Source organism: Aquarana catesbeiana, linkage group LG11 (assembly GCF_042186555.1).
Source record: "Aquarana catesbeiana isolate 2022-GZ linkage group LG11, ASM4218655v1, whole genome shotgun sequence".
Lineage (NCBI taxonomy): Eukaryota > Metazoa > Chordata > Amphibia > Anura > Ranidae > Aquarana > Aquarana catesbeiana.
In genome coordinates, this window is record NC_133334.1 from 11,314,696 (window position 1) to 11,386,784 (window position 72,089).

General features: G+C 44.5%; 1 protein-coding gene across 1 annotated transcript; it reads left to right on the forward strand.

Moving 5' to 3' along the window:
• The first annotated feature begins 8,450 nt into the window (after positions 1 to 8,450).
• Positions 8,451 to 48,083, forward strand: LOC141112934 (uncharacterized). The gene is made up of 4 exons (XM_073606036.1): positions 8,451 to 8,899; positions 15,402 to 15,866; positions 28,172 to 28,618; positions 47,260 to 48,083. The coding sequence occupies exons 1-4, from the start codon at positions 8,491 to 8,493 to the stop codon at positions 47,364 to 47,366; spliced, it is 1,428 nt and encodes a 475-aa protein (XP_073462137.1). The 5' UTR covers positions 8,451 to 8,490; the 3' UTR covers positions 47,367 to 48,083.
• The last annotated feature ends 24,006 nt before the right edge of the window (positions 48,084 to 72,089 follow it).

Below are 72,089 nucleotides of genomic sequence, written 5' to 3' on the forward strand. Positions count from 1 at the left end.
GGTGGCAATCCCAGGCCACCAGTCTGGAGATGCTGGCACAGCTCGGTCTGTGCAAAGACTCCTCCATCAGACACCCGGCTGTTCTTCCCCACGTCCTCAAACAGAAAGTCCAAATGTGCCGAGACCACCACCATCAAAACTACACCATGGAACCCCTTATAGTTGTAGAAATAAGACCCCGAATGGGGTGGTGGCACAGTGCGGACATGCTTCCCATCAATCGCCCCGACACAGTTGGGAAAGTCCCAACGGTCAGCGAACTGGGAGGCCACAGTCTGCCATTCCTGTGTACTGGAAGGAAACTGTGGAGTGAAACAAAAAAAAATAAGATAAGTACTTTTAAACATAACTTGGATATCAGATGACACAAAAACATTCTTGAACAACAGCAGTCGAACATTATTAATATGCTTTTTTGTTAGTTTAATTGTAAAAAACATAAGGCCCACTTATAAGATTACTCACCCCCTCTCATGGCCCATTGATCAATTTTAATGTGGGGGGAGGGGTTCTAATTTGGGTCAAAAACACACCTGACAGTTTCAAACATTTGAGGGGGTGGGGGAGGGGTTCTAATTTTGGTAAAAAACACACCTGACAGTTTCAAACATTTGAGGGGGTAGGGGAAGGATACTAATTAGGGTCAAAAACACACCTGACAGTTTCAAACATTTGAGGGGGTGGGGTACAAATTAGGGTCAAAAACACACCTGACAGTTGCAAACATTTTAGGGGGTGGGGGAGGGGTACTAATTAGGGTCAAACACACACCTGACAGTTTCAAACATTTGAGGGGGTGGGGGAGGGGTACTAATTAGGGTCAGAAACACACCTGACAGTTTCAAACATTTGAGGGGGTGGGGGAGGGGTTCTAATTAGGGTCAAAAACACACCTGACAGTTTCAAACATTTGAGGGGGTGGGGAGGGGTTCTAATTTTGGTAAAAAACACACCTGAGAGTTTCAAACATTTGAGGGGGTGGGGGAGGGGTACTAATTAGGGTCAAAAACACACCTGACAGTTTGAAACATTTGAGGGGTTGGAGGAGGGGTACTAATTAGGGTCAAATACACACCTGACAGTTTCAAACATTTGAGGGGGTGGGGGAGGGGTACTAATTAGGGTAAAAAACACACCTGACAGTTTCAAACATTTGAGGGGTGGGGGAGGGTCAAACAGTACAATGGAGCTGACAATATACATTGTTCAAGGGACTATAGGCTAGAGATATAAATGGACTCAGGATTGCATGGTGGGGAGGTTATTGAAGGTAAATATGCATGTAGGGAAAAAAAGGATTAATGTAAAAAAATAGGCATGCGTGAAGATAAAGGGGACATTCCCAGCATATTCCAAACATGGTAATTAGGTAACAAGGACATTTAGACAATACATTATCAAACATTTAATACATATCATGTAATGTTAAAGGATACAACTTACCTTCATATAGTCCTTCTGCAGGACCTGAATAATAGCAGAACAGGTCTATGGGATTATGATCCCCAGAGCCTGGGGGGAGATGCCTGTCGAGAACTTCAAGTCCTGAAGATTTCTCCCAGTCGCCAAGTAACGTAAAGTGGCAACTAGCCTCTGCTCCGCAGTGATGGCTTGCCTCATGCAGGTATCCTGCCTGCAGATATAAGGGGTCAGCATAGCCAGCAGACGTTCAAAAACAGGGTCAGTCATCCGGAGATAATTCCTGAAATCCTCAGGATTATTCTCACGGATCTCACGGAGCAAAGGCATGTGCGAGAATTGGTCACGCTGGCGCAACCAATTCTTCATCCAAGAACTCCTCCTCGCCCTGTTCATGGACTGGACTCGGGTCAAAGTATTAACCCCAACACCAAGTCCCCACGCAGCACGAACTCGAGAACAAGTACGTCAACGCGACATGGCTTCAAAACGGTCGGCTGGTCAAACAAACAAACTTATAACAAACGCACTAAAGAACAGCAAGGCCTATGAAGAACGACCTGAAAATCAGGAACGAGCGGACCAGAACGGCCTGCTAGGCAGGTTACGAACTGACCAACACGCACTGAAAAGCAGATACAAACCTCACAAGCACAAACTGAACCGCAGAAAACGGTCTAAATAAGCTGAAGTGTGAAAAGCGTTAATCGTCTCTAACCAAACTTCTACTAACACGAGATAAACACAAGATTAGCAGAAGGAGACCAAAGTGTGCCGTAGTGGGGCTTGAACTTCCTTTTTCTAGTCCCGTCGTACGTGCTGTATGTCACCACGTTCAAAACCTGTGGACTTTTGGAGTGATCGTGTGTGTCCAAGTCCATCCGTTTTTAAGTCCGGTGCACCTAGCGGACAAAGTCCGGCGAAAAGTCCGCCGAGCAAAGTCTGCCGTAAAGTCCGCTCGTGTGTACGTGGCATAAGGGTTTGGGCGCTATTTGGTTTCAGGGAACTATAGTAAATTCGATTTTGGGAGTATTTTCTCACCAGTGCTATAGTGAATACCGTTTAAGTGCTAATTAGCGCTAAATTGCCACAAATTAGCGCTAATTTGCGGCAATTTTCACGAATTAGAGCCGCTATAGTAAATAACCCCCTATTTCTTTTACAAAACAATTTTTTTTCCTCAGTTTAGGTACAGTATTCTTCTACATATTGTTGGTAAAAAAAAATCGCAATAAGTGTATATTGATTGGTTTGCGCAAAAGTTATAGCGTCTACAAAATAGGGGAAAGATTTATGGCATTTATATGGCGTTTTTAATTTTTTTTCAATTTTTTTACTAGTAATGGCGGCGATCTGTGATTTTTTGCGGTATTGCGATATTGCGGCTGACAGGTCGGTCACTTTTGACACATTTTTTGGGACCATTGACATTTACAGAGCGATCAGTGCTATTACAATGCACTGATTACTATGCAAATGTCACTGGCAGGGAAGGGGTTAACACTAGGGGGCGATCAAGGGGTTAAGTGTGTTCCCTAGTGTGTGTTCTAACTGTGGGGGGGATGGGGACTAACTATAGGAGATGACAGATCATGTTCTCTACATTGTAGAAAGACATGATCTGTCTTGTCTCCTCAGACAGCACGGGGATTTGTGTGTTTACACACACACACCAACCCCTGTGCTCCCGCTCGTGCATGCGATCCTGTGTATATATACGGCTTCGCCCAGTAGAGCCACAGAGAGCGCTCGAGCCCTGCCCGAGGTTGCGCACGGGCGCCCCCTGCATGCCAGGGAACCTGATTTGAATGGCAGGGGAGGGGCACGTGTGCGCAACCTCAGGTGGCGCTCGAGCGCCCTCTGGTGGCTCTCCTGGATGAAGCCGTATATATACACAGGATTTCGCCCAGGAGAGCCATTCTGCCGCAGTATATCTGTGTGAGCCAGTCGGAAAGCAGTTAAACTATCAGGGGAAATCAGGGGAAAATTGTGGGTGCGTGTTATATGCAGATCCCCGCTGATCTACGCTGATTGTGAGGGGAGAGGAGCGAGCGCCGCCAATATACACATAGCCAAGTGTACTCGGCTAGGCTCAGCTCCGCTCCGCTCACAGTCACGCCCAGTCCCGCCATTGGACCTGTGCTATGTCCATCATAGGAGCCGGGCTAAGGGGCTGGACTGGGCGGGACTGCGAGAGCTGAGAGGAGTCGAGAGGAGCTGAGATACAGAGGACATCCGGTTCTGTGTATCTCGATGGCACCAATTTTAACCACATGCCGACCAGGCAATAGCCGAAAGACGGCTATAGCATGGTCGGCTTATTCTGGGTTGACGTCCGTGGGACGTCCTCACAGAATCGCGCTCTGCGCTCCCCCTGGGGTGCGCACCCAGGAACATCCATGACCGCCAGGTCCAGGGGACCTGGCGCATCATGGATCACGGTAAAAGGCCGCTTGTAGCGGCCGTTTACCACGTGATCGCTCCATCAAATGAGGGAGCGATCACTTGTAAACAAACCGGCATCATGTCATGATGCCGGTTCCTCCCTCCCCTCTCTGTACCGATCTGTACAGTGTGAGAGGAGAGAGGGAGACATCATTTGCAGCGCTGTGGGCTTAACAGATCTAGCCCACAGTGCTGCTCAGTGCCCATACTCTGCCAGTACTCTGCCAATACTCTGCCAGTACTCTGCCAATACTCGCCAATACTCTGCCAATACTCGCCAATACTCTGCCAATACTCGCCAATACTCTGCCAATACTCTGCCAGTACTCTGCCAATACTCGCCAATACTCTGCCAATACTCTGCCAATACTCGCCAATACTCGCCAATACTCGTCAATACTCTGCCAGTACTCTGCCAGTACTCTGCCAATACTCGCCAATACTCTGCCAATACTCGCCAATACTCTGCCAATACTCTGCCAATACTCGCCAATACTCTGCCAATACTCGCCAATACTCTGCCAATACTCTGCCAATACTCGCCAATACTCTGCCAATACTCGCCAATACTCTGCCAATACTCTGCCAATACTCGCCAATACTCTGCCAATACTCGCCAATACTCTGCAATAAATTTTAACAGAAACAAAGAATTTTTTTTTACCAAATTTTTAGTATTTTTTGATTTATAGAGCAAAAAATAAAAAACCCAGCGGTGATTAAATACCACCAAAAGAAAGCTCTATTTGTGTGAAAAAAAGGACAAATGGGTACAGTGTTGCATGACCGAGTAATTGTCATTCAAAGGAAGGGGGTTTAAGTGCCCAGTGGTCAAGTGGTTAAACAATCAGCCTGCAATGATGGGCAAGGCTGCAGATGGACACTGACAAGGCTGCAGATGGACACTGACAAGGCTGCAGATGGACACTGATAAGGCTGCATTGATGGGCATTTAAATGTAAGTTTTTTTCCTTAAACTTCCCTCCTAAACTTGGGGCGCATGTTATACGCCAATAAATACGGTAATTAAACCCCACATCCCTCCTTATATATTGCATAGCTCCCAACTGTCCCTGATTTCAAGGGACTGTCCCTGATTTGGAACAAAGTCCCTTTTTCCCTCATTCCTCCTCATTTGTCCCTCATTTTGGTCTGATCTATATAGTTGTATATAAAATGCATTTTTTATCTTTCAAAAATTGTTTCCCTAAACCTTTCCTCCGACTTCTAAATTGCTGCCTTTGTAAATTACAAGAGCCAGTATAAAGGAATAGTGGTGGTAAAAAAGGACTTTTGGGTTTAACCAATCATTTTTTTTTCCGTACAATTCTCTTTTTAGGGGTCTGTGATAGAGGTGTGTCCTTTGCTAATAGGTGTCCCTCATCCCCATTTCAAAAAGTTGGGAGGTATGCACTTATAGGATTAAAAACAAGCCTGGTGTCACTCCACCCCTGCTCCCAGTATTGGAAGGATGGCAGCGATGCCCGGGTTGAGCTCTTTCTGGCATTGATACAAGATTGCCTATATCTCCTTAGGTTGTGTAGATGTGTTTTTTACTTACTGTAATATGTTTATTGACAATATATGCAGTGGTGTTATCAATGGCTTTCCATGCCTAAGATGACATAGTGATTGTGTTTTTCTTTTATAGGAAATAAACCAATTAGAGCAAGCATGACAGATATCGCAGTGGGTTTTTATATCGGAATTCTAACGACTGGTTTGTTTTTTTGGATGCTTCTGAAGGTACAATCAAGAGGTAAGTTATTTTTGCGTAATCTAGTAGAAAGTGTAGATTTGGTTGTTGGAACCCCACAAATGCTAACAGTATCTCAGTGGGGCTTTAAAGGTGCAAAGTAACCATATATTTCATTATTTATTCATGATGTTTAACCGCTTGCCGACCAGCCAATCCTGCGAGCCGTCGTAGCTGTATGTCGGCTCCTTTAAGTGGGATAGCAGGCGCGTGCCCGCTGCATTGCGGGGGTGCCGATGCTCCTGACCGACGGTCGCGATGACCGCCAGCTCCACGTGATTGTGGGAATGAGAGGCAAAACAGGGACGTGTACGTGTGTGTACGTGTGTGTGCGTGTGTGTATACATGTGCGTATGTTTATGTGTGTGCGTGTGCGTGTGTGTGTGTACGTGTGTGTATGTGTGCTTGTGTGTACATGTGCGTACGTGTGCGTGTGTGTAAATACACACATCCCTGTTCTGTGAGGAGAGGAGAGGCAGATCGTGAGTTTCTAATAGCTAGGAACAACGATCTGTTATTTCCTATAGTGAGTCCCCTCCCCCTACAGTTAGAAACACACACTGTGGGAACCCCTTGATCGCCTCCTTGATCGCCTCCTATTAACCCCTTGATCGCCTCCTATTGTTAACCCCTTCCCTGCCAGTGACATTTATACAGTAATCAGTGCATTTTTATAGCACTGATCGCTGTATAATTGTCAATTGTCCCAAAAATGTGTCAAAAGTGTCTCGATGTGTAAGCCTTATATAGTGTGGGGCGTGGACTTTGTCCCCCTGAGCCATGATTGGTGAAAGGCACCTTGCCTTTGGCCAATTATGGCTCTCTTAGCTGAGGGCGCTGTGATTGGCCAAAGCATGCAGGTCATGGTGCATGCTCTGGCCAATCATCATACAGCAATGCACTGCACTCCCACAGTGCATTATGGGCCGTTACGCACCACTCGAATTTGGCAAAAACGGCCTATAATGTTCGGTTTTCGACGAACGGTCGAACAGCCAATGTTTGACCTGAACAGAAAGCTCATCCTTACTCCCTAGGACACACTTAACCCCTTCCTAGTGGTTAACCCCTTCCCTGCCAGTCACATTTATACAGTAATCACTGTATAAATGTGAATGGTCCCAAAACAGCATCAAAAGTGTCCGATTTGTCTGCCATAATGTGGCGGTCATGATAAAAAAATCGCAGATCGCTGCCATAACAAGTTAAAAAATAATTAATACTAAAAATGCCATAAAACTATTCCCTATTATGTAGACACTATAACATTTGAGCAAACCAATCAATATACGCTTATTGCGATTTTTTTTTTTTTACCACAAATATGTAGAAGAATACATATCGGCCTAAAATGAGGAAAAAATTTGCTTTTTTTAAAAAAAAAATTGGGGATATTTATTATAGCAAAAAAGTAAAAAATATTGCTTTTTTTTTTTCAAAAGTGTTGCTCTATTTTTGTTTATAGCGCAAAAAATAGGTGATCAAATACCACCAAAAGAAAGTTCTATTTATGGGGAAAAAGGACATCAATTTTGTTTGGAAGACAACATCGCATGACCGCTCAATTGTCACTTAAAGCGAAGCAGTGCCAAATTGCAAAAAGTGGCCTTGTCATTTGGCAGCCAAATGGTCTGGGGCTGAAGTGGTTAAAGAGAAAGTGTAAAAAAAAAAATTAAAATGCTTCCCGTCCCCGCATGCACACACGCAGAAGAGAATGCATACGTATGTTGCACCCACATATTTAAACAACTTTCGAATCACACATGTGAGGTATCACCGGGAACGTCAGAGCGAGAGCAATAATTCTAGCCCTAGACCTCCTCTGTAACTCTTATGCCGCGTACACACAAGCGGACTTTTCGTCCTGACTGGTCCGATGGACAATTTGACCGTGTATGGGCTTCATCGGACCTGCAGTGGACTTTTTCGGTCAAAAATCTGACGGACTTTAAATTTGGAACATGCTTCAAATCTTTCCGACAGACTCAAGTCCGGTCGAAAAATCTGCTCGTCTGTATGCTAGTCCGACGGACAAAAACCGACACTAGGGCAGCTATTGGCTACTTGCTATCAACTTCCTTATTTTAGTCCGGTCGTACGTCATCACATATGAATCCGTCGGACTTTGGTCTGATCATATGTAGGCAAGTCCGGTCATTAGAAAGTCCGTCGTAACTCCGTCTGAAAGTCCGTCGGACCTTCGTTGTCGAAAAGTCCGCTCGTGTGTACGCGGCATAAACAGGTAACCTTTAAAGCACCTCCTACAGAGATTTTCAAGTACCAAAGTTTGGCGCCATTCCATGAACGTGCACAATTTTAAAGCGCGACATGTTAGGTATCTATTTCAGTATTTCTCAACTCCTCATGGCGCCCCAACAGGTCATGTTTTCAGGATTTCCACTATTTTGCACAGGTGATTTGATCAGTTTCACTGCCTTAGTAATTACCACACCCGTTTCATCTGGGGGAAATCCTGAAAACATGACCTGTTGGGGCACCTTGAGGAATGGCGTTGAGAAACACTGCTCTATTTTCTCTTTCGTAACATCATCTTTCACATTATACAAAAATTGGGCTAACTTAACTGTTTTCTAGAAAAAAAAGAATGATGATTTTTACATGTAGGAGCGAAGTGCCAGAATAGGCCCGGGGCTGAAAGTGGTTCAATTTATTCCTGAGCAGTCAGGAGTTATAGACATGGAGGCATAACATTGTTTTTCATTCAACCCTCTTCACACTTTATTCTAATTACACAGCCTTCTTATGGATTATAAAGTAATATGAAATGGAAATGTATTTTTACTCCTTTGTATTGTTTTCTAGATGATTTTACTGTATCCAGGATCTCAGGGGATAATTCTATTCCTCATATGAAGAGAACAACTCTAACCTGTCAGATAAAAAATTTCAGACAAAGCGAAATCCAGATAAATGTATATCTGAAAAGACGTGATGAAATAAAAAAACATCTTATGGCCTTCTGGGAATCCACAGACCAGACATCATCCAACAATTCTTCTAATGGCCTATCAATACCTGGAGGCCAGAGGGACAATAATTCTGTTGTCCTGCCTGTACTAGAAGAAGGTTCTGAACGTCCTACAGTGGAAATGAAAGTTGAGATGACAAAATCCTGTAATGGAAATTACAAGTGTCTCTGCTCCATATCTATAACTGTGAATGAGGATACAGATGACAGGGCGCTACTTGTTGTAAAAGTGAAACACGCTACCCTGCAAAGGCCCATCTCTGTATACAGAACTCTGTTTGTGTACAAAAGTAAGTAGTGGTTATGTTGTAGGTACTGAAATTGCATTACACTTAAAAGAGTTCTGTGGTCGCAGCATACACTTAAATTTTATAACATGACCATTGTAATAAGAATACAAACAATACTTATTACTGAAAATCCAATATAGCATTACTTGCTAAATCTTTCTTGTTGTGAGCGCTGCCTGTCTGCTGACCATTTTACTCAACTTTCTGGATTCCCAGCATGCTTTGAATCTTCTCCTCCATTTCTAAGGACTACATATCCCATGGTAGATTGCTGCCTGCAAGCAGTGATTCCTGTACTGACTCCGCCTCCTGAAATTCATCCTCTCAGCATCTCTGTAGATCAGAAGGTGGGGCTCTGTGAAATGTAACATAGCAGTGCCTACCCACAGGGCATAGTGACTCCGTGTCTAGGGTTGCCACCTTTTCATCAAGCCAAACCCAAACACTTTAGTGGCGCACACAGCAAATTTTATTTGCATAGGATTGTAAAAGAACTGGGACACCTTTGGATGCTACAATAAGAGTAGTATTGCAGCGCATGTAGCGTCCGTGATGAACAGTGGGTGTGACAAAATTGTGTTACTAATGGGAGAAGCTTAAGGAGCGTAGTTAAATCAAACATGGTCAGTCTGTACCCCAGTACAGCCCCCCATGTCAGTCTGTACCCCAGTACAGCCCCTCATGTCAGTCTGTACCCCAGTACAGCCCCCCATGTCAGTCTGTACCCCAAAAAAGAGAAAACAAGCAGCGCCAACCTAAGTGCAGTAGTGTTATCACACGTTTTTAATTTTGGTAGAAATGCACTCACTCTGAGTAGGATAAAAGCAGGCACATCATGATAGAGTCCAATGGACAGCAGGATGGACAGCAGGTGGCTTCCAGTGTCTGAGGCTCGAACAGGCAGGGCGCAGGGGGAGATCATCAGGCACCGAAGGCATTGGCCTGATGAAGAAGCACACATGTTCCGAACGCGTGCACACAAATAGCATCATCCGACCGTGACCAGGAACTCCAGGACTGACGCTTTCCCCTGCGCCCTGCCTGTTCGAGCCTGAGTCACTGGAAGCCACCGGCGTCGTCAGACAAAAACACAACAGCGCTAGAAGATCGTCCCCATGGAGCCCTGCTGTCCATTTCTGCTGTCCATCCTGCTGTTCATCCTGCTGGCCATCTTGCTGTCCATCCTGCTGTCCATCCTGCTGGACAATGTGTGATAATACTTCTGCACTTAGGTTGGCGCTGCTGGTTTTCTCTTTTTTGTATTCCTCCTAATGGTGCCGTCTACCCTTCAGCGTGCTGCCTCCTGTATTGTGCCAGTAACTTTTCCCTGTGGTAATACAACCAGGCTACAGATTTTTCCCTTTTTTCAACTGACTGAATCCTCACCAGGAGTCACTTTCTAAATAACTGTCTATTGACTCTCTGCTGCTAAGTTTTAATTGTGTCCTATCCCTGGACATTTTTAACCCCTCCCTCCCATCCTACAAACAATACAGCATTGCTTATAAGTTGACATATACTAGCGCAACAAATCATAGTTTTTTCCAGTCTGTACCCCAGTACATCCCCCCCAGGTCCATCTGACTCCTAGTATATAACCCCCCCAGGTCAGTCTGTCCCCCAGTATAACCCCCCAGGTCAGTCTGTCCCCCAGTATAGAACAGAGAGAAGCACACCGCTCCAAGCAAACTCAGGTCCAGGATGGATCACAGGTGCAAACCTCGGCTCACCACCGTGGAATACGAACAAGACAAGGAATTGGTCACACACTGGAACTCCAAATTATCTCGATGTCATCTTTATTGCCAAAAAAGGGTCAGACAGATACAGGCAATGGTAGACGTTTCACAAGCAATGGCTTGCTTGTTCACAACCAACAAGAACAAGCAAGCTATCGCTTGTGAAACCTCTACCATTGCCTGTATCTGTCTGACCCTTTTTTGACAATAAAGATGACATCGAGATAATTTGGAGTTCCAGTGTGCGACCGATTTCTTGTCTTGTTTGTCCCCCAGTATAACCCCACAGGTCAGTCTGTCCCCCAGTATAACCCCTCCAGGTCAGTCTGTCCCCCAGTATAACCCCTCCAGGTCAGTCTGTCCCCCAGTATAACCCCTCAGGTCAGTCTGTCCCCCAGTATAACCCCCCAGGTCAGTTTGTCCCCCAGTATAACCCCCCAGGTCAGTCTGTCCCCCAGTATAACCACCCCAGGTCAGTCTGTCCCCCAGTATAACCCCCCCCAGGTCAGTCTGTCCCCCAGTATAACCCCCCAGGTCAGTCTGTCCCCCAGTATAACCCCTCCAGGTCAGTCTGTCCCCCAGTATAATCCCTCAGGTCAGTCTGTCCCCCAGTATAACCCCCCAGGTCAGTTTGTCCCCCAGTATAGCCCCCCAGGTCAGTCTGTCCCCCAGTATAACCACCCCAGGTCAGTCTGTCCCCCAGTATAACCCCCAGGTCAGTCTGTCCCCCAGTAAAACCCCCCAGTTCAGTCTGTTCCCCAGTATAACCCCCCCAGGTCAGTCTGTCCCCCAGTATAACCCCCTGGGTCAGTCTGTCCCCCAGTATAACCCCTCAGGTCAGTCTGTCCCCCAGTATAACCCCCAGGTCAGTCTGTCCCCCAGTATAACACCCCAGGTCAATCTGTCCCCCAGTATAACCCCCCCAGGCAGGCCCGGACTGGCCAAAGGGGCATGCAGGCCGCTCTATTGACATCATCCCGGCAAAGCAGGTCCGCGCTGTAGCCGTCATTCGGCTATAGCGCAGATCTCAAGTGGATAATCTGTGAAAACATATATACAAAAAACAAAAAAATGCAGCCCTGTGTGATACTGAACCTTACAAATGCAAAGATAGTGCCATAAACAATGAAAATCAATATTGCTAAAAAAATGTAACTATGAACATAAACTTTTTTGTGTGTAACAAGCAAGCTCACACTGAAAGAAATGTAGTATTATTCCTTAACCACTTGCCGACCAGCTGCCGCAGTTGTACTGCGGCAGAATGGCACGGCTGGGTGAAACAACGTTATGTAACATTGCTTCGCCCTGTGGCCACAAGGGGGCACACGCCCCCCCCACTTCTCGATCACCACCGGGCTCCCGCGATCACCGTGGAGACACAGAGAACCCGGAAATGTGTGTGTGTGAACACACAGTTTCCAGTTTTCTGAGAGGAGAAGTGATAGATCGTCTGTTCATACGGAGTATGAACAGTGATCTGTTATCTTCCCTGCACAGTCCCCTCCCCCCTTCAGTTAGAACACTTCCTAGGACACACTTAACCCCTTCACTGCCCCCTAGTGTTTACCCCTTCACTGCCAGTAGCATTTTTACAGTAATCAATGCATTTTTAATCGCACTGATCACTGTATTAATGCCAATGGTCCCAAAAATGTGTCAAAATTGTCCAAAGTGTCCTCCATAATGTCGCAGTCACGATAAAAATTGCAGATCGCCGCCATTACTAGTAAAAAAAAAAAATTAATAATAAAAATGCTATAAAACTATCCCCTATTTTGTAGTCGTTTAACTTTTGCGCAAACCAATCAATAAATGCTTATTGTGATTTTTTTACCAAAAATATGTAGAAGAGTACGTATCAGCCTAAACTGAGGAAAAAAATGTTTTTTTATATATTTTTGGGGGGATATTTATTATAGCAAAAATTAAATAATAATGCGTTTCTTTCAAAATTGGCGCTCTTTTTTTGTTTATAGTGCAAAAAATAAAAACCGCAGAGGTGATCAAATACCACCAAAAGAAAGCTCTTTGTGGGAAAAAAAGGACGTCAATTTTGTTTGGGAGCCACGTCGCACGACCGCGCAATTGTCAGTTAAAGTGGCGCAGTGCCGAATCGCAAAAAGTGCTCTGGTCAGGAAGGGGGTAAAATCTTCCGGGGCTGAAGCGGTTAATATCAAGTGTCCAAAAAAAAGAGATTTTACTCAATTTTCATCAATCCACAGAGACAAATGTGCAAATGCACTATCCAGCCTCTTTCTTGTTTTAAAATTGAGGATAACTTCTGTGGATTTTCCTGTGGGATCCTGCTGAGCCAGTTTCACTTATGCTGCGTACACATGAGCAGACTTTCCGGCATACTTGGTCCGGCGTACCGGATTTCGTCGGACAATTCGATCGTGTGTGGGCTCCAGCGGACTTTTTTTTCTCAAAAGTTTGACGGACCTAGATTTGAAACATGTTTCAAATCTTTCCGACAGACTCGAATCCAGTTGAAAAGTCCGTTCATCTGTATGCTAGTCCGACGGACAAAAACCGACGCTAGGGCAGCTATTGGCTGCTGCCTATCAGATACGAATCCGTCAGATACGAATCTGACGGATTCGTATCTGACGTACGAATCCGTCAGACTTTGGTTGATCGTGTGTAGGCAAGTCCGTTCATTCGGAAAGTCCATTGGAAAGTCCGTCGAAAAGTCCGCCGGACAAAGTCTGCCGTAAAGTCCGGTTGTGTGTACGCGGCATTAGAGCCCAGGAGTGGTTCAGCTTCCTATGTGGACCAAACGTGCGGTCACACTGTTGGAGGTGAGCGCATTCACACTGGGGGGGGGGAGGGGTACGCACGTGTGTAAAGTCACCCTCTTCTGATCAGGAATATCATCACTAGTGTCACTTTTTGGACAGTAATACGTATAATACCCCGATTTGCACTTTTGTCTCTGTGGATTGATGAAAATTTGGAGAGAAATCTACTTTTTTGGACACTTGATTGTTACAAAAAAAAATAATAATAATATTTTTTTTATGTTCATAGTTACATTTTTTTTTTTTAGCAATATTGATTTTCATCGTTTATGGCACTATCTTTACATTTGTAAGGTTCAGTATCACACAGCGCTGCATTTTTTTTTTGTTTTTTGTAAGGTTTGTACAGTGATTGGATTTGGGGCCAAAGGGATAGTTCAGAGTCCAGGACCTAACACCCTGATATATATAAAAAAAAATGTATTTATCAGTTTAGGCCAATATGCATTATTTTACATCATTTTGGCAATAAAAATCACAATAGGCGTATATTGATTGGTTTGCGTAAAAGATATAGCATCTATAAACTATGGGATATATTTATGGATTTTTTTTTTTTATTGTTTGTACTGGTAATGGCAGCGATCTGCGATTTTTAGCAGGACTGCGAGATTGTGAAGGTTTTTTTATCCTAAAGCATAGAATGCACCTTCTGCCTTTACAACCACTTTAAACTGACCCCGGTGCTGCTGGGCAGTTTATTGGGATCGCTGTGTTGATGTGGGCATTGGGTGGTTGGGCTAAAATATGCAGATATATAAAAATGAATACACATAATTAACCACTTCAGCCTCGGACCATTTGGCTGGCAAAAGACCAGAGCACTTTTTGCGATTCGGCACTGCGTCACTTTAACTGACAATTGCGCGGTCGTTCAACGTGGCTCCCAAACAAAATTGACGTCCTTTTTTCTGACAAATAGAGATTTCTTTTGGTGGTATTTGATCACCTCTGCGGTTTTTTATATTTTGCGCTATAAACAAAAAAAGAGCGAAAATTTTGAAAAAAATGCATTATTTTTTACTTTTTGCTATAATAAATATCCCCAAAAAATATATAAAAACATTTTTTTTTTTCCTCATTTTAGGCCGATACGTATTCTTCTACATATTTTTGGTAAAAAAAAAAAAAATCGCAATAAGCGTTTATTGATTGGTTTATGCAAAAGTTATAGTGTCTACAAAATGGGGGATAGCTTTATGGCATTTTTATTAATATTTTTTTTTTACTAGTAAAGGCGGCGATCAGCGATTTTTATCGTGACTGTGACATTATGGTGGACAGACAGGACACTTTTGCCATTATTTTGGGACCATTCACATTTATACAGTGAACAGTGCAATTAAAAATGCATTGATTACTGTGTAAATGTGACGGGCGGTGAAGGGGTTAACCAGGAGGGGGAGCCGTGGGGGTTAAGTGTGTCCTAGGGAGTGATTCTAACTGTGGGGGGGATGGGCTATGCGTGACACGACACTGATCACCACTCCCGATCACAGGGAGCTGTGATCAGTGTCAGTGTGATTAGGCAGGACGGGGAAATGCCTGTTTACATCAGCATTTCCCCGTTCTTCCTCTCCGTGAGACGATCGCAGGACATCAAGTCCACGGGACCCGCGATCACACTCACGGAGCTCACGGAGGACGTGCATGCGTGCCCACAAGCCGCATCTTAAAGGACAACATACAGGTACATTAATATGCCTGTACGTGCCCTTCTGCCGACGTATATCGGTGTGAGCCGGTCGGCAAGCGGTTAAGAATATCTTCTAAAAATGATGTCTAATTTCAATGTATTCCTGATCAGTCCAGAGTCATAGACATGGAGACATTGCTTTTCATTTACCCCTTTTCACACTTTATTCTGTTTCTTCTGATATACAAGTACACGTCCTTCTTATGGTGTATAGAGGTATATAAAAATGGAAATGTATTTTACGTCTTCTCATTGTTTTCTAGGTGATCTTATTGTATCTGAGATCCCAGGTGATCAATATATTCCTCATATGAAGAGAACAACTCTAACCTGTCAGATAACAAGTTCCAGACTAAAAGAAATCCAAATAAATGTATATCTGAGAACAACCACTAACATGAAAAAAACTCTTATGGCCTCCTGGAAACCCAAAGACCGGACATCATCCAATTATCCTTCTAATGACTTATCAACAGCCGGAGGCCAGAAGGACAATAATCCAGATGTCCTGTCTGTGCTGGAAGAAGGTGCCGATCGCCGTACAGTGTTACCTGTGGAAATGAAAGCTGAAATAACAAAATCCTGGTTTGGAGTAGACAAGTGTCTCTGCTTCATTACTATAACCCTGAATGCAGATATAGATATCAGGGCACTGCTTGAAGTAGAAGTGGAACACACTTCCTTAATACGGCCCACCTCTGTACACAAAATTCTGAATGTGTACAAAAGTAAGTAGTGGTTATACAGTAGGTACTAAGAAAATGTTTTACATTTAAAGTTCTGTGGTCACAGCATACACTTAAAGGAGATCTGAGGTTGCAGCATACACTTTCATGTTATAACATCAGCATTGTAATAACAATACAAACAATAGTTATAATTGACAATCTAATATAAAACGTATTTGAAACATCTCCATTCATGTTGTGGGTGCTGCCTGTCTGTGATTCCTCTACTGACTCCGCCCCCTGAAGCTCCTCCTCTCAGCACCTATGTAGTTCAGAAGGTGGGGCTCTGTGAAATGTGTGACACAGCAGTGCACAAAGGAAATAAATGTGTGGGAATCTTCACAAAGTAAGGGTTTTTATTTTTTTTTTACATTTAATTTTTATTGGAAAATGTTCAAATATAAACAGTACAAAGTAGCAAAGAGTGACTACAAGAAAATAGAATATGAACAACAATGAGAAAGTTTACATCTGGTACATACAGTATATCTTTCATAATAACAAACATCAGGAATGCAAGTATTGTTGATTAGGAAATTACAATCAGGTGTGTAATGATGCATACTTAACAAACATCCTATAACAAGGATGTTCAAAATAACAAATTACCCATATATACTTAAGAATAAGCCGACCCAAATATACGCCGAGGCACCTAATTTTACCACAAAAAAACTGGGAAAATGTATTGACTTGAGTATAAGCCTAGGGTGAGAAATGCGTAGCTACAGTAAGTGGAAAAGAGGATCAACAATGCCCATTTGCAGCCCCACTGTGCCCATCTGCAGCCTCACTGTGCCCATCTGCAGCCTCACTGTGCCCATTTGCAGCCTCACTGTGCCCATCTGCAGCCTCACTGTGCCCATCTGCAGCCTCACTGTGCCCATCTGCAGCCTCACTGTGCCCATCTGCAGCCTCACTGTGCCCATTTGCAGCCTCACTGTGCCCATCTGCAGCCTCACTGTGCCCATCTGCAGCCTCACTGTGCCCATGTACCTTTGATCCGCTGTGTCAGACTTGATGAGGAGGGAGGGGATTTGCACCTGATTATGCTTTGTACATTGCACCCTCTCAAATGATTCTCAGCAGGGTTGTATGCAGGATTAATCACTTGAGACAGACATTATAGGAAGTCCATGCTGTCCACTGTAACAAAGCCCCGCCTCCTGCTCGTCCATGATAGAGGAAACACTGATTCAGTTTCCCAGCATTGTTATCAGTGTTCTGTTTATCACGGATGAGGAGGAGGCAGGGCTTTGTTACACTGGACAGTGTGGAACAGTTAGGACAGACCCTCACTCTAGTATAAGCCGAGGGGGACTTTTTCAGCATAAAAAAAAACTATGCTGAAAAAGTCGACTTATACTCAAGTATAGACGGTAATTGACTTTTTGAGGTGGCAGAAAAAGACTGGTATAAAGAGAAAGAGGTTTACATGGTGTGATAAAAATGGGCGTATGAAGGCATATTATATCTTGATAAAATACAGTGGGGTCAATTCACTAAATGTAATATATATATATATATATATAGTCACATGACAATTTTTTTTGAAAATATTGCATGAGGTAATAAAAGAATCAATTCATCAAAGTATAAAGAAAATGCATGAGGTTCTAAGGGGAGATGTAGATAACCAGTAAGGGTGGCTCCAACTACTTATCCAACCAGTAATAAGACATGAGCACAAAACAGCAAATAAAGGAGCGCTCCCAGCCCCGTGGAAGTCAATAGAGTCACAAGCCCAGGAATAGATAAAATCAAAAATCAGGAGTGCCAAGACTGCTACATCCCCAAGCCAGTGGAGAGGAGAAACGCATAATCCCAAAAGCTGAAGGATGACACAGGATCCCGGACCCCACAGTAGGTTACACCGCCCTGGAGCCAGGACAGTGGGGTCTGGGATCCTGTGTCATCCTTCAGCTTTTGGGATTATGCCTTTCTCCTCTCCACTGGCTTGGGAATGTAGCAGTCTTGGCACTCCTGCATGCCATGCTTTTTAAAGAGGAAGTAAACTCTTATTGTTTACTTACTTATAATAAGGCTTACCTATAGGTACTGTAGATATCTTCTAAACTTGCACTGTTTAGGAGATATTCAGAGTGCATGCAGCCGATGACGTCATTGGCGTATGCGCTCCGAAGGTCCGGCTTACCGTGCTGGACCTTTAGAGCCAGTGCCGTAAACGGCGGCTCCCACATGCATGCATAGGAGTGACATCATCGCGCCTCCGGCCACTCACAGCGCCGAAGCCCATGAACCAAGAAGAAACAGCGAGGAAGAGGTCAGCCATCTCAGCGGTGTGCGGTCGCTGCTGGAGGGCTTTGAAAGTATTTGATAATGAGCCATTATTCCTTTCTCTTGCAGGTTTTTATTTTTTCCCCCCAGGGTTTACAACCTCTAACTTTTTATTGAAGTGATTTTTTATTTGTATGACTTCTACAGGGCTGGGAACACTTTGTTATTTTGAATTCAAATGAAAATATCAAATGTGAGGTAAATACTGCACATTTGTTAAAAGGGTTGTAAAGGTTTGTGTTTTTTCACCTTAATGCATCCTATGCATTAAAGTGAAAAAACACCTGGCTGTCACGGGCCCCCCAGCGCCCATTTTACTTACCTGAGCCCGTTCACCTGCTGTACATGTCCCCTGGCGTCCTCTTCTCCATGGGGTCTCAGTTTTAATTGGATAGACTGATAGCAGCGCAGCCATTGGCTCCCGCTGATGTCAATCAAATCCAATGATGCTGCAGCGGGGAGGGGGGGCAGGACCAAGTCCGGCATTCTGTGTCTATGGACGCCGAGTGTATGACATGGGAGCGCGCCTGCAAGGTAACCCCCTCGGGAGAGAGCTTCCCAGAGGGGATTAGCTATTGCGGGGAGGAGACGCGAGAGCCACAGTGGGACTCGCTGAAGTCGCACTGTACTCTTATACCAAGTGGTTCAGGTTTTTTTTAATTTTATCAAACAAATTTTATCAAACAAACAATCTTAACAAAAGTCAGATTTTGGCTGCAGCTAGGGGGCATCTAGGAGCCCTTAACTACCGAGTTTGAAGTTTGGGGGATCTATGGTTGCAAATGGGCACAGTGAGGCTGTGAATGGGCATTGTTTACCCTCTTCTCCAATTACAGTAGCTGCACATTTCTCACCCTAGGCTTATACTCAACAAGTTTTCCCAGTTTTTTGTGGCAAAATTATATATATATATATATATATATATATATATATATATATATATATATATATATATAGCACCCTCTACTTAGGTAGGTGCTAGAGGTGAGATTTCTTGTGAGAGCAAGAACATTTAGGCAAGCCTGTTTGTTTTGATCTGTGTGGATTGGGAGTGGCTCAGAGAGTAGGCTGGTGACTCACAGACAGCATCATTCCACTGTCACCTCCCTTTTCCTTCTAGAGGATTCTAGAAGAAAGGCAGAGGAGAGAGGTGGAGCTGTCTGGGGTGTCTCAGGAAGCCCTGACCAATCCCCAATTAGGATTGGCAGGGGGCAGGTCTCCTTGATATACTCAGGGTCAGCCCAGCTGGGGAGGAGTTGTCGTGTGGAAGAACTGAGGATGGAGTACTAGGCTGTTGGGGCCTTTGGGGACACTCCCCATTATGGGTGGGGGGGTGACCTTGGGCCTGGGACTCGGTGTAGGACAGATCCCTTCAATAACGCATGAAGGATCTGAACAGGAGGCACAGAAGAGTCATAGAGGTCAGCAGGACCTAGTACTGCCGGGCAAGTCTTCAGGAGGGGACCATCGGTTTTCAGACAGGAGGGCTGGTGAGTGACATGTGCTATCGGGAGGACTGAGAGGAAACAGTCAAGGCTGGGTGTGGAGCCAATGAGGATTGCTATGTCACGGGCAGTGGAGTCTGGCAGCTGCAGCCTGGAAGGCTGGCAGGCCTGACTGGGAGCAGTAGTCCATCTGTTAGGATGGCTAGCACCAATAGACTTTTCATATTTCTGCTACACTATAGGGGCCCGCAGTCCCTGCCTAAAAAGGGCAATTACTGGGGCCTGGCTGAGCCAGTATCAGGCCTCACCATGTGCTAGCTGCTTCTTCAGTAAAGGATTGGGCAGGAAGAAGAGAGAGAGAGAGAGATAGTCTGCAAGCAAGTGTTGTGCAGGAGGAGTTTGGAGTAGTGTCATGTACAAAGAGTGTCCGTAGTTCTGTCCCAAAGTTTTTGTTCTAAAATTCCACTCAGCATCTCATACATTCCCATCCCTATCCAAGTTCAAATCCCTAAATAAAAACACAAAAAAACAAACAAAAACAAGCACGTGGACTGTTCATTGTCTCCAAGGTGATTGGGAAGTGAATGTGGGCCTGGGTACCACTACACATATAATATATTACACACACACACACACACACATACATACACACATACAGTATATTACACATGCAAAATACATATCCTAAATGCACATGTTGTCCGGTATTTTTTGTGCCGGCAAATGTCTCCCAATAGGGATGAGCCGAACACCCCCGGTTCGGTTCGCACCAGAACCTGCGAACGGACCGAAAGTTCGCACGAACGTTAGAACCCCATTGACGTCTATGGGACTCGAACGTTCGAAATCAAAAGTGCTCATTTTAAAGGCTAATTTGCATGGTATTGTCCTAAAAAGGGTTTGGGGACCCGGGTCCTTCCCCAGGGGACATGTATCAATGCAAAAAAAAGTTTTAAAAACGGCCGTTTTTTCGGGAGCAGTGATTTTAATGATGCTTAAAGTAAAAAAAAAAAAAGTGAAATATTCCTTTAAATATCGTACCTGAGGGGTGTCTATAGTATGCCTGTAAAGTGACGCGTGTTTCCCGTGTTTAGAACAGTCCCTGCACCAAATGTCCTTTTTAAAGGAAAAAATCTCATTTAAAACTGCTTGCGGGTTTAATGTAATGTCGGGTCCTGGCAATATGGATGAAAATCAGTGAGACAAACGGCATGGGTACCCCCCAGTCCATTACCAGGCCCTTTGGGTCTTGTATGGATATTAAGGGGAACTCCGCACCCAAATTAAAATAAGGAAAGGTGTGGGGCCACCAGGCCCTATATATTCTGAACAGCAGTATACAGGCTGTAGGTTTGTTGTTAAGTAGAATCTCTTCGTAATTTTGAACGGGTACATTTTTAACGTGTTTAGCTCCAGCCAAAAAATCTTTTTTAAGCTTTTTGGAAAACATAGGGAAGGGTTATCACCCCTGTGACATTTGTTTTGCTGTCTTTCCTCCTCTTCAGAAGATTTCACCTCACTTTTTGTCCCAATGGATTGGAAAGCATCAGTGGAAAGGAGAAATGTTTTTCCCATATTAACTCTTACAGGAGAGAATTTCCCTTCCTAGGGGTAGATTTATTCTCACTTCCTGTTGTCTCCTTCCGTTTGCAAGTAGGAGTCGTTTGTAAGTTAGTTGTTTGAAAGTAGGGTCCTGCCCTATATACTCAGCAGAAATTTGGGCCTTAGGTGTTGCTGTGGCCACAACACTGTAAGCCCTCTGCTGTGAAATATTAGATCAAGAATTGTAATTACATGCCCCTGTTGAACAGGAGCTGAAAAATTAGGCCTTAGGCACTGGTGCTGGTGCCACAACACTGCAACCCCTCACAGACACTCTAGTTGGAATGCAGGAACGAGCCCTGCTGCAAAGTATTGCATCAAAAATTGTAATTACATGCCCCTGTTAAACAAGGGCTGAAAAATTGGGCCTTAGGCACTGGTGCTGGTGCCACAACACTGCAACCCCTCACAGACACTCTAGTTGGAATGCAGGAACGAGCCCTGCTGCAAAGTATTACATTAAATCGTAATTACACGCCCCTGTTAAACAGGGGCTGAAAAATTGTGCCTTAGGCACTGGTGGTGGCACCCAGAACCAAAAATGTTCTTACAAGCTATCAGCGTGATGATTGAGGAGGAAGAGGATAATTACTCAGGGATAGTCACTCAGCATCAGCATAGGCAGTCTTTGAAGGGATCTGAGATTTCAAAAAAAATTATTTGGTTACATCAGCATCAGGTGTTTGGTAGCTGGTGGTGATCCAAGACTCATTCATTTTTATGAAGGTCAGTCGATCGACCGAGTCAGTGGACAGACGCACCCTGTGATCGGTTACCACGCCTCCAGCAGCACTGAATGTGCGTTCCGAAAGAACGCTGGATGCAGGACAGGCCAGTAGCTCAATTGCATACTGTGCAAGCTCTGGCCAGTGATCCATCCTCAAGACCCAGTAACCCAGAGGATTTTCGGTGGGAAAGGTGTCCAAGTCTGATCTTGCCCCTAGGTATTCCTGCACCATGTAAAACAGACGCTGGCGATGGTTGCTGGAACCGATCATACCTTGGGGCTGCGGACCAAAAAATTGTCTGAACGCATCGGTCAGACGGCCACCTTCTCCACCGCTCCTTCTTTGACTGACCGAAGCCTCAGCAACACGTTGTCCAGAAACAGGAGTTTGTAACCTCCCAGTCTCTGGGAACGCGTTGCACAGACCTTTCTGTAAGGCCTCCCGAAGATGTTTCATCCTCTGCTCCCTCTGCGATGGCAAGATAAGGTCCGCAACCTTACCCTTGTAACGTGGATCAAGGAGGGTTGCCAGCCAGTATTGGTCCTTCTCCTTGATACCACGAATACGAGGATCCTTACGCAGGCTTTGCAGGATCAGGGAGGCCATGCAGCGTAGGTTTGCTGAGGCATTCGGTCCGGAGTCCTCTGGGTCACTAAGGACGACATGGTCCGCAGCCACCTCCTCCCAGCCACGTACAAGTCCATGTGTTTCTTGGGACTGATCCCTTAAAGACTGCTGCTGATGCTGAGTGCCAGGCTCCACCTCCATACTGACACAATCTTCCTCCTCCTCCTCCTCCTCCTCTTCCTCCTCGTCCTCTTCCTGTGTGATCGGCGGGCACGCAGGAACACTGTCTGGATAAAGGGGGCCTTGAGAGCTAAGGAAGTCCTCCTCTTCCTGCCTCTGTTCTGCCTCAAGTGCCCTGTCCATTATTCCACGCAGCGTGTGCTCCAACAGGTGGACAAGGGGGACAGTGTCACTGATGCATGCACTGTCACTGCTCACCATCCTCGTGGCCTCCTCAAATGGTGACAGGACAGTGCATGCATCCCTGATCATGGCCCACTGGCGTGGGGAAAAAAAAACAAGCTCCCCTGACCCTGTCCTGGTGCCATAGTCGCACAGGTACTCATTGATGGCCCTCTGCTGCGTGTGCAGCCGCTGCAGCATGGCCAACGTTGAGTTCCACCTGGTGGGCATGTCACAGATTAGGCGGTTCTTGGGCAGGTTAAACTCCTTTTGGAGGTCCGTCAGCTGAGCACTGGCATTATATGACCGGCGGAAATGCACACAGACTTTCCTGGCCTGCCTCAGGACATCCTGTAAGCCCGGGTACCTGCCCAAGAACCGCTGCACCACCAAGTTAAGGACGTGAGCCAAACAGGGCACATGGGTCATTTGTCCCTGTCGGAGGGCAGAGAGGAGGTTGATGCCATTGTCGCAAACCACCATTCCTGCCTTAAGTTGGCGTGGCGTCAACCACCTCTGAACCTGCCCCTGCAGAGCTGACAGAACCTCTGCCCCAGTGTGGCTCCTGTCCCCCAAGCACACCAGCTCAAGCACCGCATGGCATCTTTTGGCCTGCGTACTTGCGTAGCCCCTTGAATGACTACGGAGCACCGCTGGTTCCGAGGAAGAGGCCATGGAGGAAGAAGAAGAGGAGGGGGTGGAGGAGAGAGGTGTGTCACAATCATTAGCATTTTGGAGGCGTGGTGGCGGAACAACCTCCAACACTACTGCACCTTGTCCTGCATCCTTCCCAGCTGCCAGCAGAGTCACCCAATGCGCCGTGAAACTTAGGTAACGTCCCTGTCCATGCCTGCTGGACCATGAGTCAGCGGTAATATGCACCTTACCGCTGACCGCCCTGTCCAGCGAGGCATGGACATTGCCTTCCACATGCTGGTAGAGAGCCGGAATCGCCTTCCGTGAGAAAAAGTGGCGTTTGGGTACCTGCCACTGAGGAACCGCACATTCCACAAACTCACGGAAGGGGGCAGAGTCTACCAACTGAAAAGGCAGCAGTTGAAGTGCTAGCAATTTTGCCAAGCTAGCATTCAACCGTTGGGCATGTGGATGGCTGGGAGCAAACTTCTTTCGGCGGTGCAGCAGCTGGGGCAGGGAAATTTGCCTGGTACAATCTGACGTCGGTGTACCAAAATCAGATTGCCCACAAGTACGTGGCTGTGACACACCTAATTCTACACCTTCATTCCTCTCAGTGCAGGTCTCAGAGAGGACTGAAGGTCTAGTGGGGTTGGAAATCTCAGCTGATGAGGAGCAAGCAGAGGTCCTCTTTGTTCTTTGGTGTGGGTCTTTTAGATACGCTTGCCAACAAACTGCATGGCAGGTCAACATATGTCTGGTCAAGCATGTGGTACCCAAGCGGGAGATGTTTTGGCCACGCGAGATACGCTTGAGACATATGTTGCAAATAGCAGCGGTGCGATCTGATGCACTCGTCTCAAAAAAGGCCCACACCAAAGAACTTTTTGAATAACGCGCAGAGACTGCAGCGCCCTGCACATGTGGAGCTTTGGGGTGTGATGCAGTCAATGTGCTGCCCTTAGGCTGGCCCCTGGAGGGCATCCTGCCTCGTTGGTGATGTGCCGCCTCCTCCTCCTCCTCCTCCTCCTCTCTCCTATCAGGCACCCACGTTGAGTCAGTGACCTCATCATCCCCTCCCTCCTCATCACTGGAGCAAACCTGGCAGTATGCTGCAGCAGGGGGAGCATGACTGCCAGATTGCTGTCCTTCTTGGGCACCCCCTCTGTCCGTGCTCGTGTTACTGCCTTCATCGAGCTCAGTATCATCATCAGAGCCTTCCAAACGCTGGGCATCCTCCTGGAGCATGTACCCAACACTGTGGTCAAACAGTTCGAGGGACTCCTCAGGAGGACATGGTGGGGCTAGGGAAGGAGTCACTGATGACATTGAGCCGAGGGAAGAGGCCGCTGCTTTGCCAGACAAAGTACCCTGGGCATGGGTGAGAGAGGATGAGGAGGATGAGGACGGCTTGGTCATCCACTCGACCAAGTCTTCCGCATATTGCGGCTCAACATGGCCAGCTGCCGAAAAAAAGGCCAAGCGTGTCCCATGGCCACGTGCTGATGAGGATGCACCATCTCCACGACCAGCACTAGACACAGAGCCTGCTTGCCCTCTCTTATTGGCTTGTGACTGTCTGCCTCTCCTTCTTGGCCTTCCAGACATACTAATGGCCTGTAGCTGCACTAAGCTGGGATATATATATATATATATATATATATATATGTACTGATACTGCAGCTAGCAAAATCAACTGCCTGCCTGTAGTATGAGAACACCACCAACCTTCTACAGGTAGCTTTAGCTGAACACTGTGAGGTGGACGCACCCCACTAACTTGTAGGTTTAGCAGAACACTGTGAGCAGGACGCACTGCACTAACTGTAAATAGTCTAGCTGCCTGACTGTGGTATTAGTAGGATCAAAAGAACACCAGCAATTTTCTTCAGGTAGCTGTATTTACTGTAACAAGACAAGCCTGCCTGTCAGTAAGAAGATAACAGAAACGGATCTAGCTGAACACTGTGAGCAGGACGCACCCCACTAGCTTGTAGGTTTAGCTGAACACTGTGAGGTGGACGCACCCCACTAACTTGTAGGTTTAGCTGAACACTGTGAGCAGGACGCACCCCACTAACTTGTAGGTTTAGCAGAACACTGTGAGCAGGACGCACTGCACTAACTGTAAATAGTCTAGCTGTCTGACTGTGGTACTAATAGGATCAAAAGAACATCAGTAATTTTCTTTAAAATACTGTAACAAGACAAGCCTGCCTGTCAGTAAGAAGATAACAGGAATGGATCTAGCTGAACACTGTGAGCAGGACGCACCCCACTAGCTTGTAGGTTTAGCTGAACACTGTGAGGTGGACGCACCCCACTAACTTGTAGGTTTAGCTGAACACTGTGAGCAGGACGCACCCCACTAACTTGTAGGTTTAGTTGAACACTGTGAGCAGGACGCACCCCACTAACTTGTAGGTTTAGCTGAACACTGTGAGGTGGACGCACCCCACTAACTTGTAGGTTTAGCTGAACACTGTGAGCAGGACGCACCCCACTAACTTGTAGGTTTAGCAGAACACTGTGAGCAGGACGCACTGCACTAACTGTAAATAGTCTAGCTGCCTGACTGTGGTACTAATAGGATCAAAAGAACACCAGCAATTTTCTTCACGTAGCTTTATTTACTGTAAAAAGACAAGCCTGCCTGTCAGTAAGAAGATAACAGGAACGGATCTAGCTGAACACTGTGAGCAGGACGCACCCCACTAGCTTGTAGGTTTAGCTGAACACTGTGAGGTGGACGCACCCCACTAACTTGTAGGTTTAGCTGAACACTGTGAGCAGGACGCACCCCACTAACTTGTAGGTTTAGCAGAACACTGTGAGCAGGACGCACTGCACTAACTGTAAATAGTCTAGCTGCCTGACTGTGGTACTAATAGGATCAAAAGAACACCAGCAATTTTCTTCAGGTAGCTGTATTTACTGTAACAAGACAAGCCTGCCTGTCAGTAAGAAGATAACAGAAACGGATCTAGCTGAACACTGTGAGCAGGACGCACCCCACTAGCTTGTAGGTTTAGCTGAACACTGTGAGGTGGACGCACCCCACTAACTTGTAGGTTTAGCTGAACACTGTGAGCAGGACACACCCCACTAACTTGTAGGTTTAGCAGAACACTGTGAGCAGGACGCACTGCACTAACTGTAAATAGTCTAGCTGCCTGACTGTGGTACTAATAGGATGAAAAGAACACCAGTAATTTTCTTTAAAATACTGTAACAAGACAAGCCTGCCTGTCAGTAAGAAGATAACAGGAACGGATCTAGCTGAACACTGTGAGCAGGACGCACTGCACTAAATGTAAATAGTCTAGCTGCCTGACTGTGGTACTAATAGGATCAAAAGAACACCAGTAATTTTCTTCAAAATAATGTAACAAGACAAGCCTGCCTGTCAGTAGGAATATAACAGGAACGGATCTAGCTGAACACTGTGAGCAGGACGCACTGCACTAAATGTAAATAGTCTAGAAGATAACAGGAACGGATCTAGCTAAACTGAATACAGTGTATATATATATGCAACACCTGGGATTCATATATATACACAATACACTTTAAGTGCAGCTAACTGACTGACTGTCCTGCCTAATCTAGCTAACTCAAATGAAATGACACTGTCTCTCTCTCTCTCTAAGCACACCGGAACACACTGCACAGGGCCGCCGTGCAGGCGGCCTTATATAGTGTGGGGCGTGTACTAAATCCCCTGAGCCATAATTGGCCAAAGCCTCCTTGGCTTTGGCCAATTATGGCTCTCTGTTAAGGCGGCGCTGTGATTGGCCAAGCATGCGGGTCATAGTGCATGCTTGGCCAATCATCAGCAAGCAATGCACTGCGATGCCGCAGTGAATTATGGGCCGTGACGCGCCACACGAATTTGGCGCGAACGGCCCATATCGTTCGCAATTCGGCGAACGATCAAACAGCCGATGTTCGAGTCGAACATGGGTTCGACTCGAACACGAAGCTCATCCCTATCTCCCAACATTCTGCCCATGTGTATAAGGCTTAACGGTCACACAGACAGCAATAAAACCTGTTTGAGCCCAATATCTTTCCATTCCTTCAATTTTTTTCTACTTTAATACAGTAAGCTTTACAAAAGCAGCCAGAAAAACAATGAAGATGATTGCAATGCCAGCCTTAGCCAGATATCGTGTACACACGGGCGGACTTTTCGACTGGACTGGTCCGACCGAACAAATCCGTCGGACAATTCGACCATGTGTGGGCTTCATCGGACCTTCAGTGGACCTTTTCTGTCAAAAATCTGACAGACTTTAGATTTGGAACATGTTTCAAATCTTTCCGACGGACTCGAGTCCGGTCGAAAAATCCGCTCGTTTGTATGCTAGTCCGATGGACGAAAAATGACGCTAGTGCAGCTATTGGCTACTGGCTATCAACTTCTTTATTTTAGTCCGGTCGTACGTCAACACGTACAAATCCGTCGGACTTTGGTGTGATCGTGTGTAGGCAAGTCCGTCCGTCGAAAGTCCATCGGAAAGACCGTCGGACCTTTGATGCTGAAAAGTCCACCCGTGTGTACACGGCATTACATTTGCAGGGATATGATATAAAAATAATATGACTCCATCTCATTGTTTTACAGATATACCTCTTGTATCAGACATCATGGGGGATATGTGGATTCCTCAAATGAAGAAGACAACACTATCCTTTCAAATAACAGAATTCAAACTGAAAGAAATTCACATAAAGTTATACCTAAAAAGACGTAATGATAAAGAAATCCATTTCATCCACTCATGGGCATCTGTGGGCCCTCCATCAGGTGAGGACAAGGCTGCTGGACATCGGAGTGGAGATATTATTGAAGAAGATCCTTTGCTGGAAGACACTGTGAATGATACAATGTTACCGGTGGAAATGGAAGTGGAGATGACAGAAACAGAAGATGGAAGCTACAAATGTGATTGCAGAATTTCTCTAACTCCAAACGCAGATACAGATGGCGGTGCCATACTTGTTGTGAAAGTTACTCATGCCACCCTGCCACTGCCACTGTATAGATGTCACATTCTGAATGTAATCAAAGGTGAGGTCTATTTGAAGAAATATAAGAATTGCTAAATAGTGTTGGGCAAATTGTTTGGCCCGAGCATGAGTTTGGGATGAACATCTGAATTATCGGGGCGTTTAACCATTTGTTCAGCCCGACGATCGATCACAATGGACTGCGTCGCAGCACAGTGCATTGAAAGCCCTGATTGGCTGAAGCAATGAAAGCTTTGCCTAATCAGGGCACAGAGCACTGTCAGAGCCATGACTGGACATGGTGACTCTATCCAATCACGGCTCATTGCTCTTAGTCCCACCCCACACTAAAAAAGTATTCTTCCCATAGCGGCCACTTGTAGTGTGATATTGGCGTGGAGAGCGAGTGAGTGTGCTATTCTGATTCTATTGTCAGTATAAAATATCAGTTTAGTGTGAATCTAGCGAAAGTGCAGTGTGAGTGTAGGGTGGCCATTCATTTTTACTTTAGTGTAATTTTATTTGGTCAGGGCAGATTTCCTGCAGTATATTTCAGTGCATTATTGCACATTTACCGCAGTATATTGCAGTGCATTAGTGCATGTTTATCACAGTATATTACATTGCATTAGTACCCCTTTTACTGCAGTATATTATAGTGTATACGTGGAGTGTGTCTGTCATGAATACTCAAAATAAAGTGCCCCAAACAGCTGATTCCATTTATTAAAGTGCATCCACGTACACATTTACACATCTTTATTACATTTTGTTAACCACTTGCCCACCGCTGTCAGCACATAAACGTCGGCAGAATGGCGCAAGTCGGCAAAGTAATGTACCTGTACGTTACTTTGAATTTCCCGCCATGCACGCGCGCCTGCCTCGAGCTCTGTGTCCGTGCCCGTGGGACCCGATCGCCACTGGGATACCCGCGATCGTGTCACGGAGCTGAAGAACAGGGAGATGCTGATGCAAACAGCATCTCCCTGTTCTGCCTAGTGACAGGACACTGATAGTCTGCTCCCTGTCATTGGGAGCAGTAACCAGTGTCATGTCACTGCTAGACAATCCCCCAGACATTTATAATCAATGCCCAGGACACACTAAAACTTAGGAAATAAAATGTTTTTTATATAGTTTTTGGGGATATTTATTATAGCAAAAAGTAAAAAATATTGCGTTTTTTTCAAAATTGTCGCTCTTTTTGTGTTTATCGCGCAGAGGTGATCAAATACCACCAAAAGAAAGCTCTATTTGTGGGGAAAAAAAGGACGTCAATTTTGTTTGGGAGCCACGTTGCATGGCCGCGCAATTGTCAGTTAAAGTGACGCAGTGCCAAATCGCAAAAAGTGCTTACGTCAGGAAGGGGGTCAATTCTTCCAGGGCTGAAGTGGTTAAGAACCCCCCATCATGTCTGGGAGGACAGCAAGAAGGGGCAGACATTCCCATGGCACTGTGAGGGAGTCAGCAGCGTATGTGTCCACAGGCAAAGGTGGACAAGGTGGTCAGTCATCAGGCAGGGCATCATTTCCTCTGTTTAGTGATGTTGCCCATGCAATCCAGCCACAGCATGCAGAGGAGGTGGTGGACTGGCTTACTAAACCTTCCTCATCCTCCTCATCCTCCGTCACCCAAGCAGAGACTCATGCACAGTCCCCTGCAGCTGCCAGAGTGGCAAAACCTGCCCCCTTGTTCACAGTTATTCCTGCCATAGCCCCAGTATCAGGCATGGAGGAGTCAGCTGAGTTATTTGAACACAGCATCAGTCACTTGCCTCTTGATGATGCACAACCATTACTGGATTCAGATGTCGGTTCTGAGGTTTAGGAAGGCAGGAACATGAGCCTAAAGAGAGGGAGAACACTTGTACACAAATTGGCAGTCATGTACCCCCAGCCGCAGCGTATTGCCAAGTTGTCTCCAGTGGTAATAAGGATGGAGGAGATGATGGTGAGGTCACTGACTCGACTTGGGTGCCAGATAGAGCAGAGGAGGAAAGCGAGGATGAGGCACAACCCCAACGAGGCAGCCATCATGGAAGAGTAGAGCAGCCACCCTATTCCACCTGATTGTGGAGCTGTTATCTCCCGGCGTGGCAATCACAGCACAATGTGACGTGTACATTTGGGTACTGTTATCCTTCAATGGCACCCCAAATGCAATGCAATTATTCTGCAACTGTTGCGGACAGGATCACATGGCAAATTGAACCACAGAGAATAGCGCACACATACACAACAAAAGGCAACTTTCAAATCTTGCAAGGCTACTTAAAAACACCTGATATTAATACGTTAATATGGGGATTTAGTCACACCATATGACCATACCATGTTTAAGCCCATCACTACGTCAAAGTACCCCATTTTCAGTGGGTCCTACACTATTCATAGAATGAAAGATGAATCCCACTTCTCAAAACCATGGGGCATACTCACTCCTTACATGGGAGAAGTGTTCTAGCTGCAGATTCCTCTGTCTAAGCTGCACTATAAAGGGACACAGGAATTAACATGGCAATGACAGCAAATGGCAACTTTCAATTTCACACAAACTTGCAGCCCGAAAAAAGAGCAGGAGCTCCATTTTGGGTGGCAAGACGCCTATAGGGCAGCGCATTAAAATGAATGGGTTGCCCTATGCAACATGCAGAATTGTCTGAAAATCATGTGGTGATATTGTGAATGCGACCTAAAGTAATTGCTTCTGTAAACTTGAGCAGAACGAGAAATATATGTTCCACAATGATACATTTGATGGCACTCTGTTCACAAAAATCCTTACATTTCAATAGGCTCCAATTCATAAGCTATTAAAGAAGTTGTAAAGGCAGAAGGTACATTCTATGCATTAAGATAAAATACCTTCTGTATGTAGCAGCCCCCTCAGCACCCCCAAATTACTTATCTGAATCCCATCTCTCTCCAGCAATGTCCATGAGTGTCTCCTCCTGATTGGCTGAGACACAGCAGCGATGCCATTGTCTCCTGTGTCTGTCAATTAAAGTCGGCTAGCCAATCAGGGAAAAGGGGGAGTTGGCCGGGTTGGGGCTCCATGTCTGAATGGATACACAGAGCTGTCACTCAGCTCAGGTGCCCTCATAGCAAGCTCCTAGTTGTAGGGCCACTGAACAGGAGGGAGGGGCCAGGAGAGCCGAAGAGGGACCCGAGAAGAGGAGGATCCGGGCTGCTCTGTGCAAATCCAACTGCACAGATGAGGTAAGTATAACATGTTTGTTATTAAAAAAAAAAACCCCGACTTTACAATCACTTTAGGCAGTGTTTGGTAAATAATTAAGGCAGGTTCAAAACAGTACCTGAAAAGATTGTAACTTTGAGCTACAAAAATGAAGAGGGATGGCTAGGTGCTTGTAAAAACCCCTCGTCCTAAATAAATCATATATAACTTCATTTTGCAAGCATATGGACCCTTCTGTGGTGCATAAAGTAACCAAAACGTTTTTAAAAGATTACAATAACTTTACTGATAGAAAACATAAATAAAATCATATTTTTGAAATGAGGAGAGTAGCTGATTAGTTGCCAACATCCCTGAACTATATATATCATATTTATCGGCGTATAACACGCGCTGGCGTATAACACGCGCCGGTGTATAACATGCACCCCAAGTTTAGGAGGGAATTTTTAAGGAAAAAAACTTTTTAGGAGGGAAGTTTAAGGAAAAAAAACTTACATTAAAATGCCCATCAATGCAGCCTTATCGGTGTCCATCTGCAGCCTTGTCAGTGTCATTGCAGCCTTTTCAGTGTCAGTGCAGCCTTGCCCCAGTGTCCATTGCAGCCTTTTCAGTGCAGCCGTGCCCCCACATGTCATTGCAGCCTTGTCAGTGCAGCTTTGACCCAGTGCAGCCTTGTCAGTGCAGCTTTGACCCAGTGCAGCATTGTCCCAGTGGTCATTGCAGCCTTGTCAGTGCAGCTTTGCCCCAGTGCAGCCTTGTCAGTGCAGCTTTGCCCCAGTGCAGCCTTGTCAGTGCAGCTTTGCCCCAGTGCAGCCTTGTCAGTGCAGCATTGCCCCAGTGCAGCCTTGCCCCACTGGTCAGTGCAGCCTTGTCATTTCAGCCTTGCCCCAGTGTCCATTGCAGTCTTGCCTCAGCAGAGCCTTACCCCCAGTGTCCATTACAGGCTTGGACAGATTTAAATATGCCGCTGAGATTGCAGGGACTGTAGGGACCAAGTGTACTCGGCTCTTCTCGGCTCTTCTCAGTGCCACTCACAGTCATGCCCAGTCCCGCCCTATGATGGACATAATACAGGTCCAATGGTGGGACTGGGCATGTCTGTGAGCGGTGCAGAGAAGAGCCGAGAACACTCAGCTATGTGTATCTCGGCTCCGCCGAGTCCCTGCAGTCTCGACGCCATGTTTGAATCTACATACGGCTGTGTGTATCTTGGCTCCGCCGAGTCTCTGCAATCTCGGCGGCATGTTTAAATCTACACTCGGCTATGTCGGCTGACTGGGGTCGGACAAATCACAGCAGAGTTATGTGTGAAATGCTATTAGTAAAAATAAGAAAATTCTATTTATTTAGCTCAAATATGGGGCGCTGTAATACGTAGCTAGAGTTTTGTGAGGTAGAGATGCAAGTGCCTACATTTGGGGTGCCTATGCAGTGCCAACAACTTGTAGGTTTCTTCTATTGCATGGTCACTAGGGATGAGCCGAACACCCCCCGGTTCGGTTCGCACCAGAACTTGCGAACAGACCAAAACTTTGCACGAACATTAGAACCCCATTGAAGTCTATGGGACTCAAACGTTTGAAATCAAAAGTGCTCATTTTAAAGGCTAATTTGCATGGTATTGTCCTAAAAAAGGATTTGGGGACCCGGGTCCTGCCCAAGGGGACATGGATCAATGCAAAAAAAGTATTAAAAACGGCCGTTTTTTCGGGAGCAGTGATTTTAATAATGCTTAAAGTCAAACAATAAAAGTGTAATATTCCTTTAAATTTCATACCTGGGGGGGTGTCTATAGTATGCCTTTAAAGGGGTGCATGTTTCCCATGTTTAGAACAGTCTGACAGCAAAATGACATTTCAAAGGAAAAAAGTCATTTAAAACTACTCGTGGCTATTAATGAATTGCCGGTCTGACAATACACAAAAAAGTTCATTGATAAAAATGGCATGGGATTTCCCCACAGGGGAACCCCAAACCAAAATTTAAAAAAAAACTGGCGTGGGGGTCCCCCTCAAAATTCATACCAGACCCTTTAGGTCTGGTATGGATTTTAAGGGGAAACCCACGCCAAAATTTAAAAAAAAATTGGCGTGGGGTCCCCCCAAAAATCCATACCAGACCCTTATCCGAGCATGCAACCTGGCAGGCCGCAGGAAAAGAGGGGGGACGAGAGATCGCCCCCCCTCCTGAACCGTACCAGGCCACATGCCCTCAACATTGGGAGGGTGCTTTGGGGTAGCGGCCCACCAAAGCACCTTGTCCCCATGTTGATGAAGACAAGGGCCTCATCCCCACAACCCTTGGCCGGTGGTTGTGGGGGTCTGCGGGTGGGGGGCTTATCGGAATCTGGAAGCCCCCTTTAACAAGCGGACCCCCAGATCCCGCCCCCCATGTGAAAAGTACAAAAGTACCGCTACCATTTCACAAAAAAACTGTCAAAAATGTTAAAAATGACAAAAGACAGTTTTTGACAATTCTTTTATTTAAAGTCTTCTTTTTTCCATCTTCTATCTTTCTTCTTTCTTCTATCTTCCTTTGGTTTCTTCCTCCATCTTCTTCTTCCTCCGATCCTCTGCTTCTTTCTCCGGTGTTCTCGTCCGGCATCTTTCTCCACGGCATCTTCTTCTCTTCATCTTCTTCTCTTCATCTTCTTCTCTTCATCTTCTTCTCTTCATCTTTTTCTCTTCATCTTCTTTTCGGGCCGCTCCACATCCATGGGAGGCTCCCGATGTGTGACGCTTCTCGTCTTCTGACGGTTCTTAAATAACGGAGGGCGGGGCCACCCGGTGACCCCTCCCCCCTCTGACGCACGGGGACTTGACGGGGACTTCCCTGCGGCATTCCCCGTGACGTCAGAGGGGGTCACCTGTTACGTAACGGGTGACCCCGCCCCCCCTGACGTCACGGGGAATGGAGGAAGAAACCAAAAGGAAGATAGAAGAAAGAAGATAGAAGATGGAAAAAAGAAGACTTTAAATAAAGGAATTGTAAAAAACTGTCTCTTGTCATTTTTAACATTTTTGACAGTTTTTTTGTGAAATGGTAGGGGTACTTTTGTACCCCGTTACCATTTCACACAGGGGGAGGCCAGGATCTGGGTGTCCCCTTGTCAAAGGGAGCTTCCAGTTTCCGATAAGTCCTCCGCAACCCCCACAACCACCGGCCAAGGGTTGTGGGGATGAGGCCCTTGTCCTCATCAACATGGGGTCAAGGTGTTTTGGGGGGCCTCTACCCCAAAGCACCCTCCCAATGTTGAGGGCATGTGGCCTGGTACGGTTCAGGAGGGGGGCGCTCTCTCGTCTCCCCTCTTTTCCTGCGGCCTGCCAGGTTGCGTGCTCAGATAAGGGTCTCGTATGGATTTTTGGGGGATCCCACGCCATTTTTTAAAAAAAATTTTGGCGTGAGGTTCCCCTTAAAATCAGGTCTGGTATGAATTTTGAGGGGGGCCCCTACGTCATTTTTTTTTAAATTTTGGTGCGGGGTTCCCCTTAATATCCATACCAGACCTGAAAGGGCCTGGTATGAAATTTAGGGGGACCCCCACGCCAGTTTTTTTTTTAATTTTGGTTCGGGATTTCCCCTGTGGGGAAATCCCATGCAGTTTTTATCAATGAACTTTTATGTGTATTGTCGGACCGGCAATTCATTAATAGCCGCGAGTAATTTTAAATTACTTTTTTTTTCATTTGAAATGTCATTTTGCTGTCAGACTGTTCTAAACACGGGAAACATGCGCCCCTTTACAGGCATACTATAGACACCCCCCAGGTACGAAATTTAAAGGAATATTACACTTTTATTGTTTCACTTTAAGCATTATTAAAATCACTGCTCCCGAAAAAACACCCGTTTTTAAAACTTTTTTTTGCTTTGATACATGTCCCCTGGGGCAGGACCCAGGTCCTCAAACACTTTTTAAGACAATACCATGAATATAAGCCTTTAAAATTAGCACTTTTGATTTCTCCCATAGACCTTTAAAGGGTGTTCCGCAGCTTTCAAATTTGCCGCTAACACCCCAAATTGTTCGCTGTTCGGTGAACTGACGAACAGCCGATGTTCGAGTCGAACTCGAAGCTCATCCCTAACGGACACCAAGGGTCAGGAAGTATCAGTTTAAGTGGCCTTAGTATTATACTACACTGTCTGCGAACAAAGAAGATACTGTATATACCTGTACGTTTGGACAATTTATTAAGACAAATCTGCTGTGTCCTAAGTGATCAGAGTAGATAGGCAGGAGGATCAATGGAAGAGGATTTGCCCCAGAGCCAAGCCTCAAATGTCTGCAACAAGACAAAGTAATGTGGAGTAAAGAAGTTAGTGTCTGGTGACTTACGGTTAAGGTTGGCTGTTAGTAGCATAGGCACAGCAAACAAGGCACTTACCTAGGGTCTGAAGATCGATCCATGTGAATGGACAGCACAGCAGTATGTGCTGTCCACATAAGCCTGAAAATCAGGGAGAGGCTGAATTATAACAGGAGGATGGGGCGGGGGGGACCAGTAACAGGCCAGATTGGCCGTCGCGGCAACAAGCACCAAACTCTGGCGCCGTGCGTAAACCGACCCGCCTGGCAGAGTGGTGCGCCACGAGACCCCACTCCACAGCGGGATGACACCACGCTCCACATGGCCACCAGTGTTCTGTCAAAACAACCAATTCATCGAGACCTCCAATCACGTCACTCACCGTTTCTGTAAACCATCAGTAATTGGAGCTTTCGGTGAATTGCTGTATTGACACAACATTGGCAACAGTATACAGTCCGGTACACAAAGAGTTTGCTGTTTTGTCAGCACAGCGGCAAACGAGGACAAACTGGTCTTGCTGAGGATGGGCAGGAAACGGCCTGAGTGCACCAGGTTGAAAACCAAATGCCCCCCAGTGGACGGATGGAGGAATTGCAGCTGTGATGTTATCTTTTTTTTTTTTCCATAAAAGTTTTTATTGTGAACAAAGTGATGTTACACAGTTTTTACATACAATAGGTATATAGACAACATAAACCTTATTAACATGACTTATCTCACTGAAGCATAGCGAGTCAGATATATGTTTAACAGCAAATTAAACAGAAATATAAAGGAGTAAAACAGCCTCGAACTTGAGGTTTACCTCATCATCTGAGATCAGGAACCGTTTAATACAGGAATGTCACTTTGATTATGGTTTCAAAATTAAGGGGCTAGTTAGAGAAGTGGTAGTATATATTTAGATATAAGTCCGTTTGTTTATTCCTGAGCACGTGTGGAAGTATTGGGCTTGTAAGGTGGGGTATGTCTGTATGGGGAGTTAGTCTCGTCAGTTTTTAAGATGTGAGGAGTAAATGGCAAATTATACACATAAGTTAGGGTAGTCATGGGGATAGATAAATGGTTAACGTCGTCTGATCAGTTGGGGTAGGGATGTAGAAAGGGGAAAAGACATAGAAATGAGTGGGATTAAGGATAAAGTGAAAGACAAACATGGGGAAGGGAAAGAGGGAACTGGGGCATCCCCTCCCCAGTCTCCACCGAGCTTCAAGGGTATGAAGGTTTTCGTGGGAAGATCCCTGTCTGAAGGGGATTCCCCCCGGGATCCGCATTAGGGCGGGAATGGGCGAATCAGCGAGTTTTGTTGAGAAAGTATGTTACTCAAAGGAGTTATTTGGCTTATTTCAGTCAGTCATTGTAGGAGGATTCGGGACGGTTTGGCCTCATGATGGAAGTATATCTCTCTGTGGTGCAGAAGTGGGTCCAACAGGCCCACGTTCGGGAGTATTTTGATGGCGAATCTTTTGCAATGTGGATTAGTTCCTCCATTTCAGCCACTTTGCCCACACGAGAGAACCATTCAGACAAAGTTGGGGTACAGGGGGATCTCCAGTGGGCTGAGATGCATAATTTGGCTGCGTTGATCATATGTACCCCCAGAGATTTTCTGTATGTGTGGGCTGAAGTGGAGGAATGGTGGAGAATGAGCCTAGCTGAAGTATAGTCTAGAGGGTATGTGGTTACTTGGGAGGTAATGTCATGAACCTGTTTCCAGAAAGTCTGGAGAAGAGGGCAGGACCACCAGATGTGTAAAAATGTACCTATTTCATTGGAGCATCTCCAACATTTGTTTGACGTCTCAGGATTAAATTTGTTTAGTAATTCAGGTGTACGGTACCATCGGGATAGGGTTTTGTAGTTATTCTCTTGTATCGTGACATTGAGGGAGCCTTTGTGTGCTATTGTGAAAATTCCTTCCCAGTTCACTTCCGTTAGGTCTATTTGAAGTTCCCTTTCCCAAACCTGGCAAGCTTTGGTGTCTTTAGGGGAAGTCAAGGCATAAAGCATAGAGTGGGTGTTTGCAATCAGGTGTTGTTGCGGTGTGGTTTGGGAGCATAAGTTTTCAAATGGGGTTAACTCTCTGGATAGGGATGTGTTTCGGTTCGTTGTTTTGAGAAAATGACGAAGTAATTCCATAGCAGGAGGGGTTTGCCCCCTGCATTTGTTGGAAATGAAGTACGGTTTAGAAATTTGCCATCCTTAAAGAAGTGTTGGGCTGACATGTCTTTGTGTGGCCAAGTATCTTTGAGGAAAATGTTGGACATCCCCTAAACAAAGGCTGGGTTAAGTCAGATAGGTGTAAGGGGCCCTGGGTTAGAGGAAATTTTGAATTTCTTACATACCTCCCTAAAGCTCCTGAGGGTGGGTTCTATTAGGGGATGTTCTTTTAGGGTTCTGAGAATATGGCACTGGAGAATCCAGGGGGTGTTTCTAATGGACAAGTGGGAATAACAGCCTTCTAGTCTCACCCAATCTTTAACCCCCTCGTGTACTGACCAATCTACAATTCGTCCCAGATGGCAAGCTCTGGAGTAGTTTTGCAAGTCTGGTAGACCAATACCCCCTTTAGTTTTGGGTTTCGAGAGTTGGGCGAAGCTTATCCTTGGGCGCTTGTGTTTCCAAAGAAACTTCAGGGATTGTTGTTTAATTGTTTGAAAGAAAGCTGCAGGGAGTTTGATGGGGATTGTTTGTAGCAGATATAGGATATGAGGGAGCACATTCATCTTCAGGATGGCCGCACGGCCGAACCATGAGAAATGGGGTTTATCCCATCTGCGTAGGTCATCTGAGATTGTGCGAATCAACAGGGTGAAGTTTTTAGTGTATAGGTCCGATAGGTGTGTGGTCAATTGGATTCCCAAATATGTGATGGCGTTCTGTTTCCATACAAAGGGAAAATTATTTTGGCATTGGGAGACTAGATCTTTCGGGAGAGATATGTTGAGGGCATGGGATTTTGAGAAGTTAATCTTTAGGTTGGATATTTGACGAAATAGGTCAAAATCTCTGAGCAGGTTTGGGATCGAGGTAAGTGGATCACTTAAAAATAGCAGGATGTCATTGGCGAAGGCCGCTATTTTATACGTATGTCCTGCAATGGGTATGCCTTTAATATTCTCGTTCGATCGTAGGCAACGTAGTAGGGGTTCTAGGGTTAAAATAAAAAGGATAGGGGACAGTGGGCACCCTTGCCTCGTTCCATTCCGGATGGAGAAGGCGTCTGACAGGTGGCCATTGACTTTGACTTTTGCTGTTGTTGTGGTGTATAGGGACATAATTAGGTTGAACATTCGGTTCTGTAGACCTAAGTGGCGTAAAACCGCCCCCAGGTAGTCCCAAGCCAGCCTGTCAAACGCCTTCTCTGCATCCAGGGATAGAAAGAAGCCTCTTTGTTTTTGGGAGGTTAGCCAATGGTTTAAGTTAATTGCCTTAATGGTGTTGTCCCTGGCCTCTCTGCCAGGAACAAATCCAACCTGGTCTTTCCCTATTATTGCGGGAAGGAGGGGAAGGAGCCGGTTTGCTAAAATTTTGGCAAATAATTTAAGATCTACATTGAGTAGGGAGATTGGTCTGTAACTGGTGACTGATGTGGTGTCCTTCCCCTCCTTCGGGATGACCGTGATATGCGCTTCTAGTAATCTGTGAAAGGGTAATGTTGTTGAGGTTAGGGAGTTGAATGTCTTCAGAAACGGGGCTGAGAGTATATCTACAAAAGTCTTATAATAAGGTGCTGAAAAGCCGTCTGGGCCAGGGCTTTTGCCCGTTTTTAGTTGTTTAATCGCTCTCTTGAGTTCCTCCTCGGATATGGGGTTGTCCAAGTCACGGGCATCTTCCCGGGGTATGGGTTTGGGGCTGAACTCTTTGAGGAAATCTGTAATAAGGGCTTTTCTAGAGGTTTGGCCTACAGTTGCTTCGGTTTGCTGTGGTATATTATAAAGTTCTGTGTAGTAGCGTTCAAATTGAGATGCTACGTCTGCTGAATTTGAGCTTGAGTTGCCTAAAGGATCTTTTATGGTGTGGATATTAGTGCTAGCTTTCTTAGTTTGGATAGCTCTGGCTAGTAGTCTCCCGCACTTGTTTCCCTGCTCATAAAATAGCTTTTGATTTAGCATAAATTTGCATCTGGTTTTGCGGTTGAGGACTTCCAGAAGAAGTTTCCTAGTTTGTGTGAGTTCTAGGTATGTGTCTTGTGTCTGCGACTTCTTGTAAAGTAGTTCTAGTCTCTTTATTTTGTTAGTTAGTTCCCGTATAGTTGTTTGTTGTGCTTTTTCCCGATTGGCCTTAAGTGTGAGAAATTCCCCTTGGATGACACACTTGTGTGCCTCCCAAAGGGTGAGAGGTGCTGTTTCGGAGTTGTCATTTTCCCTGAAGTAGTTGCCTAGGCTAGTGCGGATGTGATTGGTGTCAATTTCTGAAGTGAGGAGAGATGGGTCTAGACGCCATATCTTCGTGACCAAGTTTCTTTCTGGGAAGGTAAGGGAGAGGGTAATCGGATGATGATCTGAGAGGAGTAGGGGTTCAATGGTGGCAGATTTTAAGAAGGGAAGATCTTTTTGGGAGAGAAAGAGGTAGTTTAGCCTGGAGTACCTGTTGTGAGGTGCGGAGAAGAAAGAGTAATCTTTCCCATTTGGGTGTAAGGTACGCCATGTGTCGTGTAGAAGGAGTTCCTGTATTTGTATCTTAATTTGTCTCAGTGCTCTGTAAGGTAGGGTGGAGGACCCCGATGAGGAATCTAGGATGGGCTGAAGTGTCACATTAAAATCGCCCCCAAGGATTGTAATCCCCGATTGAAAGCCTGCGAGGGTGGTTGCGATAGAGCGGAAGAAACTGACCTGGGGAGCATTGGGGCTGTAAATATTTGCTAAAGTGACCGTCCGATTATGGATGATTTCCTTTAGAAATAAATAGCGGCGCTCTGGATCTACTAGGGAATCTGTCAGATGCCAAGGAAGGTTTTTAGAGAGCAAGATCGAGACCCCCTTCATTTTGGCTAGAGAGTTAGTGGCATGGAAGGAAGTAGGGTACATACGGCTTGCTAGTTTAGGGGTATTGTTCGTGCAGAAGTGAGTTTCTTGCAGAAACACCACATCTGCTTTCAATTTACTCATCATGCTGAGGATTTGACTACGCTTCTCAGGGATATTTAGCCCTTTAACATTTTGAGAGACCACTTTGAGAGTGTTGTGTTGTGGATTAGAATGTAGGGGAGCCATGGTATTTGGGTAGTACCTGGTTGGTGTATTAGTCACAAGGTGGGGTTGCAGTTTACAAATGTGACCAATGTGGGTGGGTGGAATCTGTGGAGAATTATACGCCCTTAAAAGGTTTTTAATCGTTACAGTGGGGAATGCTACGGTGGAGACTAGGGGGGGTGAAACCCAGATATAGAAAGGGGGGAGGGGAGAGGGGGGGAGAGAGGGTATGGGAAGGGGGGGGTTGAGAGAAAGAAGGGAGGAGGTTAGTCAAGTGGGGTTTTTTAGCGAGGAGTAAGATGTACTGACCGGAGGTAAAAGTACTCCTGCTACCTTATCCTGTTAAGGGTTGAAACGTCCGGTGTGGGTCAACTAGGATAGTCACTGTCCTGTTGTGTGGAGGAGTGTAAAGTGTCCGGAGGAAGGTTCGTGAGATGTCCTGTCCGTGGGAGGTCGTCATAGGTCTATTCAACTTGTATGGAGGGAGCCTGCTTTCATAGCAAAGGGAAAAGACGTGGTGAAAGATCTCAGATTGATGTTGTGGTATCATTAACAGTCAACATTATAGACAATTGAAACATTAAACTTTAGACTATGTAGCGAGAGAGTATCTCGCTATGCTAGTAAACTCGGGGAGGTCGCCACCCTGACAGCAAGTATAAAGGCACAGGAAGAGTTGTTATACTAAACCATCTATAAACATATCTTAATAATAATAATGATACTAATAACAGTAATAATATTAATAATGAGTCGGACTTAGTGCAAATTATGATCTCGTGCTTGGTAATAGGGATTTACGGGAGCGTGAGGTAGCACAGCTTCAAGAAAGCTAGCTCGCTATAATTTAGAGGGGTAATTGGGCTATGGGGGGGGAAATGAGTATGGATTCATTGATGTTTAGGTGTATGAATTGGCCTAAATATGGTCCAATCAGTGGGTTAAGACAGAACTTCACCTCAAGCGGTTGCGCTTCCCAAGAATGGTCCATAGCTGTTCATGGTAATAATCATCAATGAGTTATGTATATAGTGGCTTTTTATGGGTATTCAGTTGTCAGTACAAAACTCAGCGGTTTTAGCCCTAGAGTTGCTAGTTCAATACAACCTGTCCACCATTAGGAAGCTTGTCCCACATGGAAGTCTCTGGTATGTGTACAGCGAGTAGGGGTGTGCTGTTTAAGGAGAGAGGCATTTTCCATGCGGGAAGAGCCCCCCTTCTTCCCGATACACATAGCAAGTAATTTAGCATAAGTATATTCAAAAAACATGAAGTATAAGTAAGGAAAAAAGAAAAAGAAAAAAGCCGAAAAGAAAGAACTCTATATGTAAATCAGAGCACGGTGGAGTACCGTAAGTTAAGCATCTAGCTTGTACTTGTCTCGGGTGCTCAGTCCATCTCGTTGGTGTATCATCTTTGGTCTGGAGAAGGTGCCTGGTTGTGTGGGGGGGGGTAGGGAGGGTAGGGAAGGGGAGGGAAGGGGGGGAGAGGAAAGGAAATGGAGAAAGGAGACCCAAGTGGTGCTATTAACTGCAGCGGAGGACTTCATGTGGATGATGGGGATCTATCCCAGGCTGTCAATCATAGCCTTAATAAAGGCTGACGGTTGAGTAAGGGTATTGGTGGGTCGCATGGTAGCCAGTTATTCGATCAGTTAATGTTCCACTGGTGATGTATTCGGCTTAAGTTCTGCTTCTTAGAGGTGTACTTTGGGTTCTGTTGGGGTCTGTGGAAGAGGGTTATCTCTCTGGGGAGGATGTCTTGTTGTTGAGTTGGTATGGAAAGAGAAAGCATGGGATCTTCAGGGGTTTCTGTACTTGTAGAAATGCAGTATTGTCTATCTGTATATGGTGGGGCCAGTCCGAGTCGAGTTTTAAATATTCCATTGCCGGATGGATTTCAGGCGCCGGTCATTTTGTTGTCCTGTCCTGGTTCTATGGCGCTGGGGCTTGGGTTGGGGTGGCGATCTAAGAAAGACGGCAACTCTGAACATGAGTTGTGTTGTTCTCAAGTATTTGGATGGGAGTCATTAAGACTGATCTGGCCTGGCCCGCCTGTGGGCCGGGGATGCTGTTGGGCTTTGTCGATCTCTATCCAGCTGATCCCTTTGAGGAAGTGGTCTTGGAGAGGATGATCTGTGCCTTCTAATGTGGAATTCATCTCTTACTGGGATAGCTTGCATGGAGTTGGTTCTTTGGAGCTGGGGGGTACGAAAAGCTCTATACCAGTCCGGGAGTTCGATGAATGGTATCTGTAGTGTATTGCAGAACCCCCTGAGATCTTCCGGGACTTTCAGATTGGCAGTGCGTCCAGCATTTGATGCAGATAGGCAAAAGGAAAATTTCCAGCGATATTGGATCCCCTTATGGCGTAATAGGTCAAGCAGCGGGCGCAGGTCTCTTCTGTTTTGCAGGGTTATGGGGGACAGATCTTGAAAAATCTTGATTTCTGCTCCCTGGTACAGCAAGCTGCGGCGTTCCCTAGCTCTTCTCAGGATGTCTTCCTTCAATCTGAAATTTATTAGGCAGCATATCACATCCCTGGGAGGGTCTGAGTCTCTGCCTCTAGGTTTAAGAGCTCTGTGTAGATGCTCATATTCAATGGGGGTCTCAGGGGGTCTACCCAGCAAATCATTGAAGATCTGGATCGTGGCCTGTGTAATGTGGTTCTGCTCAAGGGATTCAGGCATACCTCTTACCCGTATATTATGGCGGCGTCCGCAGTTGTCCAGATCTTCCATGCGTCTGTGTAAGTCTCTAAGCTGGCTATTGTACATCTGAGATGAGTGCTGTAGCTGTTGTAAGGTGGCATCATGGCGGGTTGTGGTTGTTTCTAGGTCATCAATCCACATATGCATCGATTGGATATCTCTCCTGAGATCTGTAAAAGCAGCAGCAAAAGAATCTTTTATGTCTGCTGCTACCGATCTGAGATCACTCATGTTAAGTGGTCGGGCAGCAGATGGGCTCTCCGTGCGCTGAGAGCTTCTCCTGGCAGGGCTGAGGCTGGAGGAGCGTGTTCCGGAGTAGGCCGGAGTTGAAGCCGGGGCCTCGCGTGATCGTGGCCGGAATATTTCCGGAATATTGTGCCCAGAGAGCGAGTCCGTGCCTCTGGGGGATTGGGACCGGGACCGGGACTGTGATGTTTTGTCCTTCGGTTTCCCCATGTTAGCTGCGATTAAGGGCTCCTGTAGTCAGCTTGCAGGACCTCCGTGGGACAGAGTGAGAAGTTCAGGCAGCCATTCCCATTCGGCACCAAGCCACGCCCCTCCGTGATGTTATCTTAATGCAATCAGAATTTATAAAGCATCATAAGGTCAGTCAATACAACGCATTTTCTGTAGATGAACACTTTAAACGCAGAGACCCAATTGAAAAGAGAAAAAAGAAAAAGGAAATGGTAAATGAATAAAAAGAGACAGATGCTGTGAAATGTAGAAATGATAATGCAATGAACGTAAAATAAAAATAAAAAATATAATATAAAACAAAGAGGAGAAAAAGATTAACCACTTCCTAACCGCTAGCCAAAAGACAGCTAAAGCATGGCTCTGTTGTTCCCGGAAGGGCATCAATGGACATCCTCCTGGAACCACACCCCTGGGGGGTGCATCCAGTGCCCTCTGAGATTGCCGTGTCCTTCAGACACAGCTGATCACAGATCAAGGTAAAGGGCCAATCGTAGCGCCCTTTACCATGTGATCATCTGCGCCCAATCACAGCTGATCACAGTGTAAACAGAATTGCCAGTAATCGGCCTTCATTTTCCCACGCACTGTCACAACGTGGTAACCGCCAATCCCGACAGGGGACATACACACAGATAATCAGGACACTGGTCATCATCAGTGCCCTGATTATCAGTGCAGCCTCAGTGCCAATCTGTGCCATCAATTCTGCCCATCAGTGCTGTCTATTAGTGCTGCATGTAAGTACAGCCTCATCGGTACCCATGAATGAATGAGAAAAAATACTTATTTGCAAAATTGTATAACAGAAACTAAGAAATTGTTTTTTTTTTCAAAAATGTTACATCATTTTTCATTTGTTTAGCAAAACATAAAAAAAACTGTGATGATCAAATGCCATCAAAAGAAAGCTCCATCTCTCTAAAAAAATTGATAAAAATTTCATATCCATACAGTGTTGCATGACCGCGCAATTGTCATTCAAAGTGTGACAGCGCTGAAAGCTGAAAGTTGGCCTGGGCAGGAAGGGGGTACAAGTGCCTGGTAAGCAAATGGTTAAAAAGCCTTCCTGTACAACTTAACCAGGACATGGTTGTGCAATTGCCTCAAATAACAGTCATCTTGGAATCCAGAGTACAAAATATAAATCAAAAAATTACATTTTTATTGGCTCTGTAACCAGTTTTTACATCAACCGTAGGATATCAAAGGGAATTATTGATACTCTCGGTGCATTTAGTGGACAATTAACTTTTGCTTGCTGTGATGAAATAATTACCACGATTGGAGATGCAGCGTGTCAGATTGACACCCCACACTCGCGATCTGCATGTTATCCTGATGGACGTCATATGATGCCCAGTCAGGATAACAGAACCACTTCCCGGCCATCAATCTGCTATAGGCCGGGCGGGAAGTGATTAAATAAAGGACTTGTCAAAAAGTTGCCTTGCATTTTATTTATTTTTGAAATGGGTAGGGGTACAATGTTCCCCATACCTACATGGGGGGGAGCTGGGATCTGAGGACCACCTTGTTAAAAGGGGGCTTCCAGATTCCGATAAGACCTCAGACCACAGACCCCTACAACCACAACCAAGGGTTGTGGGGAAGAGGCCCTTGTCCCAACATGGGAACAAGGTGCTTTGAGCTGGGGTAGGGGGCTGAGCCTTCCCTGCCCCAAAGCACCCACCCCCCATGTTGAGGGCATGTGGCCTGGTATTGTCCAGGGGGAGCGTTCGCTCGTCCCCACCCTTTCCTGGCCTGTCAGGCTGCATGCTTGTGTAAGGGTCAGGTATGTATTTTAGGGGCCTTGCACGCCATTTAAAAAATATATATTTTTTTTATTTTTTATATATTGCTGCCTGGCAATTGCAACCGCGAGTCAATGTGAATGTGATTTGACTTTTTTTTTTTAGAAATGTCAGGTTTGCTGCAGCATGTTCCATATATGCTACAGATGCACCACTTTACAGGCAGACTAAGGGGACCCCCAGGCACTATATTTAAAGGAATTTATCATTTTTATTGTTGCACTTTAAGGATCATTAAAATCACTGCTCTTTTATCATTTAAAAAATTAAGATATTTTTTTTTTATGGCCAATAACCTGCATATAAGCCTTCAAAATGGGGACTTTTGATTTATCATGTTCGACTCCCATAGACTTCAATGGAGTTTGCGGCTCGAGCCGAACTTTTCCCCTGTTCGGGAGTTCTGGTGCGAAGTGAACAGGGGGGTGTTTGGCCCTAAGGGTGTGGCAGGTTCTGCCACCTGCTGCATCCTTAGCAACCAATGACAGCAAGCAAGCTGTCATGTATAGTAGAGGTAGAAATACATCTACTATGCACACAACATTCGGCTCCTACTGAATTAGTAAAAATTCTGGCATTTGAATAAATGCCCAAACTGGCATAGTTTGTTTTTAAAGTTGTATTTGGACTGAACATTAAGCTCATCCTTACCTATGGGTAATTGTTTGCTGGTTAAAGGACCTTGTATGAATTATGGGGAAAACTATGTGCATTTTTTTTTTAAACTATTCCTAGCCATTCTCTTTACATGACCGAGAATTACTGGGCAGTAAATGAAAGGGTCAGATGATATCACTGGTTACTAAGGACGTGGCAGGTGCTGGTTCCTTGACAACAAGGAAGCTGTCATCTATCACAGTAGTAATACCGCAACTATACATGGTGTTCAGCTCCTGCCAAAAAAGTAAAAGGTATTTGCAATCTATTTGTAACCTGTTTTAGAGTATATACAAGGTACTTTCAGAACTAATATATTTTTACATTTTCAGGTGATACACCCAGTTTATGGAGAAGATGGAGAATATGGAGAAGATGGAGACAGAGCATGCATTTTAAGGATAGAATCAAAATGGCAAATTCCATGGCGGAATCCTGAACATGTCGTTGACTGTAGATAGTGAAATGAAAATTGCCTATTGTTTGCTTTTTATGGCTTGGCTTAATAACCACTTGTACAAAAGACATGTGTAGTATGTCCTATGCCCTCTTACAAGTGACAACATTTCCCAGCTGTCAAAATGACATCCAGGAGTTGCTGTATAGATAGAGCAGCTGTAAATGCTGCCTCTGTCAAAAAATAGAATACAGCATTTACAAATCCTGTTCAGACAGAACAGAGAGAGATAGAGAGATACAAAGCACTATTGCTACTTAATTTGATATGTTTTATTCATCTATATTATACAGTATGTCAAAGGGATGAGCTTCATTCAGCATATATTGTCAATAAAAGCAACCGGACATGTAAAAGAAAAGTTGTTTTTTTTTCTTAAATAGTATGTTTTCTATTCAACCCCTAGTTAACCATTAGTTTATTATAATCAGCCCTAATTAACTCTTTCTTCCCCTTCTACCTTTAACTGTTATTTTCTTGCTGATTTGGTTTTTGTTTGTCTATTTCCATGTTTCTAACCAATGATGTGTTTTGGTTATTTGTGTTGCTCATAATTTTTTAGTATTGCATGCAAAATATGTGTAATAAGTGTAAAATTGGTAAAAAAAAAACAAAAAAAAAATCGGAATCATAATTCTAGTGTTATTTTAATGGGATGAATTATAGATAAAAATTGTATACTTTTTATCAACAGTAATTCCGCGTACACACGGCCAGACTTCCTGACAGAAAAAGTCCGATGGGAGCTTTCGGTCGGACATTCCGACCGTGTGTATGCCCCATCGGACTCTGTTGGTATTTCCGACGGACTCAGATATAGAACATGTTCTAAATCTTTCCGTCGGAAATGCCGACGGAGTTTAGCCGGTTGGCAAGTCCGGCCGTGTGTATGCGGCATTACACTTTTTTGATTTCAAAATTGGCACTGATCAAACATGAGACGTTTTTGAAGTTTTACCACTTTTTTGTCTATAGATTGTGTCAAAAATAAAAACATATTTGCAAGACAATATCACATTATTTGTCCTTTATAATGTGAAGTTAAGTAATGACCAAGTGCTTGGTGAATAAACAAGCCCATAGCAGAAATGTACGAATTGTTGTGGTCCTTGGGGGGGTGTACAAGGTATGAGAAATTAATTGGATGAGGACAGGATCGAGTCAAATGCAAACATAATTCATATAAATAGGAACTTGGAAATGAAAAAAAAAAGTATTCCTAAAGGAAAGAATTAGGTTTTTACAAATGTTTAGAATGTGGCGATCAAGAAAGACCTAGAAGTTTTGTAGCACATCTACAAGGGAGCATTTCAAACAATAAAGAGGTTGGAAATCTAACAGTAAAAAATAAAAATGGATATGTTCACTGTTCAAAAAAAAAAATTAGACCTGACCTAAAGTGTTCAAATACATCCAAGGCTAGTTTAAAGATTTGGCAGAATGACTCTTTCTCCCAATAATTTTACAGAGGACAAGGCAGCGTCAGGAGTTTGTCATATTATGTTTTTCTAGTAGTTTTCATTGATCATGTTCTAGCTTTAACAGTCCCCAGCCCCAACATACTCATTATTCAGACATCAAATGGCTCCATCAGTTTGTTTCTTCATTAATGGACTTCATCAGGAATGATCACCAGTGAGCACATGCAGATCTGCGTATGACTCGTATTTTTAATAGAGCACAAGTGCAGTAAGGTCACCATACACCTAGTCCATTGATGATTCCTCCAGCCTCATAGCTGAAGGTCTGTAGTGAGATACTCCACTTATCGGGGTCATATTGCTTTGCAGGCTCCAATGCAAAAAAAAAGTGTATGAAACCAATATTTGTGCATTCAAGGTGGACTTAGGCTCCATTCACACTTGTGCGACTTGTCATGCAACTTTAGACAGAAAAAAAAAACACTCACAAGGAGTGTGGATCCTCTAATGGGACTTTGTATTGGGTCACTAACAACTTAGTATAATAGAGAAGGGGAGGAGATTGGACAAGGGCTACTTCAAAAATGCCCTCAATCACCAAAAAGGATTAGGACTATCACGGTACCCAAATATATAGTAAAACATTTGATAAAAATAAAGTTTATTATACAAAATACAAAAATATCAATTACAACAAAAACAATAAAGTGATTGTTGCAGAGATACATAGAAAAATGACATTAAAATTTACAATTGAAAACCCCCACAGATATGTAGAGGCACAGTGATGTGGGTATAGACGTGGACCTCAACAGTTTCACGGCCAATGCCACTTCCTCAGGAGGCGTCAAACCATAACATCTAAAAAAACATATAATTACAAGATTACAGTAACACAGAGATTTGAAGTAATGTTATATTGCCTAAGGCAAGTTTATATTGGAGTATTCACAAGATGCAGCATAACTCACCAATGTAGGCCCATGCGAGCAACAGATAGCCAAAATATATGGTCAGCAGAGGATGGACCACGGACGTCGCGTGTGCGGGAGGTGAGGCCGCGGGCCGCTGCACTCGGGGGGCACCACCCCAATCCTTGCACGTCTGTTCTACCGGCACCACCCACTTTAAATAACCGACCAATTACAGGTCCATGGCATTAGAGGATAGGAGCACTTAAAAGGTTGCACTCCCATTACCTTCACCTGCCTGCAGCACATCCCAGACCATTTGGAGACCAGAGAGCGAGTTTGGTAAGCGCCCCCTCCTCTGCTGACCATATATTTTGGCTATCCCGATATAACTTGGTTTACCATCCGATTGGGAAATTAACAAATCTCCTTTGCTTTTGTTATGTTTCACCCCTGCAGATTATCTTATTTTTGATGTATTGGAGGGAGGTCGGACCATCATCCGTAATACACCCTCCATTTGATCTTATTGATCTGCTCTTTCTCTGCTAATTCGAGGTCTTGAAGTCTGTGATATACACACTGCAAGACAGGATTTGGGGTATGTCTTCTGATCTTACTCTTAATTGGGGTTTATGGGAGATGTGCGGTTTCTTGCGTATACCTATGAAACCCCCATTTATTGACAATTAATTCAATTAGGCTTCTTCCCCATTTTGATAATTGCTTTACTTGTGTTTTTAGTGCTGGGGAGAGGTGACTAGCCAGTTCCTTTGAACTGACCTGGGTCTACCCCCCTCGTCGAGAAAGGACCTGTCCTCTTTGGGGTTGCCCTTTGTGGAGCTGCTGTGCCTACCGGCATTCACTGTCCTTATTGGGGAGCTTATATGCATCTCAGGGGTCTTCCTTGCCCCCTGATCCCCCCTCTTTTCATTCCTTCTCCCCTGCCCCCCTCTCCTTGGCCTCTGTGGAGCTGTGGCTGATCGTTCTTCTGCCCCCTGGATGCTGGCGATGTCCTGGAGAGTCCACTTAGAACATACATGGTCAGTATTTGTACACATTTGTCATTGTAACAACTGTATCATTGTGCATTCTATAATTTCGACTTTGCTTGTAGAAAACAGCATTTTACATTTTTACATTTTTGGACATCAAAGTCGCATGACAAATTGTTCCCCATATTTTTCAATGATAGCCATTCATATATGTACGACTTAAAGTCGCAGCGACTTCAAAGTAGCTCATGCGCTTCTTTGGTTCAATTTTCATGCAACTTGAGGGCCATTATGCTGTTTTTAGTTGATAAACTGCGCTAACCCTATGCTGAACAAATATAAGTGAATATACTGTGACAGTGAAAAATCAACAATTATTCAAACTCATAATTGAAACCATGGATGCTATGAATTCCAAAAAAAACAAAACCATATATCAAATAACAAGGAAAAAAGGAAAAAGGAAAAAAGGTAAAGTCCCCGTGCTTTAATCACAAATAATTGGTCCAAAAGTCCTCCTGGGTTAATTGCGATACTGTGTAAAGCTTTCACCAATATGTGTTACACCACCACCTTCCAAAATGGACACTCGCCAGAAAACACTATCAACAACCTTAAAATGAGCCTGGATCAGCTGTTTCTCATCAGAGTGTACTATAATCTGCCTGGGATCTCCCAAATGGTGAATCAAAGAACGCTCCTTGCTTTTTTCACTTTAGGAGGATCTTTACAAACTCCTAAAAAACATATGACCATCATTGCACATCGTTCTTATGCTTTTATTAAAAAAAAATCTTAAAAAGTATTTGAACTCACATAGTATAATGCCTTAGACCGACACTGAGTCCTTCCAGCGATCTGTTAGGGCTTGTGTTTTGCCTTTCTGTTTATGGGAATCAGCGTGCACTGCAAGCCTCGTTTTCGTGCGGGTTCGGGACAGGACGTGACGTCGGCGTTACCCAGAAGCCTCTACGTGTTTCGCATCCAATCATGCGTCTTCAGGAAGCTTCAGGCGCCATCTTACTTTAGGTATTTATGCCCATACTATGGATTTAATTAACCAATCGGCTGGCCGCAAACCGGAAGTTTGCTTACTGCCATTTTGGTTATTGGTACTGGTTGCCCATAGTTTAGTCTAATGGTTCTCTGCTCACCCCTTACTTGCAATTCATTCAAAACGGAATAAAGGTCAACCCCCCCGTCCCCATCAATAATGTAATTAGTGTAACTACTATTTGGCCATTATTCTCTACAAAGATATTGAAATAAGTAAACTTAAATTGCCCTAATAAGATGGCTGGAAGAACTTTACAGTCTTATGCCTTGTACACACGGTTGGATTTTCCGACGGAAAATGTGTGATAGGACCTTGTTGTGGGAATTTCCGATCGTGTGTACACAAATCCGATGCACAAAGCGCCACGCATGCTCAGAATAAATAAAGAGATGAAAGCTATTGGCTACTGCCCCGTTTATAGTCCTGACGTATGTGTTTTACGTCACCGTGTTCAGAATGATTGGATTTTCCGACAACTTTGTGTGACCGTGTGTATGCAAGACAAGTTTGAGCCAACATCCGTCGGAAAAAAATCCCAGGATTTTGTTGTCGGAATGTCTGATCAATGTCTGACCGTGTTGTTGTAATATGTTGTAATGTTCACCGATTTATGTGGGACATTGTTGTGTGTATGTACACATGCAGTCAATGTTGACCAGGCCAGAATGGCAATGACAGAATGGTTGATTTGTCCAACTGAATTTTAACAGCTGAAGACTCTTTGATGTGTTAATCTTATGCAAGTCTATTTGAACATCTCAAAGGGTATTCAGGTGGTATACACATATCTAAAGGGGACTTGTTGATGTTGATATGTGGGAGTGCAAATTGGGGTGGTTCACGGCTGTTCACGGCTGGGGGTTGTTGTCTGTTTGAAAGACTAAAGCTAATCAAAGTCCTAAATTGAAACGGCCAATCAAATTGCTCAGCCATTCAATATTTAGTGAATATAAAACGGCATTCAGTCTATAGGTTTTTGGGGAGTGAGGCTCGTCTGTGTATGAGTGAGGCTTGTCTGTGTATGCACACTCGGACCTAAGACATGGGGTTCTGAATTATATCTCCTCTGTCGGATTTCTTTGTCATCTGTGGACTTTGGACTTTGTTCTGTGTTGGAAGTCAATAAAGTGCATCTCTCTGGAAGAATTGGGTTGCTGCGGAAGAGTACTTACATCATCATTATAATACCTAAATATTAATTATCTATACACCCAATACATATTAATATACTCGATCACTACACGTGTGTACGGGGCATAAGTCTCCTTTCACACTAATATGACTTGTCCCACGATTTTGTACTGCAAAATCGCATGGCAAGTCATTCTCCATGATTTTCAAAGACCACCATTTATATTGGCACGACTTTAAGTCCTGCCGACTTCAAAGTAGTCCCTACATTACTTTGGTCCAACTTCCATGTGAGTTTATGTTCATGGACCTCAATGTTAAACCCTCAAGTAGCATGCAAATCATACCTAAATAATATAGACACGATTTCAGTACAGATTTGTAAGCACAAGCAGCTTTTTGACCCTTGTCCCACCCAATCCTTTCAGCATAGTAAAGTTGTGGCAAATCATACAAAGTAGTACTGATCCCAAATCGCGGCAAAATCGTGCAAAATTGCGGTAAAATCGGGGCCGCAAAATCGACTTTGAAGTCGCACAAGTGTGAAAGGGACCTTAATCTACATTTCCTATTACATAATGCAAATTATATATGTATATATATATATATACACACAGTTGCAATAAAAAGTATCTGAACCCTTTTGGAATGATATGGATTTTCGCACAAATTGGTCATAAAATGTGATCTGATCTTCATCTAAGTCACAACAATAGACAATCACAGTCTGCTTAAACTAATAACACAAAGAATTAAATGTTACCATGTTTTTATTGAACACACCATGTAAACATTCACAGTGCAGGTGAAAAAAGTATGCGAACCCTAGACTAATGAGATCTCCAAAAGCTAATTGGAGTGAGGTGTCATCCAACTTAAGTCTAATCAATGAGATGAGATTGGAGGTGTTGGTTACAGCTGCCCTGCCCTATAAAAAACACATACAAGTTCTGGGTTTGCTTTTCACAAGAAGCATTGCCTGATGTGAATGATGCCTCGCACAAGGAGCTCTCAGAAGACCTATGATTAAGAATTGTTGACTTGCATAAAGCTGGAAAGGGTTATAAAAGTATCTCCAAAAGCCTTGCTGTTCATAAGTCCACGGTAAGACAAATTGTCTATAAATAGAGAAAGTTCAGCACTGCTGCTACTCTCCCTAGGAGTGGGCGTCCTGTAAAGATGACTGCAAGAGCACAGTGCAGACTGCTCAATGAGGTGAAGAAGAATCCTAAAGTGTCAGCTAAAGACTTACAAAAGTCTCTGGCATATGCTAACATCCCTGTTAGTGAATCTATGATACGTAAAACACTAAACAAGAATGGATTCCATGGGAGGATACCACAGAGGAAGCCACTGCTGTCCAAAAAAAACATTGCTGCACGTTTAGAGCCCTTTCACACTGAGGCGTTTTACAGGCGTTTTAGCGTTAAAAATAGCACCTAAAAAACATCTGCAAAACACTGCCCATGCATGTCAATGGAACCTTGCACACTGAGGCGTTGCGCTGGCTGTGCGCTGGCAAAACTCCTGCAAGCAGCATCTTTGGAGCATATTTTGGGCGGTTTAAATAGCGCTGTAATATGCCCATCCCCATTGAAATGAATGTAAAATGCCTTAAATGCGCCCTATTAGTGCTGCAAAACCACCCACAGCCTGTGTGAAGGTCACATGACTGCAGTGCAGTGAAGGATGCTGGGAAACCAGGAAATCCTGTGGAGAGGTGTACAGGAGACAGAGAGAGACAGAAGCATGGATGCTGAAGCAAACCAGGACATGCAGCCAAGAGCTGAATATGTAAATAGACCTGAAAGAGCCTCTGCTTCAGTTGAACCTGAAGAGTTCATTCAAACAATGAGGGATCACCCAGAGCTGTGGGCCAAACAAAATCCCTGGTATGCCAACAGAAATAAGAAGGGTGCAGGATGGGAAACAGTAGCCACCCTGCACATTCCAAACTGGACGTCTCTAAACAAGAAGCAGCAAACCAACAAAAGTAAGTTCAAATCCAAATCTAGTGCCAGTATTCCCTTGTACCCAGTACCAATCGCGGACCCTATAGTCCCAAATCCCTAACCCTAATCCCACTTCCTATAGTCCCAAACCCCTAATCCTAACCCTAATCCCACTTCATATAGTCCCAGAAACCCTAACCCTAATCCCACTTCCTACAGTCCCAAACCCCTAATCCTAACCCTAATCCCACTTCCTATAGTCCCAAACCCCTAACCCTAATCCCACTTCCTACAGTCCCAAACCCCTAACCCTAACCCTAATCCCACTTCCTATAGTCCCAAACCCCTAACCCTAACCCCACTTCATATAGTCCCAGAAACCCTAACCCTAACCTTAATCCCACTTCCTACAGTTCCAAACCCCTAACCCTAACCCTAACCCCACTTCATATAGTCCCAGAAACCCTAACCCTAACCCAATTCCTACAGTCCCAAACCCCTAACCCTAATACCACTTCCTATGGTCCCAAACCCCTAACCCTAATCCCACTTCCTACAGTCCCAAACCCCTAACCCTAATCCCACTTCCTATAGTCCCAAACCCCTAACCCTAATCCCACTTCCTATAGTCCCAAACCCCTAACCCTAATCCCACTTCCTATAGTCCCAAACCCCTAACCCTAACCCTAATCCCACTTCATATAGTCCCAGAAACCCTAACCCTAATCCCACTTCCTACAGTCCTAAACCCCTAACCCTAACCCTAATCCCACTTCCTATGGTCCCAAACCCCTAAATGTAACCCTAATCCCTCTTCCTATAGTCCCAAACTCCTAACCCTAACCCTAATCTCACTTCCTATAGTCCCAAACCCTAACCCTAATCCCACCTTATATAGTCCCAGAAACCCTAACCCTAATCCCACTTCCTACAGTCCCAAACCCCTAACCCTAATCCCACTTCCTATAGTCCCAAACCCCTAACCTTAACCCTAATCCCACTTCCTACAGTCCCAAACACCTAACCCTAATCCCACTTCATATAGTCCCAAACCCCTAACCCTAACCCTAATCCCACTTCCTACAGTCCCAAACCCCTAACCCTAATCTCACTTCATATAGTCCTAGAAACTCTAACCCTAATCCCACTTCCTACAGTCCCAAACCCCTAAACATAATCCCACTTCCTACAGTCCCAAACCCCTAACCCTAATCCCACTTCCTACAGTCCCAGAAACCCTAACCCTAATCCCACTTCCTACAGTCCTAAACCCCTAACCCTAAGTCCACTTCATATAGTCCCAGAAACCCGAACCCTAACCCCAATCCCACTTCCTACAGTCTCAAACCCCTAACCCTAATCCCACTTCATATAGTCCCAGAAACCCTAACCCTAATCCCACTTCCTACAGTCTCTAACCCTAACCCTAATCCCACTTCATATAGTCCCAGAAATCCTAACCCTAATCCCACTTCCTACAGTCCCAAACCCCTGACCCTAATCCCACTTCCTATGGTCCCTAACCCTAACCCTAATCCCACTTCCTATAGTCCCAAACTCCTAACCCTAATCTCACTTCCCATCGTCCCAAACCCCTAACCCTAATCCCACTTCATATAATCCCAGAAACCCTAACCCTAATCCCACTTCCTACAGTCCCAAACCCCTAACCCTAATCCCACTTCCTATATTCCCAAACCCCTAACCCTAATCCCACTTCCTACAGTCCCAAACCCCTAACCCTAATCCCACTTCCTATAGTCCCAAACCCCTAACCCTAATCCCACTTCATATAGTCCCAGAAACCCTAACCCTAATGCCACTTCCTACAGTCTCTAACCCTAACCCTAATCCCACTTCATATAGTCCCAGAAATCCTAACCCTAATCCCACTTCCTACAGTCCCAAACCCCTAACCCTAACCCCACTTCCTATGGTCCCAAACCCCTAACCCTAACCCCACTTCCTATAGTCCCAAACTCCTAACCCTAACCCTAATCTCACTTCCTATCATCCCAAACCCCTAACCCTAATCCCACTTCATATAGTCCCAGAAACCCTAACCCTAATCCCACTTCCTACAGTCCCAAACCCCTAACCCTAACCCTAATCCCACTTCTTATAGTCCCAGAAACCCTAACCCTAATCCCACTTCCTACAGTCCCAAACCCCTAACCCTAATCCCACTTCATATAGTCCCAGAAACCCTAACCCTAATCCCACTTCCTACAGTCCCAAGCCCCTAACCCTTATCCCACGTCATATAGTCCCAGAAACCCTAACTCTAACCCTAATCCCACTTCCTACAGTCCCAAACCCCCAATCATATAGTACCTAACTGATTGTAAAAATACTTGATTGTTAATAACAATATGATTTGTATTGATGTTATTAGATTGTATGTATGATGAATGGACTATTAATGAAGCACAAAAAGATAATACATTTTATTATAACATGCCTGCATTACATTTAAAAATCAATTATTATCATAACTACTCTGTTCAGACTATATATAACCTGGCATATTACAATTAAAGTTTAAAAACATCAATATTTGATTAAATCATATCCTCTTGCCAATTTAGTGCACCTGCAGGGCTCAAGAAATAATCAGCAAATTCATTGCGTATAGTAAAACCCACTCTGGGACCACGAACATGTGGGAAAGCAGCGGGTTCCATATTATGTGCCAAAGTATCCTCGAAATTTATACCATCTCTCTCCCTTACCAGATTATGCAGCACACATGCTGCTTTTATGACTTTACAGGCATTCTCTACTTTTAGGTTTATTGGTTTATGGAAAATTTGCCATTTGTTGGCAAGTATGCCAAGAACATTCAACCAGTCTATGTGCCCGTCAAAGACGGTAATTGAAAATCCTCCTCCGGGTGTCCAGATTTCTCTGCGAATAAGGGTTCATAAGATGTTCATTGATAGGAAATGCTTCATCGGCCACAAAGACATAAGGCATGTTTGGACCATCCATCCCAGGCAATGGTCTGTTAACAGGCAAATCTAGTTGATTTGCAAATAGACGTTTTCCAAATTTTTAATTTTGGAATACGGTGGAGTCTGCACAGCTCCCAAATGCTCCCAGATCAACAAAAAGGAATCTATAGTCTGCGTCTACTACAGCCATCAATACTACAGAAAAATATTTTTTGTAATTATAGTAATGACTACCACTATGACAGGGTTTTATCAACCTTATATGTTTTCCATCTATGGCCCCAAGACAGTGGGAAATTTGTCTTGATCAAGAACCGCTGAGCAACATCTTGCCATTTCTCTTTGTTTGGAATTGGCATAAAAATATTTCTCAGGTTCCAAATCGCATCACATGTTTGCTTAATAATATCTGCAATGGTTGATATTCCTAAACGAAATTCGTATTGTAGTGATGTGTATTTCCAGTTGCAAGATATCTGTAATTAAAGAAATTATACATTTTATCTTTCAGTACAAATGCTCAAAATAAGGTGGAAAACAATGAGAGATAATTTTCGAAGAGAATATATTAAGCAACAAAATATAAGAGGTGGTTCAGGTGGTAAGTTGAGCCGCGTATATTGCCATTATACACAGCTCCAATTCTTGAAGCCCGTGATGCAGCTAGTCTTGTATACAAGTCTTGGTGTTTGTTTGCTGTTTGCTGTCTGTTGCTGTTTGCTGTCTGTTGCTGTTTGCTGTCTGTTTGCTGGGTTGCATTTTGGGGGCTTTACCTTTTAGTTTTTAATTTGCCTTTTGCTGTCACTTTTTAAATAGCTTTTTTTTTTTTTCCTGGTTTCATCAGTCTATCAATTAAGGGGTGTGGTTAATTGCTCACAGGTGCCTATTTAACTGGTTGTAGGACTCAGTCTGAGCGTGCTCAGTCTGAAGCTGTGGAGCTTGGTGTAAGTGGAGCTGGATTAAGTGGGAGTTAAAAACAAGAGTTTAAAACAGGAGGTTATAACAGGGGTCATAGTACCTGTGAAGTGTGAGTATCTGAGTGTTGTCTGAGTAGTGTGTGTGGATCGTTAGTACTTGTGTATTGTGTACCTGTGTATTGTCGTGTACCTGTGTATTGTCTTGAGTATTAGTGCCAGGAAGCTAGCTGTTAGGTAATTTGGACAGGGTAAAATCCCCAAATCCTCACTAAATTTAATAGGTACGATGCCCGGCGGGTGTGAAGAGGCGACTCTTTGTACATCTTGCCACATGTATGCGTTCCTTGATCATCCGATCGAGGGCGAATACTGCTGTGCAAAATGTAAGCACATTGTTTCCCTGGAAGCCCAGGTTCTGAATCTGGGGAAGCAACTGTCAGCACTGAGACGTCCCTCCATACTAAAGGTGAGCCAGGAACGTACATGGCAGGTGCCGGCAGGGGCCAGCACAGAGGTGGGTGGAGACAAAGAGGTGCAGGCACTAGCAAAGAGTAGATGGGTGACAGTCAGGAGGGGTAGAGGGGGAAGTGCCAGAGAGGCCGATCCAGGACTGGAGCATCCCAATAAGTACACTCCATTGAGTGACATTGGTGAAACCAGTCAGGGACCAGCACTGCTGGAGATGAGGGACTCTCCTAGCTGCCAGGGGAAGAACTCCTCCAGTGAGAGTGGGGGGGCAGCAAAGGGAAAGGAAAGACAGATTCTGGTGGTAGGGGACTCAATTCTTAGAAGGACAGAGAGGGCAATCTGTAACCAAGACCTGAAGAGCCGAACAGTATGTTGTCTACCGGGCGCTTGGGTTCGGCACATCACGGATCTTGTGGACAGATTACTGGGAGGGGCTGGGGAAGACCCGGCTGTCATGGTGCACGTTGGCACCAATGACAAAGTCAGAGGCAGATGGAGTGTCCTAAAGAACGATTTTAGGGACTTAGGAGCTAAATTGAGGAAAAGGACCTCCAAGGTAGTGTTCTCAGGAATACTACCGGTACATCGAGCCACACCAGAAAGGCAGAGGGAGATTAGGGAAGTAAACAAGTGGCTGAAGAGCTGGTGTAGTAAGGAGGGGTTTGGGTTCCTGGAGGACTGGGCCGACTTCTCAGTCGGTAACCGGTACTATAGAAGGGACGGACTGCACCTAAATGAGGAGGGTGCAGATCTGCTGGGAATGAAGATGGCCAAAAAGTTAGAGGGGTTTTTAAACTAGGCGATGGGGGGGAGGGTCCAGAGACAGTGATAGCCAGCGCGGAAGATATTCCAGAGGGTAGTATTGGGGGCATTAGTGGTAGGTTAACCAAAGCACAAAAACACAAGGTGAGTATAGTAGCAAGTCCTAGTTGCAATCTTGAAACACCCAATACGAGGACAATATGCGACCGGTCTAAACTATGTGGCATGTTCACCAATGCCAGGAGCATGGCGGACAAGATGGGTGAACTAGAGATACTGTTGTACAAGGAGGATTTGCATTTTGTGGGAATTTCAGAGACCTGGTTCAACAGCTCTCATGATTGGCTGGCAAACATTCAAGGGTATACCCTATACCGCAAGGATAGAGAGGGTAAAAAAGGGGGAGGGGTATGCCTATATATCAAGAATAATGTACAAGTGAATGTGAGAGATGACATCACTGAGGGGGCTAGGGAGGAGGTGGAATCTTTATGGGTAGAGCTCCAAAGGGATGAAGCTAAGGGGAAAATAATACTAGGAGTATGCTATAGGCCCCCTAACCTGAAGGAGGAAGTGGAGACGGATTTCCTATCACAAATTGGATTAGCAGCAAGGATGGGAAGTGTTATCATAATGGGGGATTTTAATTATCCAGACATAGACTGGGCGGAGGGAACCGCGCATTCATTTAAGGCTCGCCAGTTCCTTAGTGTCTTGCAGGACAATTTTATGTGTCAGATGGTAGACACACCAACTAGAAATAAAACATTACTAGATCTACTGATTACCAACAATACAGACCTGATAACAGATGTGGAAATACGGGGCAATTTAGGTAACAGCGATCACAGGTCAATTATTTTCAGTATAAATCACACAAATAGGAAACACGAAGGGAACACAAAGACACTGAATTTCAAAAGAGCCAACTTCCCTAAACTACAAACCTTGCTAAAAGGCATAAATTGGGATAAAATATTAGGAACAAAGAATACGGAGGAGAGATGGGTTTGCTTTAAGAGCATATTAAATAAGGGCATTAGCCAATGTATCCCATTGGGTAATAAATTTAAAAGAGCGAACAAACATCCTGGATGGCTTAACTCCAATGTAAAAATGCATATAAAAGCAAAGGAGAAGGCCTTCAAAAAATACAAGGTTGAGGGATCATCCTCAGCATTCAGAATTTATAAAGAATGCAATAAGAAATGTAAGGGTGCAATTAGGATGGCTAAGATAGAACATGAAAGACACATAGCGGAGGAGAGCAAAAAAAAATCCCAAGAAATTCTTTAAGTATGTAAACAGTAAAAAAGGGAAGACAGACCATATTGGCCCCATAAAGAATGAGGAAGGACATCTGGTTACAAAGGATGGGGAGATGGCAAAGGTATTGAATTTATTCTTCTCCTCAGTCTTCATGAGTGAATCGGGGGGCTTCAGTAACCAAAACTGCAGTGTTTATCCTCATGACACAACACAGGAAGCACCTACATGGTTAACAGAGGACGGAATTAAAATTAGACTTGAGAAACTTAACATTAATAAATCACCGGGACCAGATGGCTTGCATCCGAGGGTACTTAGGGAACTCAGTCAGGTGATTGCCAGACCGTTGTTCCTAATTTTTACAGACAGTCTATTGACTGGAATGGTACCAGCTGATTGGAGAAAAGCCAATGTAGCACCAATATTTAAAAAAGGCCCAAAAAACATCCCTGGGAATTACAGACCAGTTAGCCTAACATCAATAGTATGTAAACTCTTGGAGGGGATGATAAGGGACTATATACAAGATTTTAGTAATAAGAATGATATCATTAGCAGTAATCAGCATGGATTCATGAAGAATCGTTCTTGCCAAACCAATCTATTAACCTTCTATGAGGAGGTGAGTTGCCATCTAGATAAAGGAAGGCCCGTAGACGTGGTGTATCTGGATTTTGCAAAAGCATTTGACACAGTTCCCCATAAACGTTTACTGTACAAAATAAGGTGCGTTGGCATGGACCATAGGGTGAGTACATGGATTGAAAGCTGGCTACAAGGGTGTGTTCAGAGGGTGGTGATAAATGGGGAGTACTCAGAATGGTCAGGGGTGGGTAGTGGGGTCCCCCAGGGTTCTGTGCTGGGACCAATCCTATTTAATTTGTTCATAAACGACCTGGAGGATGGGATAAACAGTTCAATCTCTGTATTTGCAGACGATACTAAGCTAAGCAGGGCAATAACTTCTCCGCAGGATGTGGAAACCTTGCAAAAAGACCTGAACAAATTAATGGGGTGGGCGACTACATGGCAAATGAGGTTCAATGTAGAAAAATGTAAAATAATGCATTTGGGTGGCAAAAATATGAATGCAATCTATACACTGGGGGAGAACCTCTGGGGGAATCTAGGATGGAAAAGGACCTGGGGGTCCTAGTGGATGATAGGCTCAGCAATGGCATGCAATGCCAAGCTGCTGCTAATAAAACAAACAGAATATTGGCATGCATTAAAAGGGGGATCAACTGCAGAGATAAAACGATAATTCTCCCGCTCTACAAGACTCTGGTCCGGCCGCACCTGGAGTATGCTGTCCAGTTCTGGGCACCAGTCCTCAGGAGGGACGTACTGGAAATGGAGCGAGTACAAAGAAGGGCAACAAAGCTAATAAAGGGTCTGGAGGATCTTAGTTATGAGGAAAGGTTGCGAGCACTGAACTTATTCTCTCTGGAGAAGAGACGCTTGAGAGGGGATATGATTTCAATTTACAAATACTGTACTGGTGACCCCACAATAGGGATAAAACTTTTTCGCAGAAGAGAGTTTAATAAGACTCGTGGCCACTCATCACAATTAGAAGAAAAGAGGTTTAACCTTAAACTACGTAGAGGGTTCTTTACTGTAAGAGCGGCAAGGATGTGGAATTCCCTTCCACAGGCGGTGGTCTGAGCGGGGAGCATTGATAGCTTCAAGAAACTATTAGATAATCACCTGAATGACCGCAATATACAGGGATATTTAATGTTGTGCTGACACATAATCACACACATAGGTTGGACTTGATGGACTTGTGCCTTTTTTCAACCTCACCTACTATGTAACTATGTAACTATGTAGCTGAGACAGTAAGTATTCTTACATGTTAATACTGGTAATGATAGAAATCTTTAATAATTTCATCGATAATTATATAACTTTATTTGCTTATTTCTTTTTTGAAGAACTGAAAGCAATGTGAGCTCAGATACAGAGGAGGACACAGATCAAACACAATTAGATGATGAACAGATGGATGAGACTCAATTACTGTTCGAAGATGATGATGCTGCAAATACACCAGAGCCAGCGGAAACCCTTACACAAAAACAAGTATCAAGATCAAGACCAAAAAAAATAAAACAACAAACACAAGACTTTATTGATGTTGTAAAAAACCTCATAACTTTGCAGAGAAATGAAAAGGGAGAAATTGCATCATTTGCCAGAAGTCTGATCCCTCAAATGGAGAAGGTTGACCAAGCATTGCAGTGCGATATGAGGATAGATATGATAAGACTTATACAGTCATATCAGCAAAGGTCTGGATCAGCATCTCTTTGCTCCCAATCTTTTGAGTTACCCAATCCTAACCATCATGGGGGTTATGCTAATCAGGTCACAGCAGGTACATCATACAAAAACTGTAACATGTCCTACCCACCGATAGGACCAGGTCAGGTCCCCATGCCTCAATACAATAATGGCCGTTTTCATGGTGGCCCGTTTGATCCGCCTCTTTATCGACCACCATCCCAACATCCCCTTCCACCACCTCGAGAGGATCCACACCCTCTACCACCCTCTTATCAAGATCTGTAATTGTAATAATATATATATAATATATATATATAATATATATATATGCACATATATGTGTATACTTATAGGTTATCGGTTTATTTTTTGCACGTTGTGCCTCTATGTTAGAATCACTACATATCAATAAATTTTTTTATAAAAATTATAATGTGTTTTATTTGCACATGTTGTGCTGTTATGTTTGAAACAATACATTTAATATGTAATATATATGTATACTTTTCGGATCCATTGTGTTTGTGTTTGTATGATGCGTTTATTATAGGTGCACATATTGAATCATCATATATATTACCTCAACGTTATAAGTAAACGTTCGCATGGTATAATTGCATCTCTGCAGTTTGTATCCTGTCTCACCAAGGCAGGTTTTAACAGCTCAAGCAGAAAGTCAAATCTAGCAAGGAAAATAGGTCATATGTTAGCAATTGGTAAATGATTAAACCATTCAATTCAATAGTTAATTGGGACTATGTGGGAAGGTATCAGGGTAAGGGTTATTGTTTCCGGAAACTATAGAGAGGGTTTCTGGGACTGTCAGAAGTGGGATTAGGGTTAGGGTTAGGGGTTTGGGACTGTAGGAATTGGGATTAGGGTTAGGGTTAGAGTTTCTGGGACTGTATGAAGTGGGATTAGGGTTAGGGTTAGGGGTTTGGGACTATAGGAAGTGAGATTAGGGTTAGGGTTTCTGGGACTGTATGAAGTGGGATTAGGGTTAGGGTTTTCTGGTACTATAGGAAGTGGGATTAGGGTTAGGGTTAGAGGTTTGGGACTGTATGAATTGGGATTAGGGTTAGGGGTCTGGGACTATATGAAGTGGGATTAGGGTTAGGGTTTCTGGGACTGTATGAAGTGGGATTAGGGTTAGAGTTAGGGGGTTGGGACTATAGGAAGTGGGATTAGGGTTAGGGTTTCTGGGACTGTATGAAGTAGGATTAGGGTTAGGGTTAGGGGTTTGGGACTATAGGAAGTGGGGTTAGGGTTAGGGTTTCTAGGACTGTATGAAGTGGGATTAGGGTTAGGGTTAGGCATTTGGGACTATAGGAAGTGGGATTAGGGCTAGGGTTTCTGGGACTATAGGAAGTGGGATTAGGGTTTCTGGGACTGTATGAAGTGGGATTAGGGTTAGGGGTTTGGGACTGTATGAAGTGGGATTAGGGTTAGGGGTTTGGGACTGTAGGAAGTGGGATTAGGGTTAGGGTTAGGTTTTCTGGGACTGTATGAAGTGGGATTAGGGTTAGGGGTTTGGGACTGTAGGAAGTGGGATTAGGATTAGGGTTTCTGGGACTGTATGAAGTGGGATTAGGGTTAGGGTTAGGGTTTTCTGGTACTGTAGGAAGTGGGATTAGGGTTAGGGTTAGGGGTTTGGGACTGTAGGAATTGGGATTAGTGTTAGGGTTAGTCGTCTGGGACTATATGAAGTGGGATTAGGGTTAGGGTTTCTGGGACTGTATGAAGTGGGATTAGGGTTAGAGTTAGGGGTTTGGGACTATAGGAAGTGGGATTAGGGTTAGGGTTTCTGGGACTGTATGAAGTAGGATTAGGGTTAGGGTTAGGGGTTTGGGACTATAGGAAGTGGGATTAGGGTTAGGGTTTCTAGGACTGTATGAAGTGGGATTAGGGTTAGGCGTTTGGGACTATAGGAAGTGGGATTAGGGTTAGGGTTTCTGGGACTATAGGAAGTGGGATTAGGGTTAGGGTTTCTGGGACTGTATGAAGTGGGATTAGGGTTAGGGTTAGGGGTTTGGGACTATAGGAAGTGGGATTAGTGTTAGGGTTTCTGGGACTGTATGAAGTGGGATTAGGGTTAGGGGTTTGGGACTATAGGAAGTGAGATTAGGGTTAGGGTTTCTATGACTATAGGAAGTGGGATTAGGGTTAGGGTTTCTGGGACTGTATGAAGTGGGATTAGGGTTAGGGGTTTTGGACTGTAGGAAGTGGAATTAGGGTTAGGGTTTCTGGGTCTGTATGAAGTGGGATTAGGGTTAGGGGTTTGGGACTATAGGAAGTGGGATTAGGGTTAGGGTTTCTGGGACTGTATGAAGTGGGATTAGGGTTAGGGATTTGGGACTATAGGAAGTGGGATTAGGGTTAGGGTTTCTGGGACTATAGGAAGTGGGATTAGGGTTAGGGTTAGGGGTTTGGGACTGTAGAAATTGGGACTAGGGTTAGGGTTAGGGGTTTGGGACTGTAGGAAGTGGGATTAGGGTTAGAGTTAGGGTTTCTGGGACTGTATGAAGTGGGATTAGGGTTAGGGTTAGGGGTTTGGGACTATAGGAAGTGGGATTAGGGTTAGGGTTTCTGGGACTATAGGAAGTGGGATTAGGGTTAGGGTTAGGTTTTCTGGGACTGTATGACGTGGGATTAGGGTTAGGGTTAGGCTTTTGGGACTGTAGGAAGTGGGATTAGGGTTAGGGTTTCTGGGACTGTATGAAGTGGGATTAGGTTAGGGTTAGGGGTTTGGGACTATAGGAAGTGGGATTAGGGTTAGGGTTTATGGGACTGTATGAAGTGGGATTATTGTTAGGGTTAGGGGTTTGGGACTATAGGAAGTGGGATTAGGGTTAGGGTTTCTGGGACTGTATGAAGTGGGAATAGGGTTAGGGGTTTGGGACTGTAAGAAGTGGGATTAGGGTTAGGGTTAGGGGTTTGGGACTATAGGAAGTGGGATTAGTGTTAGGGTTAGGGTTTCTGGGACTGTATGAAGTGAGATTAGGGTTAGGGTTAGGGGTTTGGGACTATAGGAAGTGAGATTAGGGTTAGGGTTTCTATGACTATAGGAAGTGGGATTAGGGTTTCTGAGACTGTATGAAGTGGGATTAGGGTTAGGGGTTTGGGACTGTAGGAAGTGGAATTGGGGTTAGGGTTTCTGGGTCTGTATGAAGTGGGATTAGGGTTAGGGGTTTGGGACTATAGGAAGTGGGATTAGGGTTAGGGTTTCTGGGACTGTATGAAGTGGGATTAGGGTTAGGGTTAGGGGTTTGGGACTATAGGAAGTGGGATTAGGGTTAGGGTTTCTGGGACTATAGGAAGTGGGATTAGGGTTAGGGGTTTGGGACTGTAGAAATTGGGACTAGGGTTAGGGGTTTGGGACTGTAGGAAGTTGGATTGGGGTTAGGGTTAGGGTTTCTGGGACTGTATGAAGTGGGATTAGGGTTAGGGTAAGGGGTTTGGGACTATAGGAAGTGGGATTAGGGTTAGGGTTTCTGGGACTATAGGAAGTGGGATTAGGGTTAGGGTTAGGTTTTCTGGGACTGTATGAAGTGGGATTAAGGTTAGGGTTAGGGGTTTGGGACTGTAGGAAGTGGGATTAGGGTTAGGGTTTCTGGGACTGTATGAAGTGGGATTAGGGTTAGGGATTTGGGACTATAGGAAGTGGGATTAGGGTTAGGGTTTCTGGGACTATAGGAAGTGGGATTAGGGTTAGGGTTAGGGGTTTGGGACTGTAGAAATTGGGACTAGGGTTAGGGTTAGGGGTTTGGGACTGTAGGAAGTGGGATTAGGGTTAGAGTTAGGGTTTCTGGGACTGTATGAAGTGGGATTAGGGTTAGGGTTAGGGGTTTGGGACTATAGGAAGTGGGATTAGGGTTAGGGTTTCTGGGACTATAGGAAGTGGGATTAGGGTTAGGGTTAGGTTTTCTGGGACTGTATGACGTGGGATTAGGGTTAGGGTTAGGCTTTTGGGACTGTAGGAAGTGGGATTAGGGTTAGGGTTTCTGGGACTGTATGAAGTGGGATTAGGTTAGGGTTAGGGGTTTGGGACTATAGGAAGTGGGATTAGGGTTAGGGTTTATGGGACTGTATGAAGTGGGATTATTGTTAGGGTTAGGGGTTTGGGACTATAGGAAGTGGGATTAGGGTTAGGGTTTCTGGGACTGTATGAAGTGGGAATAGGGTTAGGGGTTTGGGACTGTAAGAAGTGGGATTAGGGTTAGGGTTAGGGGTTTGGGACTATAGGAAGTGGGATTAGTGTTAGGGTTAGGGTTTCTGGGACTGTATGAAGTGAGATTAGGGTTAGGGTTAGGGGTTTGGGACTATAGGAAGTGAGATTAGGGTTAGGGTTTCTATGACTATAGGAAGTGGGATTAGGGTTTCTGAGACTGTATGAAGTGGGATTAGGGTTAGGGGTTTGGGACTGTAGGAAGTGGAATTGGGGTTAGGGTTTCTGGGTCTGTATGAAGTGGGATTAGGGTTAGGGGTTTGGGACTATAGGAAGTGGGATTAGGGTTAGGGTTTCTGGGACTGTATGAAGTGGGATTAGGGTTAGGGTTAGGGGTTTGGGACTATAGGAAGTGGGATTAGGGTTAGGGTTTCTGGGACTATAGGAAGTGGGATTAGGGTTAGGGGTTTGGGACTGTAGAAATTGGGACTAGGGTTAGGGGTTTGGGACTGTAGGAAGTTGGATTGGGGTTAGGGTTAGGGTTTCTGGGACTGTATGAAGTGGGATTAGGGTTAGGGTAAGGGGTTTGGGACTATAGGAAGTGGGATTAGGGTTAGGGTTTCTGGGACTATAGGAAGTGGGATTAGGGTTAGGGTTAGGTTTTCTGGGACTGTATGAAGTGGGATTAAGGTTAGGGTTAGGGGTTTGGGACTGTAGGAAGTGGGATTAGGGTTAGGGTTTCTGGGACTGTATGAAGTGGGATTAGGGTTAGGGTTAGGGGTTTGGGACTATAGGAAGTGGGATTAGGGTTAGGGTTTCTGGGACTGTATGAAGTGGGATTAGGGTTAGGGTTAGGGGTTTGGGACTATAGGAAGTGGGATTAGGGTTAGAGTTTCTGGGACTGTATGAAGTGGGATTAGGGTTAGGGGTTTGGGACTGTAGGAAGTGGGATTAGGGTTAGGGTTAGGGGTTTGGGACTGTAGGAATTGGGATTAGGGTTAGTGGTTTGGGACTATAGGAAGTGGAATAGGGTTAGCGTTAGGGTTTCTGGGACTGTATAAAGTGGGATTAGGGTTAGGGGTTTGGGACTATAGGAAGTGGGATTAGGGTTAGGGGTTTGGGACTATAGGAAGTGGGATTAGGGTTAGGGTTAGGGTTTCTGGGACTGTATGAAGTGGCATTATGGTTAGGGGTTTGGGACTATAGGAAGTGGGATTAGGGTTAGGGTTTCTGGGACTGTATGAAGTGCAATTAGGGTTAGCAGTTTGGGACTATAGGAAGTGGGATTAGGGTTAGGGTTTCTGGGACTATAGGAAGTAGGATTAGGGTTAGGGTTTCTAGGACTGTATGAAGTGGGATTAGGGTTAGGGTTAAGGTTAGGTCGGACAGATGAAAAGAAAGTTGAGTTGTTTGGAAGAAACACACAACACTATGTGTGGAGAAAAAGAGACACAGCACACCAACATCAAAACCTCATCCCAACTGTGAAGTATGGTGGTAGGGGCATCATGGTTTGGGGCTGCTTTGCTGTGTCAGGCCTGGACAGATTGCTATCATTGAAGGAAAAATGAATTCCCAAGTTTATCAAGACATTTGGCAGGAGAACTTAAGGCCATCTGTCCACCAGCTGAAGCTCAACAGAAGATGGGTGTTGCAACAGGACAACGACCCAAAGCATAGAAGTAAATCAACAACAAAATGGCTTAAACAGAAGAAAATACGCCTTCTGGAGTGGCCCAGTCAGAGTCCTGCCCTCAACCCAATTGAGATGCTGTGGCATGACCTCAAGAAAGCGATTCACACCAGACATCCCAAGAATATTGCTGAACTGAAACAGTTCTGTAAAGAGGAATGGTCAAAAATTACTCCTGACCATTGTGCACGTCTGAACTGCAACTACAGGAAACATTTGGTTGAAGTTATTGCTGCCAAAGGAGGTTCAACCAGTTATTAAATCTAAGGGTTCACATACTTTTTCCAACTGCACCGTGAATGTTTACATGGTGTGTTCAATAAAAACATGGTAACATTTAATTCTTTGTTTGTTATTAGTTTAAGCAGACTGTGATTGTCTATTGTTGTGACTTAGATGAAGATCAGATCACATTTTATGACCAATTTGTGCAGAAATCTATATCACTCATAAAGGGTTCACATACTTTTTATTGCAACTATATATATATATATATATATATATATATATATATATATATATATACATACATAGGACACACATATATATATATATATATATATATATATATATATATATATATATATATATATATATATATATATATACATGCATACATACCACACAGGCGTTGACTCACTGCACAGGACAGATTCCATACTCCCCAGTCTACACAAACACAGAACTGGTTTCAGGATGGAGCATCTCCCTAAGCATGCTGGGATTTTTTATAGAGGTCTTAATGAGCCCACTTATTTCAGCTGGGCTCATTAACTCTTCCCCTGCAGGACTCCCAGTACTCCCCCTAGTGGTATAAGTCGGCATAAAGCCTGAATATAGGGCATACATATTTTCCATCCTGGATGCAACCAGGTGATTTTACCTGCCTGCTGTCACATACCCCCCCTCTTGTTTTAACCATGGGGTTGGAACACACGCAGTCAGGCACACATGTACCCGAGACAAAGCATCCACATTCCCCATTTTAACGCCAGGGCAATGCTTTACTGTAAAGTTGCACAGGGAGAGTAGAACAGGGGAATGAGATGGAATGCAGTAACAGGACTGTGGGAAAAAGACGTGGGGTCGATAACAGAGGAGCAATGGAGACGGGTCCTGGCTTTAGGCCCTAGGGTCTCACTCTCAGCCTCACAGGTCATGTCCCACTTATACCTGGTACACAGGGCATACTACACACCCGCAAAACTGTTTAAGTTTGGGAGAAGACTGAATGTAGAATGTCAAAGATGTGGGAATGGAAGAGGTGATTTAATACATATGATGTGGAGATGCCCTAAGTTATGTAGGTACTAGAGTGGAATAATAAGTAAATTTAATGCTGTGTTTGGAACATCATTGAATAAATGAAAAATATGAATGCAATCTATACACTGGGGGGAGAACCTCTGGGGGAATCTAGGAAGGAAAAGGACCTGGGGGTCCTAGTAGATGATAGGCTTAGCAATGGCAGGCAATGCCAAGCTGCTGCTAACAAAGCAAACAGAATATTGGCATGCATTAAAAGGGGGATCAACTGCAGAGATAAAACGATAATTCTCCCGCTCTACAAGACTCTGGTCCGGCCGCACCTAGAGTATGCGGTCCAGTTCTGGGCACCAGTCCTCAGGAAGGATGTACTGGAAATGGAGCAAGTACAAAGAAGGGCAACAAAGCTAATAAAGGGTCTGGAGGATCTTAGTTATGAGGAAAGGTTGTGAGCACTGAACTTATTCTCTCTGGAGAAGAGACGCTTGAGAGGGGATATGATTTCAATTTACAAATACCGGACTGGTGACCCCACAATAGGGATAAAACTTTTTCGCAGAAGAGAGTTTAACAAGACTCGTAGCCACTCATTAAAATTAGAAGAAAAGAGGTTTAACCTTAAACTATGTAGAGGGTTCTTTACTGTAAGAGCGGCAAGGATGTGGAATTCCCTTCCACAGGCGGTGGTCTGAGCGGGAAGCATTGATAGCTTAAAAAAACTATTAGATAAGCACCTGAATGACCACAACATACAGGGATATACAATGCAATACTGACACATAATCACACACATAGGTTGGACTTGATGGACTTATGTCTTTTTTTCAACCTCACCTACTATGTAACTACGTAACTATGAATATAAAGGCCAAGGTGTGTCTTTTGGGTTTAATAGAAGAGAAAGGAATATTGGGAGGTACACAGACCACAGTAACCAGATGCCTGTTTCAGGGAAGGAAGCTGATTGCACATAAATGGCAAGATAAAAACCCTCCGACTGTAACAGAATGGGCACAGGCAGTAAAGGATACAATTGAGAAAGAAAGATATATATATAAGAAGAGAGGGAATCATAAGGAATTTGTTAAAATATGGAAGCGATGGTATGAATAAAGAGAGTAAGTTTGGTTGAGAGTGGAAGATGTATGGAAGGATATCTGGGATAGGGAAGGGGAGGGAGGAGTGAGGGAATAATAAAATGAGAGGATATGGTTTGTTCTCTTGCTTTCTCAAGTTTTGTCTTCTTTCCCCTTCTGTTGATTTTGATGCTTCTGTATATTAACTTGGGAAATGTATACTGATCAAATTATGTGATTCCTTTTTTTTTAAGTTCGGAAAAAATAAAAAGAGTTTAAATAAAAAAAAGTTGAATTCCTGTAGGGTAGGGATGAGCCGAACACCCCCCGGTTCGGTTCGCACCAGAACCCGCGAACGGACCGAAAGTTCGCACGA

Coding starts and splice junctions, on each gene's coding strand:
- LOC141112934 (XM_073606036.1), top strand. CDS start 8,491: ATGAAGAGAACAACTCTAACCTGTCAGATAAAAAATTTCAGACAAAGC. Junction 15,867..28,171: donor AATTCTGAATGTGTACAAAA/GTAAGTAGTGGT, acceptor ATTGTTTTACAG/ATATACCTCTTGTATCAGAC. Junction 28,619..47,259: donor CATTCTGAATGTAATCAAAG/GTGAGGTCTATT, acceptor TTACATTTTCAG/GTGATACACCCAGTTTATGG.